Source organism: Otolemur garnettii, unplaced genomic scaffold (genome assembly GCF_000181295.1).
Source record: "Otolemur garnettii isolate 467f Iridium unplaced genomic scaffold, OtoGar3 scaffold00011, whole genome shotgun sequence".
Taxonomy (NCBI): Eukaryota; Metazoa; Chordata; class Mammalia; order Primates; family Galagidae; genus Otolemur; species Otolemur garnettii.
In genome coordinates, this window is record NW_003852406.1 from 31951316 (window position 1) to 32013527 (window position 62212).

General features: G+C 46.5%; 2 protein-coding genes and 1 pseudogene across 4 annotated transcripts in view; 2 read left to right on the forward strand and 1 right to left on the reverse strand.

Moving 5' to 3' along the window:
• The first annotated feature begins 7397 nt into the window (after window positions 1-7397).
• Window positions 7398-31671, forward strand: FAH (fumarylacetoacetate hydrolase). 3 transcript variants are annotated; one of them, XM_003784576.3, is made up of 14 exons: window positions 7401-7536; window positions 10053-10163; window positions 11310-11431; window positions 11903-11952; window positions 13420-13510; window positions 16114-16211; window positions 16388-16440; window positions 19346-19445; window positions 19972-20102; window positions 22124-22199; window positions 24171-24217; window positions 25908-26009; window positions 26766-26883; window positions 31456-31671. In XM_003784576.3, exons 1-14 carry the CDS (start codon window positions 7456-7458, stop codon window positions 31533-31535), a joined length of 1260 nt encoding a protein of 419 aa, XP_003784624.2. In that variant the 5' UTR covers window positions 7401-7455; the 3' UTR covers window positions 31536-31671. The 3 variants fall into 3 exon arrangements, 1 of the variants encoding a protein (XP_003784624.2); XR_002771954.1 differs by lacking the exons at window positions 25908-26009; window positions 26766-26883; window positions 31456-31671 and adding exons at window positions 23357-23926; window positions 24931-24948 and having other exon boundaries at window positions 7398-7536; XR_002771953.1 differs by lacking the exon at window positions 31456-31671 and having other exon boundaries at window positions 7399-7536; window positions 24931-26009; window positions 26766-26786.
• Window positions 31672-41105: 9434 nt separating this feature from the next.
• Window positions 41106-62212, reverse strand: part of LOC111723410 (cortexin-2-like) — a 57402-nt gene continuing 36295 nt past the window's right edge. Inside the window, exons 2-3 of the mRNA XM_023510063.1 lie at window positions 44779-44893; window positions 41106-43953 (exon numbers count right to left, since the gene is read on the reverse strand). Of these exons, the coding sequence (XP_023365831.1) occupies window positions 43717-43896 (180 nt within the window). The 5' untranslated portion in view covers window positions 43897-43953; window positions 44779-44893 and the 3' untranslated portion in view covers window positions 41106-43716. The remainder of the gene's footprint in view (window positions 43954-44778; window positions 44894-62212) is intronic.
• Window positions 53817-54793, forward strand: LOC100948788 (annotated as a pseudogene).

Sequence of the window (62212 nt, forward strand, 5' to 3'; positions counted from 1 at the left end):
CTAGCTATCAGTAACTGAATGTATCTTAATCATTATGGCTGCTTCTGTTTTTTCATTAACAAAGGTTATTCATATGTTAGCATATAGTTTCTTTGCATCCATTCTTTATTTATGTCTGAATCATTTGTTACAGGAGAGTGTGTGCTGATGAGATTCTAAGTTTGTGTGTTTTTAAAAAAAAATTTTTTTTGAGTGAGGGAAGAAAAAGCTGTATGCATTTCATTGCTGACTGCAGATTTCTTTCAGATTACGTTCATGGTCTGTGTGTATACAATATGAAGAATGATCTGAAGTAATTGTGCTGTATTTATGTTTATCCACCAGTCTTTGATTAAATAAAAAGCAAAACCAGAATGCTCCCTCGTATGAATTTTTCTCTTATTTTTTCTGTTAGTTAATTTTGTTTTCTGGTCTTAGTTTTCTGCTTTCCCAATTTTTTAAGGTAACTATTACTATCTGTCTCATCTGTTTATTACTAATATTGTGATAAATCATAATCTTACATTCCTGTAAGTTAAAGAGCTCAGCATATCTTCAAAGACAAAAACTTCTCTTTTTCACTTAAATGTATTTTCTAGCCCTTGTCTGATTCTCTTTTCTGTACTTTCTCACATTGAATTATCATCTAATAAAAGCTTCATTTTCTGATAGAATTAGAAAAGTTGCATAATTTCAACACCAGGAGAGTCGGAGAATTGTAGAGCTCAAGACACCTTTCTGTCCTGTGGTTTTCTAATTTATCAGGCAGTCAACCTTTTTAAAAAAAATACATAAAATAGATGAAGTGTTTTCCAGTATAAATTTCTAGGTTTAAAATTTTTTCTTGGCTCGGCACCTGTGGCTCAAGTGGCTAAGGCGCCAGCCACGTACACCCAAGATGGCGGGTTCGAATCCAGCCCAGGCCCACCAAACAACAATGATGGCTGCAAACAAAAAATAGCCAGGCGTTGTGGCGGGTGCCTGTGGTCCCAGCTGCTTGGGAGGCGGAGGCAGGAGACTCGCTTGAGTCCAGGAGTTGGAGGTTGCTGTGAGCTTTGATGCCACAGCAGTCTACCCAGGGGGACAGCTTGAGGCTCTGTCTCAAAAATAAATAAATAAAATTTTTTCTTATATTTGATTTGAATAAGGGTTTACTATTAAAAATCTAAATTAACTGATTATATTAGTAGATTAAAAAGTTTAAACCATTATGATTGTCTTAATAGATGCAGATAAAAAGTTCTTAATTAAATTTAAAATTCATGATTAAAAAAACAACTTGACAAATTAGATCAAGAAAGGAATTCTCCTAGCTGATAGTTTCTATGTAAAACCAATCAACCAAGGAACAAAAACCTAAGTATCTTATCAAGAAGAAACTCTGGGGTGGGGCCTCTGGCTCAGTGGATTGGGCACCGGCTCCAGATACCAAGGGTGGCAGGTTCAAACCCAGTCCCCAGCCAACTAAAACAGCAATGAGAATTGCCGCAAAAAGTAGCCGGGTGTTGTGGTAGGTGACCGTAATCCCAGCTACTCGGGAGGCTGAGGCAAGAGAATCTCTTAAGTCCAAGAGTTGGAGGTTGCTGTGAGCTGTGATGCCACAGCAGTCTACCAAGAGTGCCATAGTGAGACTGTCTCAAAAAAAAAAAAAAAAAAAGAGGAAACTCATTCCCATTTAAAGTCAGAAACAAAGGGTGACTCTGCCCACTATTAGGTAGCTAGATATGACATTGTCAGAGAAGTCAAAGTTGCATTTCTTTATGCCAATTAACTAGAAAAGCAGAAAATACCATTTAACAACAGTATCAGAACACCATTTACGTAGGAAATTGATCTGATATATGTTGAAGATCTCTTGAAGAATTCTAAATAAGACATGGGTAGGAAGATAGTATCATAAAGATAACCATTTATCCCTAAGTAGACTTACAAATTCAAAGCAATTCCATTCAAAATCTAAGCAGGTTTTTTCATGAAACTTAAAAGTTTAAGTTGTCTTAAAAGGTAAAAAAGAGCAAAGGACTAGAACATTTCAGAAAAGAACAGAGAGGACTTGCCAGATGTTAGGACTCATTGTGAAGCCATGTTAGTTGAAATAGCACGTTAGTAGCTAAGGAACAGACAGATTTCCCAATGGAATAGAATAGCTTGCCCAGATAAAAACCCATGCCAGCTCTGAACTTTGATATAAGAGGTGGTAGGTTAATCAGAGAAGCCTATTGGATAATTAGGGCTGCAACAATTGGTCATTTGTATGCAGAAAGGTGAAAATTGCTTTCTTTCATCCCTAGGAAAAAGGATTTAAATGTAAAACAAAACAGAACAAAAAAACCTTTAAAACTCTGAAAAAGTGGCTACTGGGTTACCTTAGGACTTACTAGGACAAAAAGTCTTTTTTTTTTTTTAATTTCAGAATAATAGAAGAGTACACCCAATTTGGTTGCACTGCTTGCATCTGCTGGGAAAACTCCAAGCTGTCCTTGACTCCTTCACCCCAGGTGTACCCAGTATGAAGCTTACTGAGCCCCTTCTCCCTTCCCCCTACTTGAATCTAATTGTGTTTTTCTTCTATGAGCCCGTAGTTGTTCATCTACTACAGTGGTTCTCAACCTTCCTAATACCATGGCCCTTTAATACAGTTCCTGTGGGTCACGACCCATAGATTGATAGTTTCAAGTTAGTATTGAGTACATGGGATGTTTTCATGCTTAAGGAGATGATTTTTCAGGTAAATACAAAAGATGTCAAGTCTCCATATTTTCATGGCTAAATAGTATTCCATGGTATACATACACCACAGTTTATTAATCCATTCATTGGTTGATAAGGCACTTGGATCGTTTCCTCATCTTTTCAAATGTGAATTGAGCTGCTGTAAACATTCGAGTGCAATAAAAACATTAGTGAATTTGTCTATTTGAAGTAATTTCTTTATTCTTCAAAATAGACCTTAAGGTGTCTTTCTTCAAAGAATGTGAAAAGACAAGTTACAAAGTGGAAGAAGTCACAATGCAAGTCAAGACCACAATGAGGTAGCATTTCATACTCATGTTAAAGTCTGGCAATAGCAAGTATTAGAGGATTTCCACGTGATCTCTTATGCATTGCTGATGTTAATGAAAAGTGGCTCAGTCCTTCAGAAAATTTGATACTACCTTTTCAAGTTGAACGTTTTAAATGCCCTATAATCCACAAATTTCAATCCTAAGTGTATACCAAGGCAAAACATGCATAGAGATTAAACGGATATATACAAGAATTTTCATGACTCTGTTTACAAAGCAAAAAGCACCGGTGACATTCCCACCTAAGAGCAGATTAATAAAATGAGATATATTTGTAGAATGGAATATTACATAGTGATCAGAACTAATCCTTAGTGACAACAAAATAGAAGTATAGTAAGCAAAAAAAAAAAAAGTTATAACCAAAGATAGTCTCAAAATATGCTCACCTGTTGAAACTTTAAAAATACAATTTGCAGGTTATAGATGGAATTCATATGAAAAGAAAGCAAAGTAATGTAAAAATTCAGAGTGATACCCTCAGATGAGATGGCAAGGGAGTGGCTAGTAAGTGGTACTAGATGGTCAAGGCCCCAGGTTTAGGGGATAGCACAGTCAGGATCCTTAGGCTACACAACTGAAAGCAGGTTGTGTACAACCCAATGCTGGGAGTGTTGGGAACCAGGGTTGTGATTAACCCAATTTTCTGTCCCTGAAGTCCAAAGTATTGAAAAAGCTAATTACAAAGCTGTTTTGATGACTACATCGTAGAAATTGGAGGTTACGCAAGAAATAGGTATTGAATTTGTTTTGGCATTTAATTTTTCTTTATCAAAAAAAGAAAAAAAATTGACAAAGTAATTGCAGCTTCCAGCTTCACTACACCTGTACTAACATATAGTATGATTTTCCTATTTGTCTGCAGTTTTCATGCTCAAGTCTAGTACAAAGTGCCCAAGGATGCTTGGACTAACTGCACAGTGCAATCTTGAAAGTGGATGACTCAGAAGCCATGTTCTTGATGTGAAGACAGTTTATCTCCTGCTAAACTGATAATAGCTAAACTTCCCCTTTGTCATAGAGCTTTTTGAACATCTAAGTAGATATTCTTGGAAATTTAGGCAAGGACACTTTGTTACAGCATCTTTCCAGGGACTGGCTTCCTGGCCTTCTGGTCTCCCTTTTTCATTAGCACATAGGCATCAAGATTAATTCAGAGGGCCAGTAGAATGGAATGTCAGGAATGTGGACATGGAAGGTGGATAGATTGTAACCAATGAGGAATCTAAACATCTTCATCTAAACACCCCATGTACTATTACTTCCCCTCAACCTTGTAAAATGGAAACATTTCCACAAGCTTTCCGTGCTGATTTGCAACATTGTTAACATATGCAACCTTGTTTAGGTACTATATAAATAAAGCTGTTCTCTCGGTTCCGTGCTGGCTGTCGTCATCAGCTGCCCCAGACCTCACCATCCGTCTCTTATCATTCATGCAATCTCCATCTCTAGTGTGATTTGTTTTCTCAATTCCCCGCCATTGGCCATTCCCCCTCTGGTTCGTTTACTCTTCTAGCTGGTTCCCAAAAGCCAGCCAGCCAGACTGACTGCCTCCCTCCCTTCCTTTCCCTTTCCCCTTCCCCTTCTCCTTCCTTCCTTCCTTCCCTTCTGCTTTGTCTTCTTCATCCTTTCCTTTTTTTTTTTTTTAACACAAATCGCTCATAATCTCCATAGTGTATTCAAATTAGAAGTTATTTGGTGCACACTTCACTACTGATCTTATTGAAAAGGCAGAATTGTTCTAGAGGTGACCACAAAGGAGGGAAAACTGGCGGGAACTGCTGGGAGACTAGGGACAGGCTGGTGACAAATGTGTGCTTTGAGGAACAAGGAAGATTTTAAGTGACTTAGGGAGGATAGTGGATGAGAGGAGAAATGGGTCAAGACATCGCAGGCAAAGCAGCTGCACTTTCTTGTTTTCTTTAAAGTCTTCTGCCTGTTATTAATCATTTAAAAAGTGCTTTCAAAGGAAAAAGTTATCTTTACGAATCCTGGGATGGTTCTGCAACCTTTAAAATGTTCCTTAAAATTAGTTTCTAGGATTTTGGCTTATTTTTTTTTTTTTAATTTTCATTTTCAGTCAGCTCTGTTGTGTATCTATTAATTCATTAACTTTTTGACTCTAGAGTCATTTTGACTCTAATTAATTCATTAACTTTTTTGATAATGTCCAAAGCAAATTAATCAAAAGTAAGGGTTTCAAGGGCAGGGGTACTATGGCTAACGCCTGTAGTGCTAGCACTTTAAGAGGCTGACATGGGAGGATTGCTTGAGGCCAGGAGCTTGAGACCAGCTTGAGCAAGAGTGAGAAGGCTGTCTCTATAAAAATAGAAAAACGTTAACTGGGCTTGGTAGTGCACCTGTAGTCCCAGCTATTTGGGAGGTGAAGGCTGAGGCAGAAGGAGTTTGAGCCCAGGAGTTTGAGGCTGCAGTGAGCTATTATGTCAATACTAGAGTGACCAGATTTTAACATTTGTAAAGGGGGACAACTGGGGGGGGCCTGACAACAATGCAAACTTTGATAAGCAGTTCTCAATAATCACTTCTCAACAATTATTTGTTGTTATTACAGTTTAACATTATAAAATTAACAAAAATAATATAAAACTCATATTCTGGCAAAATAGGCACATGGCGGCCAAAAACCATATATTTCCTTCCTGTTCTCCTGCCCGTTCGTACATTCTTTCCAAAAAATCGATACTTTTTTAAAATGCCAAGGGACTCAGGACAAATTGTTTAAAAGTGGGATGTCTGATCACCCTAGTCAATACTCTAGCCCCAGCCACAGAGCCCCTCTCTCAAAATTAACAACAACAAAAGAAAAAATGGTAAGAGTTTCAAATACGGGTTTCTATATTGAGAACTATCTTGTACCCTACACCTTTTATAATTTTAAACTTGTTTTTAAGAAAAAAATTTGTTACTGTTCTAAGAAATTTGCACTTACCTTTTAAACTTATTTTTAGTCAGTAATGACCACTTTATAGTTGTCTTTTTTGATTGTCTTCTTTATAAAGAAAAGCAAAACCCAGATACAAAGAATGGATAACTTTCTTGTTGGATGTCGCTAGAGTAAAAAAAAAAAAAAAAAATTAATGACCATGTGCCAGGCATGACTTGACCATCCCCGCGACCCTAGAGAGGAGGTATTGGTATCACCCCTGTTGGGGAGAAGAAAGCTGACTGGAGAACTTAACTTGGCCCTGCTTAGACACGGAGTTAAAGTCAGAGATCTCAAATCCACACAGTCTGAGTCCATTTACTATACTGTTCTGTGTTAGGAAGAGGATCAAGATGTGTATTTCTTCTCTTTCTTTTCTTCCTTCCTTCCTCTCCCTCTTCTATTTCCTTCTCTCTTTCCCCTTCTTTCTCTTCACACACACACGATATATGCTAGGCAGTATTTTAAGCACTCCAAAAACATCAATTCTCGTATCAACTCTGAAGTATCAACATTATGCAGAGAATAAAGCCGAGATAGAATGTAAGTAACTTGTCCAAGGTTAAACAGCTTGCCAATGTCCTTTCACTGGATTGGGAAATAAACAGGTGAGTTATATATTTTAGAACAATAATTCTCATTAGTGGGAATGGGCATGATTGCCCCCCTCGCTGATACACCAGGGGACCGTCACCGTCGTTCATATTATTAGCATGGTCGTTCTAGGTATTTTTACCCAGATTTCTGCTCCCCACTTTAAAGGTAGATTCAGCTCTATAAGTCACAGAACCCCAGGATCTGCTTGTAACTAACGGTATTCAGGAGTCATTTGCTAAATGAGGCACTTGGTAGTAGGCCCCTTCCTGGTTTATGAAGGCAGAAAGGACACGACTGAAGTGTTCTTCCGAAGCCCAGGAGGCAGAGTCTGGGGGAAAAGTGTTTCCAGGAAGAGGACGAAAGAAAGTTCTGTTGATCTGAAGAGCTGGGCAGCAGCGCGGGGGACTCGAGGCTGGGGTCACCCAGGGCAGAAAATTAAATATTAAACTAGTGTTTGCTCTCGGTAGGACCAGATGCCCTGCTCAGGCGGCTGGACTAGCCCCGCTGGGGTGGGGGAGCTTTCGCACGGAACCAGGTCGGCAGTAGAAGGTGGTGGAGTCGCAAGTGCGGGGCCATAAGAGAGGCGGGGCTCGGGGAACGAGAGGCGGAGAATCCGGGACACCGTGAGCGGGGCCCCGTGGGAGCGCGGCTCATCGAGGGGCGGGGAATTTGTGGTGGGCAGAGAGGTGGGCGGGAACCTCCAGAGTTCCGCCTGTGTTACCCGGACAGACTCCGGGGGCGGGGCCCGCGGCCGAGGGGCTCGTGGGCGGGGCCGGGGGCAGGGCCCCGGGACGCGCCTGACCGCTACGGCCCAGTCCAGCCAGGCCCACTGCCCGCCGACCGCTGCCGCGCCCGGTGTTCGCCAGCATGTCCTTCATCCCGGTGGCCGAGGATTCTGACTTCCCCATCCACAACCTACCCTATGGCGTCTTCTCCACCGCAGGCAACGTGAGCCGCTGCGCCTGGGCTTCTGGAGCTGGGAGGGCGTGCAGCGGAGGGGCGCCGGGGGGCGGGCTGGAGGCCGGGGCCTCCTTTCTCTGGAAGACCCCTCCCTAGAGAGTGCCGGGTTCAATCCCGCTGGTGACTTTCTAGCTGTGCACGTTATTTAATCTGTCCGCCTCAGTGTCTGCCGGTCTGTGTGAGATTAAATGCAAAATGAAATAGAGCAGGTGGCTCTCCCTCCCAGACGAGCAGAGCAGGGACGATTATTGTTACCCCCAAGTCAAAGTGCACCGTCTTGCTGCCTGATGCAGTGTTGCTGTGGTGTGATTGCCTCCCCTAGATGCCAGGTTACGGCTGTCGTTAATCTCTCTGGTTAGCCCCTAGAACCTGGTATTTTAGCGACTCAGGGACACACTTACTTCCTTACTAGAGCTGTGGGATCTAAGATGGCAAATGTCTTTGCCTCCAGCTGGAATTCTGTCAGTGGTGTGCTCTTCTTGGCATTCTCTTGCTGATCAGAAAGATCCCTTTGGGAAAGGGAAATGAACTGGGACTTAGTTAAGTGTAGTGTGATTGGTAGAAAGAATCTTTGGAAACTGGGGTTTATAGCAGATAGGTAATAAGAAGATCCTTGGGTGAGAAAAGCAGGTTCTCTTGGATTTGTTTATGGTATTTTTACCTAGACTTCTGCTCCCAATTTTAAAGGTAGATTCCTGATTCAGCTCTGTAAGCTACAGAACCCCGGAATCTGCTTGTAACTAACGGTATTCAGGAGACATTTGCTAGCTAAATGAGGCACTTGGGAGTAGGCCCCTTCCTGCAAAGTGAGGTCCCCTCTCCTATGCCTGGTCATTGGCCCCAAGTTGACTGGTCTTTTATGGGCTTGCCTGTGGCACATGCCTTGCTTTAGAAGAGTCAGCTTGTGGTTTCACAACTGGCAGACCTGATCAGATGTTGCAAGGACTCAAAAAGTTAACACTCATTCTCCTGCAGGACACAAATACAAGGTGTGTTAAACCTTAACCCATTTTAGCCAACCACCCTCTCTGCTGGCAGAGCCCTCCCTCTGCCGCCTCCTAACACTTTGCCCTCAGCAGGTATGTCCTCCCCTTTCCCAGGAGCAAAAGTACATTATAAGAAAACATTAGTGAGAGGTAGGCACACCCTTAGTGGGGTTCTCTGACTTGCTTTCCCAGGGGGATAAAATTCATGTCCCCTGAAGTATGGCTAAGGGCTCTCAGACACCATGCCCTGCTGTTATGATATGGAGATGCAGCCACTTGGGAAATCAGGGAGAGAGAGCCCCTGATAAAGTATCAGGAATGAAAAGTTGGCTTTCCAGAAGGCTCAGGGCCTTCCAGCTGAACAGGCCTTGTCTAAAGCGGTCACTGCAAGCATTGGACATTCCCATGGGAGGGAATGCCTAGTTGCCAAGGCAGAACCCCCCTTTCCCTATGTTAGCAGATCCTGAAGATTGCTCAATGCTGGTGATACCTTCTTGGCTTCAGCTGAGTGTGGGGGCCAGTGTCAGAGATGTGGCCTGCATGTCCCCTGAGTAGATGGCCACTTGGGTCCAGGTGGTACAGCTCTTTGTCCACTGCAGCAGATTTCCTGTTTTCCAGAGTAGGAGACTGAGGCCTAGGGAGTCAGCCATGGAGGGAAGAGTAGGGGGCTCCAAGGCAGCCTCCTCCAGGGTAGGCTGTGCTGGGGCCTCTGCTAGGTGAGGTTATACCTGTAGTCTGCCCCTGGTCCGGAAAGCTAACACACATGAAGAAGTGGCCATCTTCTCTCAGCCTACCCAAATCAGCAGCTGGTGGAGATAAGGCCGGCTAATACCCCCACCTCTCTGCTCTCTGCAACTGATATGGTAAAGCTGGTGGTTCAGGAGAGCTGGGATCTGGGCTCAGAACAGAGCCCCAGGAGGCAGAGTCTGCAAACACTGTTTCTGATTCCTTGTTGACGAGCAAAGGTCAGGGTTGTAGGCTGAAAACCAGGCTTTACCAAATGTTTAAGACATTGTATTAGTGCTGGTGCTGAGCACAAAGGGACCCCCCCCCCCACTACCATGTCCTGAGCAGTCTGGCTCCCTCACAGCCTGAGCCACAGCAGTGCTCATGAGTCCAGGCACCGGGCCCTCAGCTCTGTGTGAGAGGCACTCACTGTCTGCCTCACATGTGCGTTGCCTTGAGCGAAGGCCTTAGTTAAACCTGAAAATTAATCCAGCTTCCTAGTAAGGCAGAAGTTCCTAGGGAACTATATAGGAGACAAGGGGCTGGAACCAGGCTGCCAGCTCTAACCCCACTCCAAGGGGTATTTGATTTATTTCTCATTCACGGAACACAGGCTCTTTTTGCTTTTTACCTTGGAAGTAGAGAAGACACAAGGGTCCGTGGAGACAGTTCCGTAGTCCCTTTTGCCTAAAGGGGCACCTGTGGGCTATTAAGTAGACAGGCTTTCTGAGTAAATGTGCCACTCCCTGTCAGAGACTTTTCCGAGTGCTGACCATGCCATTTTCTTCCTAGCCAAGACCCAGGATCGGCGTGGCCATAGGCGACCAGATCCTGGACCTCAGTGTCATTAACCACCTCTTCACTGGGCCTGTCCTCTCCAAACACCAGGATGTCTTCTCTCAGGTAGGACATTGTGAAATGGCTTGTCTCTGATCTCAGCAACACTTAATGCAAAGGTCACCAAGAAAGTACTCCTTGCCTTCCATTTCCTAGAGAGCTAGTGCTGTCAGAGGTCTCAGAGGTTTTGCTTACATAAGGCTAGGGATGTTCTCAAACAGACAAGCTGGCAGGAGGTGGCTTTGGGACCAGCTTCTAGGGGAAAAGGGTGTCAGTGTCTCTGCAGTGCTGAGTCTTCCCAGTTGGCTCCGAGAGGAAGCTCTCCAGGAGTTCTGCTTCCCTCCCCATCAGGCTGTTGGAGCCTCTGCCTGTCAAAGGCTTGTGTGGGCCCCCAAGGTGGGAGCCTTGAGCCCTGCCCTCCAGGTATGCAGGTATAGCTGGAGGGGTCAGCCTGCAGTTTGCATGTGCACACATAGGATGACCGTGAACTCACCTCCTGTCAGTGGTCAGCTACTGGGATGCACGTCTTCCCTCTGAGTGGGCTGGGTGGAACATAGTGTTGACTGAGCTTTGCATACATGCTTTCCTTCATTCCTCCCAACAACCCTCTGGCATAAGAATTGGAATTGTCGGGCAGCTCCTGTGGCTCAAAGGAGTAGGGCGCTGGCCTCATATGCTGGAGGTGGTGGGTTCAAACCCAGCCCCGGCCAAAAACTGCAAAAAAAAAAAAAAAAAGAATTGGAATCGTCACTACATGGATGGACACCCGAGCCTCTGGAATGAGACATGATTCTCGCAGGTCACACAGGTGGAAGTGTTAGAGTTAGGGTGGGAACACCGACTCTCAGAGCCCATGTGTGGTTTTTCTGCTATGTCTCACTGGCTATGAAACCTCTTCTGAGCTTCTGTGAAAGGGGCTGGTTAGGCTGCAGTACCCTTGCAGATGGGACTGTGCCTCCCCTGGAACCTGTACCTGGGCCAAGCTTGACGGTTGCTGTCCCAGGGAGCAGCTCCTGGGCCTGGACAGTGGAGGGCAAGTCTGTGAGGGGTGAGAAAGGTGAAGCCTTTCTCCAGCATGGTGAGAACTAAGAGCAGAAGTGCTGAGAGTTAGAATGACTGGGAAAGTAGTGGCAGGGGCTGGCCACAGTTTAGCCTCCCTTTGGCAGGAGGGGTCCCCCATGGAGTGATCTTCTCTCCCTGTTTTGGTCCTAGCCTGTTCTCAACAGCTTCATGGGCTTGGGTCAGGCAGCCTGGAAGGAGGCCAGAGCGTGCTTACAGAACTTGCTGTCTGCTGGCCAGGCGAGGCTGAGAGATGATGCAGAGCTGCGGAAGCGGTAAAGGAACATATGGACACATGGGGCAGCAGGGGCATAGCAGATTGTGTGCTGGGTAGACTCAGACCAGCCTTCACCCAGCCCCTGCCGGGCTGCAGGTTGGCGGGAGGGTACTGGATGGACCGGGATTGCCTCGGTGCCAGGGTAGGGGCTGCTCTCTTCCTCAGCTCTTCCTCATCAGCATCTGTGTTCCTGTCTGTGTCTAGAGTGGGGAGGAGTCCCTACCACTCTAGTCCCAGTGGAATTAGGGTGGAATGTAGAAATAGGAAAGGGTGTTTCAGCATTGGTGGGAGAACATCCTCAGTGTTGTGGCCAGGTTCAGCCCAGCTGTACCCATTTGGGCAGAAGTACGCTCCGGAGATTATAAGCAGAGTCCTAGGGGGTTGGGGCTAAGCCTGAGGGTAGATAACCATAGTAGGGACCCAGCCATGTCACTTGCATGACCTTGAAATTCCTGGTTCTATGTTTCAGTGCATTCACCTCCCAGGCCTCTGCTATAATGCACCTGCCAGCCACCATAGGTGAGTTCAGTCAGTTTACTGAGACAAGGACCAGGCAGCTTAGTGGGCCAAGGGGGCTGGCCTGGTGCCCTGGTCCCTGTGTCCATGTGGGTGGGAGAAGAAATGTAAGAGGGGCTCTGGGACTATCCCCTTCCCCCCACTGACCCTCCTTAACACACAAGTAGAGCATTAATTCAGCCCATGTGTCAGGGCGAAGGGGCTCGCCTGGGCCAGTTGCCAGCTGCTCAGGTTTGTAACCAGGCTCTTATTTTCCCCAAAGCGGTGGGGCAAGTGCTCTGAGCTCCAGTGGTGAGTGAGGAGGCCAGAAGGCTGTGTAGGGCCCCAGTGTGATGTGTGCACTTAGCAGGGTGTCTGGATGAGTGTAGGTCAGGAAGTTGGAATTATGGAAGCTCTCTCAGCCTAATGCAGAGAGAGGCCGAATCAGCCTGTGGCCCTCTGTCCTTGTCCAGCTCTCTGCCCCATGAGAGGCAACCTCCCCCATTGGGTGGGATGGCCCCTGTTTGCTGAGGGGCTGGCTTCCCTGCCCCAGGAAATCTGGGTGCTCTGGGTCAGCTCTTGATTCTGGGCTGAGAATCAAGATTCTGGGCTTTATCCCCAGCAGCTGGCTGCTTGGATAAAGCTGGCTAAAGGGTGGGGACAGAAGGGACTAGAGATAGGTGGGGCTGGGCACAGGTGCCGAATCACCTTCTGCAATTGGCCTCTCACTCCTCCTCCTCCTGTACCCTTGGTCCTGTGCAAACCAGTTATCCTAGAGAATCCCCATGATGTGTGGTTGACTGATTGTGCCCCTTCTTGTTTTTTTGTTATGGATCTATTCTTTTGGAAAATATCTCAGTTGTTATGTCTATGTGCTGTGGCTAAGATAGGAAGCAGCAGCTGAGGCTTTGTCTGCCCCAAGCCTCTGATCTGCCCCATGGACTTTTCTTTCTCTCCTGTCCTTCACCACTTTCCTTTCTAGTCTAGGTTGTTGGTACTGGTGTGTACCCAGATTTTTTCCCCCCAAAGGAAAGATTCAGAAAGATAAACAGGCAACTGTCCCTACTAATTTTTCCTTCAGACGACAGGGTCTGCAGCTTGCAAACCACCCCATTCAGCTTGTCATAATCAGCAGACCCTGACTCAGCACCTGCCCTGAACAAGACCTTGTCCTTGGCACTGGGGGATGGAAGGGAAGTCTAATGAAACGGGGCTCGATGTGGTGTCAGCCATTTCATATCCAAATTCTACTATGTGTTTTAGAAAATCTGGGCTCCTAATTTCTTATTTGTTTGTGAGCTTTAAAACAAACCTTTAGTGAGGCTGTTTTGTGTTGCACTGGTATCCCCCCGCTGGAGTAGTGGATGCAGGCTGAGCTCTGGGGTGTGCAAACATTGTTGTGTGTACACTTATGGCCCCAATCCCTGGGACCATCCCTTCTCCATCCCATAGAATCTGGGTCACTGATGGGATCTCTTGGGTCTTTTGCAGGAGACTACACAGACTTCTATTCCTCTCGGCAGCATGCTACCAACGTTGGGATCATGTTCAGGGGCAAGGACAATGCACTGATGCCGAACTGGTATGTTCTAGACCAGGTGTCTGGATGAGTTCAAAATCTGTCTTTCCATTTCCATCAGTATCTTTGTTGCAGGAGCTGCCAAGCCTTCTTAGGTCACAGTAAACTGGGTAATGACCATGTAACCAGTAATGACCATGAGCTTGTAACCTCTGCACACAGTAGTCTCAGCTTCTGGTCTTCTCAGCTTGGCTCAGGACCTGCTGAGCAAGGCAAGTCCCTTAAGCGTTTTCATTTAGAGCAATGATTTTTCAACTGGTGTGCTGTGAATGTCTTAGGTATGATGCAAACATGTTTAAAGATCATTAATTATTTTCAAAAGAAATTCAAAGCATAGTATTTTTTTTTTTTTTACTGTTTTTTTGAACTACTTAATTTAATTGTGCCATGGAAATTCAACTATAGGTTCAAGTGTGCTGTGAGATTTAAAAAAAAAAAAAAAAAGGTTGAAAAACACTGATCTAGAGAGCGGAGATAGGAATTAGAGTTCCCAAGTCACCTCATCCTTCTGGAGTCTTTCATTTGTAAGTCGTGTGTTGTTCTGTCAGTGAGCCTTAGCCCTCAGCACGGTCCACACTTACATTCTCTGATGAGGAAGAATCCTCAGGTGTGCTCAGGGCCATGTATTCCTCAAACCTGATTTATTATATCCTCTCATTTGATTCTTCTGATATTCTATGAGGTTGCGGAGGTCCTCACCATTTTATGGGCGGGAAACAAGCGCTGAGAAGCATCCACCAGCCTGAGGATGAACAGGGTCCAAGCCTGTCTCCCAGCTCCGTCAGTGCCACTGCCCAGGCCAAGGACCCAGAGCTGTGGTCCCTTTTGTTCTGTGCTATCTGTGGATGTGGCAGTTGCTTAGAACTGAGAGGTCTGGACACAGTGGGAGGAACACACCCTAGACCCAGGAGCTGCCAGCAACCTGCTCTTCTTAGAGCAAGTGTTTCAGATGGGTCATTCCTAGGGTGACCAGATTTTAACATTGGTAACACGGGACAACACGGCCGGGGGGTGTGGTAGGGGCAGGGCAGGGGACAGGGCAGGGCAGGACCTGACAACAATGTAAACTTTGATAAGCAGTTCTTGATAATCACTTCTCAGCAATTATTTGTTATTATTACAGTTTAACATTATAAAATTAACAAAAATAATATAAAACTCGTATTCTGGCTAAATGGCCACATGGCAGCCAAAAACTGTATATTCCCTTCTTGTTCTCCCACCAGTTTGTGCATTCTTTCCAAAAATCGGGACTTTTTAAAAACACCACAGGACGTGGGACAAGTTGTTCAAAAGCGGGACGTCTGGTCACCCTAGTCATGCCACAAGGGAAAGGTCTGTCAGGACCAAGAGGAGGGAGAAAAGGGAGAGAGCAGTGTCAACCCAAAGAAGTTAAGCACCAAGGGCAAGGAGAAACAGGGCAGGGGCGAAACTGGGACCAGAACCCAGGCTCCAGGCTTCTACTTAAGGTGGGCAAATATTAAAGACTCTGGCCCTATGCAGGCTCTGGGCTATGTTTGTCCCAAACTGCCCAAACCTGTCTATTCTAGTGTTGGTGGCACAGAGGAGCTATCTGTCACTTGGGTTCCAGGAACCCAGTAGCCAAAGGACAGTGGCAGCGGGAAGTGAGAGGAGAGACTGGGTCCTGGGACACCGATTTTTATCAGTGTCTGAAGCCACGTTTGGGAGCTATGGCTATCTCTGTCCTGTGTCCTGCAGAATAAGAGTGAACAGGGCTTCTCTATTGGCATGGGAGGCATGGTGGCCTGGTGTGGCCTTTTTACTTCATGTACCTGTTCTTTATTATAAAGGTAAATATGCTTAATGTGATCAACCCAAACTGTAGATGCAAACCATTTATAATTTAAATGTTTATAGTCTCACTTTTGTGCATCTGTCCTACAGAAATAAAAACACTAATGTGTTGTATTCAAGGGCAGGGATGTTTACTAGCAGTATTTCTAGGGGCTCAAAGCTGAAAGCAATCTGAATGCTTAATGGTAGAGAAACAGTTGAAAAATTCACCCTTGAGCACCTTCTGATTTTTAAAAAAGTCAAAATTTAAAAAAACTGCAAAATACATACATTATAAAATTTATTATCTTCACCGCTTTTGAGAGTTTAGTGATGCTAGGTACATTCACACTGAGCAACCATCACCACCGTCCATCTCCAGAACTGTTCCCATCTTGCAAAACTGAAGCTCTGTACCCAGTAAGCAGCGACTCCCTTCCCCTCCTTCCCTTAGTCCCTGGCAGCCAAATTCCACTTTCTTTCTCTTTGAATCTGACTACTCTGGGGACCTCAGAGAAAAGGAATCATGCAGCATTTATCCTTCTGTCACATAGTGTAATGTTTTCCAGTTTCATCCACATTGTAGCATGTCAAAAAATTGATTTCCTTTTTAAGGCTAAATAATATTTCACTGCATTTATGTACCACATTTTGCGTATCCCTTCCTCCGTGGGTGGACACTCAGGGATACCTTTTGATTTTTGAACTCTGCATCTATGTTGACTCGGTTTCTACTTTTTAATGCTTTTGAAGTTTATTTTACAATTTGTAACAGCACTGGTGTCCTCTACTCCCTTGCTTTCCTGCGTCAGGCTACACTTACCTGTGGGCTACCATGGCCGTGCCTCCTCTGTCGTGGTGTCTGGCACCCCGATCCGAAGGCCCATGGGACAGATGAAGCCTGATGACTGTGAGTGACCCCAGAGCCCAGCCCTGTGTGTTTCAGCCCTGTGTGTGCGGGACCTCACGGCACCCAGTCCTCCAGGTGCCATCGCTGTGCATGAGGGGCCTCCCAGTGCCGAGCCCGGTGGGTGCCCAGCCCTGTGTGAGCAGGGCCTCACAGCACTCTGTTTTCTGTTCTTCCAGCTAAGCCCCCTGTATATGGCCCCTGCAAACTCCTGGACATAGAGTTGGAAATGGTAAGCGGTGCCTCGGTATTTTGTCACCACAAGATCTGTTAAACCTTTCGGCATGAGAGCCCTCTGTGGGGGCTGTCCCGTGTCCTGAGCTATCCACTCCTCTCTAGCCGGCTCTGTGTCCCCATCAGTCTGTCAGAAATACAGTCCATCCTCATTACTTGCAGATTCTGTATTTGCAAATTTGCCTGCTTGTGAAAATTTATTTATAACCCTGAAATGAATATTTGGAGGGCTTTTGTGGTCATTCATGGACATATGCAGAGCAGTGAAAAATGTGAGTCACATCAGACTGGCACGTGGTCCCAGATGAGATCAAACAAGGTGACTGTTTTCCTGTCTAAGCACGTGCATGTCCTTTCTGTGGTCTTTTTGATGCCACATTTTTCATGTTTTGTGCTTTTTAGGGGGTGATTTAACAGTTTATAATGGTCCTCAAGTGCAGTGCTGAAGTTCCGTCCAGTGTTTATCTCTGCAAGAAGTCTCTGATGTGCTTTCTGGAGAAAGTATACAAGTTAGATAATGCTTTGGCCACAGTGTGGCTGTTTGTTGGTTCAGTGGTAACAAATCAGCAAGATATATTAGATGAGGTGCCTTTAAACAAAAACATGCATGAAGCAGGTCATATCGTTAGGGATTGAGCAGAGACTGGCAGGAGCCTAACCAACCCTGGGTTTCCCCTGGAAACAAGGTTCAGCATCTGCAGTGATGTTACAGAACAAGGGTCCTCAAACTTTTTAAACAGGGGGCCAGTTCACTGTCCCTCAGACCGTTGGAGGGCCGGACTGTGGGCCCTGGGATGAGTCGGCTGCTAAGCAGGACAGGCAGCAGCAGCAAAAATACCCAGCGGGCCGGATAAATGTCCTAGGTGGGCTGCATGTGGCCTGCAGGCTGTAGTTTGAGGACACCTGTTAACAGAACATCACTACCGTGAAGAGCGGGAATGAGCCATGCCAGCCCCACCACACTGAGGCTGGGCCCACACACCTGCACAGCTGTGATCCCTCCAGGGTTGCACATTTCTTTCAACTGAGGTTTTTATTTTGAGGTCATTATAGACTTACATCCGGTTGTGAGATATAATGCAGAGATCCCAATATCCTTCACCTGGTCTCCCCTGGTGGCAACTTCCCGTGTAACTGGGGCATAGCAGCACAGCCCAGGTATTGTCACTGGCTGTTGGTCCCATCAACCCAGGAGTCCCTTGTGCTGCTACAGAGCTGCCCTTTCTAAGAGAGACACTGAACTCTGGGCAGTCTCCAGATGAGAAGGGACCAGGGGCAACTGAACCAGAGGAGGGAGGGTTGTGGGCACTTGGCAGTGTCTCAGCATTTGCTGGGCTATTGGTAACGGTGGTGGCACCAGGCAAGGTCAGGGGCTGTGGGCAGGTGGGTGGAGGGCTTTCCCACAGGCAGCACCCATGGCTTAATGTGGTGCCTCAGAAGCTCTGAGTGCCTCGTCACCGCAGATGTAGGAGGAGGGCAGTGACCACCCATTTGGGCTCCAGCGGTGGAAATCCAGGGTTGGCTGATGTAGGCTGGAGACCTAGTTGGCTTTTCTAGAACTCTCTGTCACAACTTTGCTGCCTTTTGATTTCTCTGGATTTGGCAGAGGAGAGGATTGGGGTGGCCGGAGGGTAGCAGAGCATTCTGGCAGCCCTCTGCCTCCTGCCACCTTCCTGGGGGTACCCTGGGAGCCCTCTGGTTTGGGACCAGGATCTATTCTCAGGGAGAATGAAGGACTGCAGGTAGATGCCCCACCGGTGCTGGCCCCGTCTGGATAGTTGGAGCAGAGTAAAGGAAAGACGTCGGAGTAGGGACAAGGGTGGGGCAAAGCGCACAAATGATACAGGAGAAGGTGGATTTCTCAGTGGGATGGTGCCCTTGGGGGGTTTGTTTTTATCTCTCTCTCTCTCTTTTTTTTTAATCAGGGGGAGGCCCAGGCAAGGATCAAACTCACCACCCCCAGTTTGCAAGGCTAGCACTTTAACCACTGAACTAAGGCACCCAGCCTTTTTATTTTTAATCTTAATGAAAAATTTGCAGTGTTTAAACTGTGTCACTCATGTTTCCAAATGCCATAGCCAAGTCTGTGTGCCTTTGAAAGCGATGTCTCAGTTTCTCCCTGATAATATCTGAGTGTTCTGCTAGTTCACACACACGGTGTCCGTTATCGTCTGCTTCAGACACGGCAGGCAGCAGGGGGGACGGGGCTGTGCGATGTGCCCCATCAGGCGCTCTTTGCTGCATTAAGGAGGTCACCTTTTGATTGCCTCTGACATGGATACAAGCTCTCATCTTTTCATTTCTCACAAGTTTCATGTGGTATCAAGTTGTAATATATGGGGTGAAGAGGACAGAGAGGGATGGCCTGGGGTGTGCTGGAGGAAAGAGGTTGCAGTGACACTTGGGTCATGTGGTGGGCCCTGGTGGGTACCTCCATGCTGCTACATACCGCTCTCCTGGGCAGCTTGGTGTGGGTCGCCACCTGGAAATACAGCAGCCTCTCCCAGGCCCCTGTGGCAGTCCTGCTCCTAGGGCAGGGCTTGGACAGGCCTGACCTTTGCTCTCTAGGTGACAAAGGTCAGCCCCAGGTTCTTTTTTTTTTTTTTTTGAGACAGAGCCTCAAGCTGTCCCCCCTGGGTAGAGTGCCGTGGCATTACAGCTCACAGCAACCTCCAACTCCTGGGCTCAAGCGAGTCTCCTGCCCCCGCCTCCCAAGTAGCTGGGACCACAGGCGCCCGCCACAGTGCCCAGCTATTTTTTGGTTGCAGCCGTCATTGTTGTTTGGCGGGTCCGGGCTGGGGATTCGAACCCGCCACCTTAGGTGTACGTGGCTGGCGCCTTAGCCGGTTGAGCTATAGGCGCCTGGCCCAGCCCCAGGTTCTAATCACCTTCCCCCACATCAGGCTTTCTTTGTAGGCCCCGGGAACAGACTCGGGGAGCTGATCCCCATCTCCAAGGCCCATGAGCACATTTTCGGGATGGTGCTGATGAACGACTGGAGTGGTGATTACCGGGCCCTCTAAGTGCCGGCTTTGGGGGAGGCCAGCGGCAGCCTGGGGACATGGGACACTTGCACAGAAGCAAGGGATGGTTTCAGCTGCTGACCAGTGGCGGCAGGTGTTATAGTGGCTGAGACCGTGGGTTTAGGTATCAGACAGACTTCTGGCTGAGAGAACTTGGCCCAGTCCCATAATTTCTCTGAGATCGAATTTTCTCTTAAGTTGATAAGGGTGTGCCTGACACCATAACTAGTACTTATTGGGCACTTATTATGTGCTTAATGCCCCACCTTTATTTTCCCACAGATCCCTGCAAGGTAATGGTAATTTTCCATTTTACAGATGAGCAACCGAGGTTCAGAGAGATTTCAGTTAATTGCTAAGCTAAGATTTGAGGTTAACAGCCTTGCTGTCAGCCCTGTGCCGTATGTAGGAGGGACATGGTACCCTGGGTCCCAGGAAGAATCTCTCCCAGTTTGAAGATTTGCCCCCAGTCAGCCTTTGTAAGTCCTGGGTCTGCCCCTTTGCAGCTCGAGACATTCAGAAGTGGGAGTATGTCCCTCTTGGGCCTTTCCTGGGGAAGAGTTTTGGAACCACCATCTCTCCGTGGGTGGTGCCCATGGACGCCCTCCTGCCCTTTGCTGTGCCAAATCCAGAGCAGGTGAGCACACCCTCTGTGGGGAACACCCACTGCAAGCGTGCAGACTGCCAGAAGTGTGGGGAGTACCCACTGCGGGCATGCAGACTGTGGGAGCGGCAGCTCCATGCCTACCCCATGTGCATGTTGAAGTGCCCTTCGGGACCCCATCACTGTCACCTCTAGGCAGCTGTGGCATCTGTCACTCCCCATTGTTTTTCTGCTCTCTAGCACAGTTCTTGGGGGAAAACAGAATTGTGTAAACTTTAGAATAAGGGAACTGGCCAGTTGGCAGGAGAAGGGGTCCCCGACAGTATCTCCCCATTGCACAACTTCCTAGGTGGCCTTCAGTTTTGTTCTGTGCAAAGGGCACACCCTGGAGCCCAACCCACAGAAAGCAATTTGAAGCCCAGTGGTAAGGGGGTGCAACCCCTGCAGCTCCCCAGTTCCTGCCTGGTCTTATCCTCCCTCCTTAGCCTGCTACAGCCTGGCCACAGTCCCACCCCATCACCAGCGACTGTTGGCCAGAGTCACCTGTGACCAGATGTTCATGCCCCCTTTAGCATGGATATCCTTGTGGCTACATGCTCTTCCTGGGCATACCTCACTTGGCTTGGGGCACGTGACCTGCCCTGGTTCTCTGGTGTCCCTGAGTCCCAAAGTGCCCACTCTAACTCTGTCCTGCCTGTGGGGCCCAGGCCGAGCTCCCAGCCGTTTACACGTCCTTCCAAACCAACTTTCCGTGCTTGCTCCCTTGGGGCCTCCTCTGCCTCCCAGGCCATTCTCGCTGAGGTCACCTCACAGTTGCTGGGCTCCAAACAGATGGAGGTCTTTCTTTATAGGCCAGATCCCCATGAAAGTCCTGTGGGGTTCTCATACCATTCCCCACTCCCCCCTCACTGCACCTGCCTCAGTCACCAAGACTTGTCCCCCTCTCCCTCTTTATGAGCCCCACATGTCACCTCCTCTGTAGCTGGCAGCAGCCTGTGTGTCCCCCTTGCTGCTTCTCGGCTGCAGCCTCCCCCTACTCATGCTTCAGTCCCCAGCCTTTGTCCAGGGCTGTTGTCTCTGCTTTGCCCTGGCCAGAGATGTCTGGGCCTTGCCATCCCCTGTGCCAGCCCTTCCTAAATACTATTTATGTGTAGTCCTCATGTCTCTTGACCCTTCTGAACTATTATTTATTTCATGTTTTTCTTCTTTCTTTTTCTTTCTTTCTTTCTTTCTTTCTTTTTTTTCTGAGACAGAGTCTCACTATGTTGCCCTTTGTAGAGTGCCATGGTGTCACAGCTCACAGCAACCTTCAAGTCCTCCTGGACTTAAGCAGTTCTCTTGCCTCAGACATATCCTCCAAAATAGCTGGGACTATAGGTGCCCACCACAACACCCGGCTATATTTCATGTTTTTCTTTAGAGAAGTTCTCAGTTAAAAACTTTAATATGTTGAGAAAAGGAACTTCATGTCCCCGACATCACTAGCTGTACCTTTAATTGTAAAAAGAAGCATGTTTAACTACTAAACTCACCAAAACAACCTCATGTCCCACTAGTGACTCATGCATCACACTTTGGGAAAACACTGCTTTTGGCCAAAGTGCAGATGTTCCGCCTAGCAGGTGACACTGCCTCCCTGGCTGACGTGAGCACCAGACTGGGCTGTCTGCCTCGCTGACCACCAAGGCCTCCCTAGGCCCAGCCTTTCCCCACAGGCCTCATGATGTTCCTGTTGAGGCCCCTCACTGCCCACCTTCCTTAGCTCTCCCCTCACCTGGCTTTCTGAGACAATCCCAGTTTGGCTCCTATGACCTTTGACCTATGGGTGCCCCTCCCTCAGTTGCTTCTCCCAAAGCCTGGCCCATATGACCACCCCCACCCCATGCTGTAGGGACACTGTGTCCAGGGACACAATGCAAGGGCCCAGGAGAGGGGCTGCTTCTGCTGGCTTGGCCCTCTTCACTGTGGGTGGGGGAAGAGCAGGAGCTTCAGGGGCCTGGCTTGGGTGATCTCAGCTCTATCAGTGACCTTTGTGCCATGCTCTGCCCTCCCAGGATCCCAAGCCCCTGCCGTACCTGTGCCACGACCAGCCCTACACGTTTGACATCGACCTCTCTGTCATGCTGAAAGGTATACTATGGGGCTGGTGGTGTGCCTAGGGGCTCCATGGGCCCCTGTGTCCAGGCCCTGCCCCATTGACTCCTGGGCTTTGGCAAAGTAGGTGAGAGGGAGGGAGCTGCGACAGCCTGGAGACATGTGTGGTTCTCCTGAAGGGAAGAAGTGCTCAGGGGACCTGCTTGTGTTGGAAGGGAGCCTTGCTGGGCCTCGTGACATTATCCCTGTCACTGAGCTCTTAGCTCTTAGGACTGAAAGGTGTGGATTACAGGACCTCTGTCTTCATGTGAGTCCTTCTCTGGCCTGCCACCCAGGGTGGGCCTGGCACTGCTCACACAGCACCTCTGCCCTCACCCCCATGGGGGTGGCCCCTTCCACTGAGTGCCTGTCTGAGTCTGTCCTGGACCTTCTCTGGGAGGCCAGGCTGAGCCCTCTGTGTCTTCATGGAGCCAGGACACTCAGCACCCCAGTTCCCACCCCAACCTAGCCCTGAGAGCTGTGCAGATAAGGTTCACATCCCCTGTGGCTGCTCAGCCTGGCACCAGCAGCAGAGCAACAGAGTGTCAGTGATGGACACTCTGGAGGCCACAGCTCTGCTGCTGCCCAGCTAGGACTTTAGGCAAGTCATCTGTGAAATGGGATCAGAGCAGCCTTGACCTTGTGGTGTGTTATGAGAGCTGAGCAAGTCAATTAACAAAAAGGTCATCACAGTGCCTGTACCTAAGGGCAGGTGTCATTTTCCAGTCCTTTGTTGGGGGCCTCAGAGGGAGAGGGCCTGCTTGGTAGCCACACCCATACCTGCTGGGCCATACTCTGGCTGAGCCTCCTTTACTCCTCGGTTTCTTGCCTCCTTCTGTCCTGTCTACACACCATGTCTTTCCCATTGGAGTTGCTCCTGGCAGGAGGCTTCCTGCCCTCCAGATGCTCCTTGGAGGAAAGGGCTGTTAGAAGGAGCCCGGTAGCATGTTAGTGGCTCTGGGAAACTGTGCTGGCCACACCTTTTCATGTTGCATGTCAGGAAACTGAGACTCAGAGAGGATAAAGGACCCCCCAACTCACTTAGCTGGCTGATGTCAAGGCTGGGACTGAATCCCAGCATCCTAAGCTCTAGGCTGGTCTCCTCCGTCCACTGATGCACCCTTGGAGTGCCTTCCTGCCATGTTTTCCTTTAGGTGTTGCCTCCTGCCTCCCCTGGGGCAAGCACATCCAGGAAGGGCCCTGTTGGGGAGGGACAAGATCATCAAGAAAGCAGTGTCCAGACATGCCGGCCTGAATGTGCAGTTCTGACAGTCCCAGTTGCGATCTGGGTGAAACGATCTCTGGAGGAGCCAGCTTGGGGGCCACAGACATTTTGTGTGCTGAGGAGCACACCTGCTCAGAGCCACCTCAGAGGGGAGGCCAGAGCCAAAGGTTGAAGCTTGATTTCCAGGGAGTAGAAGAGCTTTCTACTTGTCAGCACTGTTCTGAGTAGAGCAGCAGTAACCTGGTGGCTTTGCACATGTGGGTGCTCAGTGAATACCACAAACGGGGAAGTAGCTCACTGCCTGTCACTGGAGCAGCTGGAGAGGGGGCAGACAGGTGGCCCAGAAATCCAGAGGGCTTCTGAGGGGATAGTGGGTTCTCCTTGACCACAGATCACAAGCAGGCTTCAGCTGGCACACCCTCTCCAGGAGACATGTGGCTGCTGGGAGCAGTGTGTTAAGAAGGGCTCCAAGGCCACACCAGGACTCAGAGGAGCATGTGTAGGTGATCGGTGAATGCTGTCTGCTGTGGGTTTGGGAGGAGAAAGCTGTGGCCTGTGCTCATGTATTTCCAATCCTAGGCTGGGTCATCCCTGTGGAAGTGTCTCAGCTCTGATGTCCTGTGAGCTCACTAGTTTCCCAGGCTTGCAGGCCGCGGAGCGACTCTGTGTGCCTCTGTGTGTTTTCCTGCTCCACTAGTGGAATGCAGGCTTCTGCACTGAGGCTTCTCTTCTCTTCCTGCCAGGAGAAGGAATGAGCCACTCAACCACCATATGCAGGTCCAATTTCAAGGTAAGCTCTGAGTGCTCAGATGGCTTCCTGGAAGGAGGAGAAAGAGGGAGACCTTGCCCCTGGCCCAGCAGGAGAACAGGATCCATGTTGGGATGTGACAGTGGGTCAGCCCGTGGGCCTGGAGCTTCCACATCCTTGTCTTTTTCTAGAAATAGCATGAGGTCACAGAGTTCTCCAGAGATAGAAGCTGCATAGATGTGGCCAGCAATTTTCTTAGGTGACAATAGGTGATTCCAGAGGGTCAAGTCGCTGGTTTCTCCTGTCCTGCTTGGGGCTGGATTAATGAGAGCAACTTTTTTTTAAGTGAATTTTTAATTGAAGCATAACACAGGCAGATAAAAATGCACATGGCATAAGTGCACAGCTTGAGGGAGTGTCACAAAATGAGCATCCCTATGTAACCAGCGCCCAGCTCAGAAATGAGAAATTCCCAGTGTCTCAGCAGGCCCCCTCCCTCCTTCCGCCAGCAAGGTCACCTGTTTCCTGCCTTCCATTATCATATATTAATCTTGTCTGTTTTTCCATTTTCTAGCAACGAAATCATACAGCAGGTCTTGTTTTATGCCTGGCTCCTTGTATTGGCATTATGCCCACAGTGATAGCTCATTTTACTCATTACCATAAAGCGTTTCACTGTGTGAATATTCCATAATTGATTGGTCCACTCTACTATTGCTGGACATTTAGTTGGTTCCATATTTTGGCTGTTGCAGAGTTGCTGCGACCACCTAGTACACACTTTCTGTGCACGTTCCTGCTGGGTGTATATCCAGGAGTGGAATTGCTGGTCATAGAGAACATGCACACTCAGCATGGAAACCTCCAGTCTCCCAAAGTGCTCACCCTGATTTACACCTGCTTGCAGCGTTTTAGCATTTCAGCTGCTCCACGTCCTCGTCAGCATGAGGTGTCATTTGCCTGTTCATTCCAACCATTCTGGGGGACTGTGATTTCAGTTTGCATTTCCCTGGTGAGGGGTGCACCTGGGTGCCTTTGTCGTGTGTTTATCATCTGTTTGTTTAGGGCCACTGGAAGACACTCTGAATCCCTGCATTTCGAATTCCCCTCATCTCCCTTTAATCTGACATTATTCTGGACTCCGTAAGCTATTAAGAAGCAACAAGGGGGCCTGTTGAGAGGGCTCATGGCTAAGAACTGTCTCTGGTCTAAGGCTGCCTCTGAGCCTCTCAATGGCCACATGGCTCCTTGGCCCCCTCCGTCCACATCCCAGCCTCCCTGAGTGTTCCTTCTTCCTCAGTCTGCTCTGATGTCATATTAGAATCATTCTGCTCCATTGCCCAATGTCCCCTCCAAAGCCTGGGATGGGAGAATGTGAGTGGGGCATTTGCTCACAAGAAGCATCTGCCGAAGTGAGGACCTAGACCCCACCTAGGGCTCAAGGGTGCCCATGGGCAGCTGAGAATCACATACAGATGGGGATGCTGCTGACTGGGGGCGAAGCAGTGAGGGGGGCTCTCAGGCAGTGCTTCTTGGAGAAGGAGGTAGAGGAGGAACTAATCTCCTGGAGGAGGTAGGAGAGAACTTGGGAGGTCCCCAGGCAGCTGTCCAGGAGGACAGTGTGCTGTTGCTCTAAGGGATCAGGGAGAGTTGGCTGGGGCAGCCAGGAAAGGGCATGGTGACTGGGTGAGGGTGAGTGTGCACCTGCGGCCCCACTGTGTGCCTCCCACAGTATATGTACTGGACAATGCTGCAGCAGCTCACGCATCACTCTGTCAATGGCTGCAATCTGCGACCAGGGGACCTCTTGGCTTCTGGAACCATCAGTGGGCCAGTGAGTACTGTGTTGCCTTCAAAATACCCCTATTCCTCAGACAAACCACAAAGCCTTCAGCTCACCCTGGAGAAGGAATGGCAAGCCCAGGGTGGGTGTATCTTACTACCCCATCTTCCTTATAGTCTCATCCCTCACTAGGTACAGGAGGGCCTTCTCTTCCAAATTCCAGCCTAAGGAGGAGGCTGGCATAGGAATGGGAGGTTGGTTCTCTGCCTCATCTCTCACTGCGCCACCATCCCCCTGTCCCCCGGCATGAGGTGGCCATACTGCACAGCCCTTCCCACCTTCCCCGTGCCTCTGTAAACCAGGATAGAGTTTCAGAACCTTCACAGTTGATGACGCTGGGGTGTGGTGTATGTCAGTCACTCCCTGCAAGGCCCTGCCGCACCCTCTTATTCAAAGAGCACTCTCTGCCCAGTGGGGCGGCATTGAGCATCATAGTGTGTGGGTGGTGGGGAGGGGCATTGGTGGGAGTGGGGTGGTGGGACTGGGCACCCTGGTGAGGGATTCACAGTCCTGAATGAAATGAAAGCTGCCTCTGGTGGGAAGGCCTCCTGCCTGCAGGGGAAGGGGCAGAGTGCTGAGTCTCAAGGGCCTTTCCACAGCAGTCCCACTGAGGTTGAGGAGCACGAGGTCTCCCTGCCCTCGTGCGGGCCTGTTCCAGGTGTTCCTGATTACTGTCCATAGCAGAGCTGACACGCCCACCCTCCCAGGTGTAAATACTTGTGTCTGTTTTCTTTTCCTGTTACAAAGGAACCAGAAAGCTTTGGCTCCATGCTGGAGCTGTCTTGGAGGGGGACGAAGCCCATAGAGCTGGGGAATGGACAGACCAGGAAGTTCCTTCAGGATGGGGATGAAGTCATCATCACAGGTGAGGTTTCCCAAGGCAGGCATCTTTCCTCTTCCTGTGCGTGCTGTTCTAGCCATGGTCACTCCCACCATCTGTCCTGACGCATCTCCACTGCGTTCCCAGGTTCCTGTCTGCAGGTTCTGCCCTTCTCCTCAGCCTTAGCTACTGGAACTACAAACATGAGTCTCCATGTGCCAGAAAGACTGTAGAAGTTCTTTTTTTTTTTTTTGAGCCAGAGCCTCAAGCTGTCCCCCTGGGCGGAGTGCCGTGGCATTACAGTTCACAGCAACCTCCAACTCCTGGGCTCAAGCGAGTCTCCTGCCTCTGCCTCCCAAGTAGCTGGGACCACAGGCGCCCGCCACAACGCCTGGCTATTTTTTTTTGGTTGCAGCCGTCATTGTTGTTTTGGCGGGCCCGGGCTGGGGATTCGAACCCGCCACCTTAGGTGTATGTGGCTGGCGCCTTAGCCCACTGAGCTATAGGCGCCGAGCCAGAAGTTCTTGTTTTTTCCTCTCACTGAGCAAAGTTATAAATGAATGGCAGGTTTCTCATTGTCTAGACTTTATGGCAAAACCTGCCAAGACTCTGTGACCCATGACTGGGTTCAAAGGAGGCACAGCGGGGCCAGCTCATGGGACTTCTCTATAGCCTGTTCCAAGGAGACAGGCAGCCTCTTAACCCTCCGGGACCATCCTGTCAGCCACATATTAATAGAGGGGACAGGCACCATAATGGCTAGCAGCACACACTTGAGAGTCAGGAAGACATGGTTTGGATTCCCAGACCCACTGGCTGTGTGGCCTTAGCTTAGTTGGCTAACCTTTATGAGACTCAGCTCTCCTCATCTTTCAGATGGAATTAGTAATACAATACAATACTTGGCCTCAAAGCATAGTTGTGAGGACTAAATGAACTTGTTTATTTGTTTAGTAGACATTTATGGAATCTTACATGGGGATTCCATGATAAAAAGACAGATGAAATTGGCCAGGCGTGGTGGCTCCAGCCTGTGATCTCAACACTCTGGAAGGATTGCCTGAGCTCAGGAGTTCGAGACCAGCCTGAGAAAGAGTGAGACCCTGTCTCTACTAAAAATAGAAAAACTAGCCAGGTGTTATGGCAGGTGCCCAGCTACTTGGGGGCCGAGGCAAGAGGATCGCTTGATTCCAGGAGTTAGAGGTTACTATAAGCTATGATGCCAAGGCACTCTACCAGGGCACAGATTAAGACTCTACCTCAAAAAAGGCAGATGCGGTCCCTGTTCTTATCTTCCACTGTCACGAGTGCAGCGTGTTACAGATAAGAACACAAAGTGCGTTAAACTCCTGGCCAATGTTTCCCAGCCAGTACGTGATAATATCTAGTTTTCCTTCCAGGCAGCTTTTGTCTTCAGAACCCACCAGAGCTCATGTTGTGAGTGCTTAAAAATGGCAGGGATCCTCATAGTTGTCATCTTTGTCTTTGCATGAAGCAGTGGGGTCCCTGCATGGGGTTCGGTGATGCCTGCTCTGCCCCCACACACAGTCCCACCTTCTCACTCAGACGCCAAGTCCTGCTCTCCACCTGCCAGCCACTCATTTCCCGTTGAATGCCTTACTGCCACTCCTTTCTTTTTTTTTTTTTTTTGAGACAAGAGCCTCAAGCTGTTCCCCTGGGTAGAGTGCCATGGCTTCACTGCTCACAGCAACCTCCAACTCCTGGGCTCAAGCGAGTCTCCTGCCTCTGCCTCCTAAGTAGCTGGGACCACAGGCGCCCGCCACAACGCCCGGCTATTTTTTGGTCGCAGCCGTCATTGTTGTTTGGCGGGTCCGGGCTGGGGATTCGAACCCGCCACCTTAGGTGTACGTGGCTGGCGCCTTAGCCGGTTGAGCTATAGGCGCAGAGCCTGCCACTCCTTTCTTGATGCTGTCTTGGTACTGCTGACAATCTGTGGGCTGGAACCCTGGTCCCATTTCACCAGCACAGCCTGCTAAGCATCCTTTTAGAGTGCCCTCCCAATTCTGTGCACCCGACCTGCTCCAGACCATCCCTCTATGCCTGGAATCCTGGGAGCGCTTTTGCACCAGCTCCCGTCCTGCTCTGGGTGCCTTCATATTTGCTTCCCTTGTTACTCTTCTGCGTAAGATCATCTCATGACTCCCTGTTACCCATTTCATGAAGTTCATATTCTTGTCTGATTCTGTCCTACCCACTTGACCACGTTCTAATATATAACCCTCTGCTGTGGGAGAACTACTTTTTAAAAAAATTTTAAAAAGTCCAATTAATATCAGGGTATATATAATTAGGCCCTGCTACCTGCCTTTGTAAGGCAGAATCTAAGGCGTAGGCATGTCCCTCACACAGGTGTACCATACACTCACACACTGTTACCACCGGGAAGGAACCTGCCGACCCACCTCCCTCCTTCTTGGATTTAACTAGACTTTTCTCTCATGTGAGCAGGTTGTTGTTAATCTACTAGTTTCAGTCGGTGTTGAGCACATGTGATGCCTGTCTTTTCCTTCTTTAATGCTTTACTCAGGAGAGTGATCTCCAACTCCATCCAAGTCACAAAGGATACACAATTTCCATCTTTCTTATGGCTCCATGGCATCCATACGCTACAGTTTATTAATCCACTCCTGGGTTGATGGACAATTGGGTTGTTTCCACATCTTGGGGATTGTAAATTGAGCTGTGATAAACATTCAGGTGCAAATGTCTGTATGGTAAAGTGATTTTCTTTTCTTCTGGATAGATTTGGGATCCCAGTGGAAGGGACTGGTACCAGGTCTATCTTTAGCTCTTTGAGGATTCTCCATACTTCTTTCCAAAAAGGTTGTCCTGGTTTCAGAACTGCTTTTTTCACTGCTTGCAAGCCTTAGCCTTACGCCCTGCCCAGCCCTTCCTTGCTTCTGGGGTGCACAGGTAGAGCCCATCTCTCCACGCTTTATCCCCGGCCCGGAGCACTGGTGTGGGTGAGGTGGGGGATCAGCAGCTGCTGTCTTGACCTCCCTCTGGGATCAGTTTCTGTGCTTAACTAAGAGCTGGTGTTAGTGTCCTGTGGCTGCTCGGACAAATCACTACCAGCTCTGTGGCTAAAAACAACAGAGCTCTATTCTTTCACAGTTCTAAAGGTCAGAGGTTCAAATTCCAAGTGTCAGCAGGGCCGTCTCTCTAGCAGCGGTTCTCAACCTGTGGGTCGGGACCCCTTTTTAACAATGAAAATACATTGTGGCGTTAGGAAGGTTGAGAACCACTGCTAGAGGTTCGCAGGAGAGTCTGCCCTTGCCTCTCTCAGCTGCACTCATATTCTTTGGCTTGTGGTGGCTTCACTCCAACCTCTGCCTCCAAGGCCACCTGGCCGTCTCCTCCCCAGCTCATCTTCTTCTGCTTCTCTCATATTAGGGCCCACCCAGACAATCTCCTCATTTTAATATCCTTAACTTAATCATATCTCCAAAACATTTACTGTGTAAGGTAACATTCACAGGTTCCAGGGGTTAGGACCTGACATCTTTGGGGACCATACTTTAGCCCACTGCAGAGCTCTTGGGGGGCAAGTCTCCATCTGAGAAGCAGCGACATCAGGAGTGCTCAGCATGGCTGCTGGTTTGTTGACGAAATGAAACAAAGTGGATTTGGAGAAAAGATGCAGGCAGAGCTTAAGACATTTAATCCAATTCATACAACCTTGGAAGATAAGCATTGTTATTCCTGTTTATAGATCGGGGAGCTGAGTTCTGAAGTAAAACAAATTGTCCCCAGTCACCCAGCCCATAAGGTCATAATAGCTGACACTCAGAGGCAGTTACCATGGGCCGCCCACTGTTCTCAGTTTCCCTTTTTTTCCCCCCAAATGTAAGCATGCTTTATATAAGATTCATCAAAAACTGTTTTCTTTCACTGAGTGGACCGGTTTGACAAAGAAACCTGTTTGCTAGACAACATTGAGAATGTTTTTACATTTTTCTTTGTCCGTTGGTTTGTATTACACATGTTTACATATGCAGGTATAAAAGGCAAATGTGAGCACACTTCCTTAAAGATTCAGCATAAGCTGTTTTCTTTCTGTGAATGGGAGCATTTGACACAGAATGATGTCAACATTCAGAATAAATTATTAGAACATGTTTCTCTCTTGCACTCAGATTTTTCTGTGCATTAGCTCACGTCATTCCTACAGCAGTCCTGTGCCATGGTACTATCATTAGATCCATTTCTCAGATAAGGAAACTGAGGTCTGGGGAAACCCGAGGTCACAAAGCTGGTGGAGGAGCTGGGCCTTGGACTCCGACAGTCTGGCTTTAGGCTAGTTAAGGACCAAGGACCGAACCCAAACCCATGTAAGGAGGATTGACCACCATCAAAGAAACTATCGAGTCTTGAAGTGCCTCTGGGGACCCCGGCCTGTGGGTTGGGCCCATAGCTCCCTCTAAGATGCTCCGGCTTACAGCGTTGCCTCTGAGAGGCTTATTTCTCTGTTTAGGAGATGCGTGTGTCTCGCCAGTGCTGCCTTCCTGCTGGGGCCCAGCCTCATGCTGACCAGCACTGCACTGGTTCTGGTGAGCCCAGTGTGCTGTGACTAACCCCTGCCCTCCTCCATTGCAGGACATTGTCAAGGAGATGGTTACCGCGTCGGCTTTGGCCAGTGTGCTGGTAAAGTGCTGCCAGCGCTCTCACCAGCCTGAGGTTCTCTCTGCTCTTCTGGAAGCAAAGAGCCGAAGCCCCCCCACTGCTGACCCGGGCCTCCCTCCGGCTATCAGCCTGTCTTGCACTCAGTGGTCAATAAAGCCCAGTGCCCTGTGCCCTGCTCTGAGGCCGCAAGGCAGTGTCCACTGTGCTCTGGTCTGACCCCGGGTCAAGGCATGCACACATCCCTGGTGCACACTCAGTAATTTGTTTTCTCATTTTTATGAGTAGATTGAGGGTCTTGGTGTAATTTGCTCACCAGACATCTGGGCCTCCAAGTATCCTCTGGAAAGTGAAAAGAGAATGGCACCTGAATTAGTCAGGGCTCTCCACAGAAACAGGACAGCAGGGTGTGTGTATGTGTCTGTGTCTGTGTGTCTGTGACTGTGATGAGGGCAGGAAGGTGCCAGGCGTGAGCTTCTCTTCCCCTGAAGCCCACCTGACTCAGGAGAGTCACCTCCTCTGCCCCCACCCACTGCAGCTGGGCAGCCGTGGTCCCAGCCTAGTTCCTGGGTGACCATGGGGGGAGGGTGCCCAGTGACCCTTCTTGGGCCTGATGAGCCTTGTGCCAGGGCCTGAGAGAACAAAAAAGGATGTAGAGCCCATCCATCAGATCACAACATCCAGTTATTTGTTTACTTTTGAGACAGAGTCTCACTCTGTCACCCTAGGTAGACATAGTTCACAACAACCTGAAACTCCTGGGCTCAAGAGATCCTCTGGCCTCAGCTTCCTGAATAGATGGAGTAGCCTCCTGAGTAGGTGCCCACCACAATGGCTGGCTAGTTTTTCTTTTCTTGGTAGAGATGGAGTGTTGCTCTTGCTTAGGCTAGACTCAAACTCCTGAGCTCAAGCAATCCGCCCACCTCAGCCTCCCAGAGTGTTAGGATTACGGGGTTGAGCCACACAGCCAGCTCCATTCATTCACTTAACAAGTCCTTATTGAGTACCTTCTCCGTGTGGCACTATTCTAAGGACAAGAGACACAGCAGTGAAGAGAGTAGCCCAAACCCCTGGCCACAGAAAGCTTATATTCCAGTGGCAGATAGACAATAAACAGATAAGTAGAAGGTATGTGGTATGACAGATGATAAGCTCATTGGAATATTGGGGAATGTGGATGCTTTGTAAATAGGGTGGTCAGCAGAGGCTTAGTGCCAGAGGTTCTTAGTGCTTTCCTGCTAGAGAGCTACGGGGACCAAGGGAGCAAGTCAGGTGGATGTCTGGGGGCAGAGTGCCCCAGGCAGAGGGACCAAGAATAGAACATGCCTCTCATTTCTGAGGAACATTAAGGAGGCTGGTATTTCTCACATAAAAGCAGTCTGAGGCCAGAAAACCTATTGCTGGTATGGCAACTCCACAGTGTCACTAGGATACTTTTTCTGTGCCATCCTCAGCATGTGGTTTTCACTCTCAAGGTGACCTCATGGTACCAAATGGCTGGTGGAGCTCCAGCCAGTACACCCAAGTTCTAGGCTGACAGAGATAGCAAAGGGTGGGGATTAGGGTGGTGAAAGGGCAGAGGGTCCTTCTTCCCTTTGAGTTAGGTCCCTTTAAGGAGCCTTCCTGGGAGTCCTATACCACATATTTCTTGCACTTTACTGGTGAATGTACTCACAAGACCATACCTCTCTACAAGAAAGGCTAGGAATATAGTCTTTTAAAAGAATCCATGTGAAAATCAGAGTTTGATTGCAGAAGAAGAAGGGGAGAATGGATAGATATTGGGGGGTAACTATTAATAGTAACCTCTGCTACACCCCGGTGGGGAGACACCGTGCTCTGAGGCGGAGCTTCTCTTGCACAGCTGACTTTATGTCACAGAGCTTTAGTCTAGATCAGGGGTGTCCACCCTGCCAGATGGCTATGAATGTGATCCAACAAAAATCAAAAACTTACTTAAAACATTGTGAGTTTCTGGTGGAGCCCTGAACTTTGCAAATGACAATGTCATGTTGTGATGTCACATGAAACAAGCACACTTATGCTCTCACTATTTGTATGCATGCTTAGCTTCAGTTTTACAGCAGAATGTGGCTTCTAGTGGGTTATCGTCCAAGTGCAGTCACATTGACACCATCAGATGTTACATGTGCTCGTGGTGACTTGGAGAGGCAGTGATTATCCATAATGTATCAATCTACCATTGCAGCATTAGGTGTCATGGTGTTTAGGAGTCAGGTGAGCATTCTTACCTGATTACTACTCACACATCACCCACCGTGCTTTACAATCAGCCTCCTCCTCCTCGCCCTGCATTGGCAGCCAGGAGGTGGAAAGGCCCAAACATTGCTTTCTGTGTTCCCATCAATTAGCTTTCATAGTAAAATAAATATAGTCCCTTATCTGTTACTATTTTTTTTTTTTTAAATCTTAGCATGGCTTCTACAATGTCTCCAAAGAAAACAGAATCCCCAAAAAGAAAAATTACAGATGAAGGAAGAGTGTGCAATGAACAGTGAACAGGTGACTACTATTTTGTTGAGGCAAATCTAAGGTACTCTGCTTACTTTGTAGGTCATTTGTTCAAGTTTCAAAGGCTATAATTTAAAAGGGCATTCAATACCAAAGCATGCTACCAAATTTGAGGATTTGTCATAAGGATTGTGTCATAAGGACAAAATAGTGGGACTGAAAAAAAGTCTTTCTTCGAACAAAAATTTTTTAAAAGTTAAAACTCACACAGATTCCATTGTAAAAGCTAGAAATGTGGTAGCATATTTAACAGCAAAAGATTCAGAACCATTTACTGATGGTGAGTTTATTAAGCAAAGTATGCAAAGCCTGGCAGATATAATTTCCCCTGAAAAAAGGAGGTTACTTCTAAAATTAGTTTGTCTCACACTGTCGCCAGGCAAATTGAAGAAACGAAAATCTACCGAAAGAAGTTTGGAGAGTGAAGCTGCTAATTTTAAATGTTATGCTTTGGCGGTGGATGACAGCATGACAAATATGGCTCAACTGCCATTTTTATTAGAGGTATTGATAAATCTATCACTAAAGAAATGGCTTCTTTAGTGCCATTAAAAGACACAACTAAATTAAGAGATTTATATGGAGTCGTAAAAAATGTTAAAGTGATTTTCTTTGTCCACTGTCAACATATCTGATATAGTTATTGGTGGTGCCCCAGTGATGGTAGGTAAAAGAGAGGGACTTGTATAAGTAATAGGGAACAATGGAATTGCTGCCCCCAACTCACATTGAATGAAGTATCATTGCAAAGTACGTGAAGAAAATTTATGAACAAAGTCTTTGAAAATCAATAACATCATAAAATTTGTCATCAAAATTGTGAATTTCATAGGACCAAAGGACTATCACCAATTCCAGAAATTCCTTAAAAGTATTGATGCTATCTGTGGTGACATTGTTTACTTTTCAGAAGTAGGATGGCTAAGTCAAGGCCAGATGTTGAACAGACTTCATGATTTGTGACATGTTATCAAGCTGCTTATGGTATCAAAAACCAAATTTGTACGAGAACTTGATGATGAAAACTGGCTTACAAATACAGCCTTTGTGGCTGGGCTCACCACAGTCCTAGGTGGCACTCACACAGTCACTTTTACTTTGAGAGCCCAGGGAAGAGATGTGAAGAAGCTTTCACTCAGGGTTTGGGCAGTATTACTTACGAGAGTGAGTATTTAGGGTACAGGCAGGGCTGCACCAAGCTGAGGCCGAAGGGATAGAGGTGCTTATATGATCTCGAACAAATTAATGTGTGTTTATCTGTTGTCAGCTGGGCCCTTATACCCACTCCTCAGGGCAATATCACTTCTTTACCTCTATCTCTATCACCATGAGTGGCACAGCTGAGACTGGATTCTAGAACTTTTGGCCTCCAGGAAAACACTTTTCCTGGGAGTGTCTGCTAAATTGATCTGCTTAGTGGAAATCTAAACTCAATAAGTGGCCTTCAGTCAATGAGGTTGATGTGCCTGGAATTTCCCTGGAATTCTGCAGAAGAAGGAATCTGATGGCTCTGGAAGATGGGAATGTTGTGTGTTGGGGGGTGTCTTTTATGTGTAGTCATTCAGAAACAAACCTCTCTTGAGAAATCTTGAGGACAATTCCTTCAACAAAGCCAAGAAATGTGTTAGTAGAGGGAATCCTGGTATTCTTGAAGATTTATCCTTTGTAGGTTGGAGATAACGGCAGGAGATGGTGCTGTAGTATTTGGTTCCAGGGTCCAGTAGTCACAATGGAGTTCCATGGGCTGGATGGGGCAGGTAGTGCTTAATAATAGACAAGGTGGGTACCACTCCCATGAAATCAATATGAGCAGAGTGACAGTCTGGATCTAGGAATGAAATAGATGTTTCACTCTACAGGCAGGACAGTGTTAGGTCTTGTGGGCCAAAATTTGCCTTGAGTCATCCTGGTGAGGACTCGTGACCACTCTGTATCCAGACCTAACCCCATGTGCAGACTTGAGTCCCTCAATTGATGGAGAGCCTTGGAGGAAGGTCTGTCTGATTTGGCCATAAGTTATATTTTAAATTTCCTCTAAGCATTTTCTAGAGGGACCCATGGTCATTTGCAAAGGTAATCACCCAATGGGAAGAAGGAAATACTGAGGCTTTGCAGCAGTTCTTGAATACAGCCAGAACTAAAGCTATTAATTATTCCTGGAGACCTAAAATACTACCATGACTCACTGGTCAGATGGGGGTGTGTAAGAGTCAGATGGCCTGAGAATATCTCCCTTTGGGTCTAGGGGGATAACACACCCATCCTGTGATTCTTTCCCTGGTCCTGGAATGTACAATCAGCAAAGATATACTTAGTACATTGGTCTTTTGACCCATGGAGTGAAGGCTGTTATTATAGGAGGGGACCATGAGAAGCCCCTGAAACTTGTGCCAATACAGTAACCTGAAAACACTGCATCCTCAGGGCAGTGGAGAACTGTGCCCCCATCAGAGACTCAAGAGGTGCAGGGCAAGTGGTTCACCATCGCCATTTCAGTTGCCTGTCTCACTGGGTCCTAGAGAAGGACTGTGTGAATCTGGTGTCTTTACTAGCAAAGATCTGCTCAGCTCCTGCCTGACACCTGGTGTGCCCCTGGTATGCACCTGGAATGTTGCCTGGTGACTTACTAGAGCCATTCTGAAAGAGTGGTCCTGGGATCAGCAGCTTTAATATCACCTTGGAGACTGCTAAACTTACAATTTCTTAGGATTCCACTCAAGACCAGCTGAATTAATTCTGGGGCTAGGGCCCAGAAGTTGTGCTGGACGCATGCTGAAGTTTGACAACCACTGTACCAGAAAGGACTTTCTACTCTATCTCAGTCCATAAACACAATCTGACAGACTTCACCCTCACCTGCTGGGAGACTGGGGTGCCTTGAGCGTTATCTCAGGGATTTGCCAATTCTCCCTCTCTTATTTTGACAGCCTGTAGAATTTCATGAATGCTGGTTATATTGATGATGTTATGCTATTTGATCTAGTGGGAGGAACTAACTAGTGCCATAAATGGCACCTGGTAGCTGGATGGGGAGAGAAGACCCATGTGTGGAGGTTCAGGGACCTGCCTCACTGATGAAGTTTCATGGATTCTAGCAGTCTGGGGTGTGTTGGAATAACCCATCTAAGAAGAGAAACAAGTTTCTTCCTCTTGCATCTTCTACCATGAAGGCTTAATGAGTCTCTTTGGAGTTTTGAGGGAAGGATAGAATATTTGTGTGTGGCTCTCTGATGCATTTACTGGGTACATCATAAGTCTGCTGGTTTTGGATGAGGCTCAGTATAATAAAGGGCTGTAGAACAATCTAGACTGTGATAAAAGCTACCCTTCCATTTGGGCCTTCCACAGCAGACTCAATGGCACTGTAAGTGTCTCTTGCAGGTGCAGATGCTGAGGGAACCCCTCCCCCTCCCCAATAGGAGAATCACAGTGCTGACCCAACTGTGCAGAAAGATGGGGCTCAAGACAGTCTTGGGGAGATGTGTTTGAAAGGACATCTACAAAGGGGTCCCATTTGCCAAAATATTCCAAGGCTATTCAAACGCCTAGCAGAAGGTATCCACAGCAGATGAGGCTCTCAATAATCAGGTGGGTAAATGACCCAACCTGTCCACTCTTCTGTTTACTCAATGGCACCATGAATAAGTGGCTATAGTGAAAGGGACAGAGGCTACATGTGGGCTCAGTAATACAGATTGACCCTCACTGTGGCTCATCAGTTTCCAGTGCTTCTGGATATGTAGGCTGTCTGTGGATGGGGCTAAGGCTAAGCCTGTAATATGGCTCCATGTGGTGTGTGATGGGAGACAGGATGGCTCCTGGGTGGCAAGTTAGTTACACTAGATCCCTTCATTACAGAGTGTAGTAGGACACACATGCTCTTGATACAGAGCTGCCCTCCGTCCTCTCCACCACTTGTGGTGCTTTTGTTCTGTGCTGCGAAGAAAGCACACCACAGACTGGGTAATATAAAATAAACAGAAATGTTTTTGGCTCACAATGATGGAGGCTGGGAATCCATAACTGAGGGGCTGGCCTGTGGCAAAGGCATCCCTGCATCATAACACAGTGGAAAGCATCACAAGAGAGCTGACAGCACTGTCTGTTCACTCTGCCCTCATCACCTCTCACTGTGGCACTGGGAATCAAGTTTCCAACACGTGAACTTTGGGGGGCACATTTAAACCATAGCACATTCATCTCAGCAAATCCCACAAACATAACCATTGCTTAAGGAACTCATTTCCAAAGCAGGTGCAGCTGTAGGCTCATACCCATGAAACCTACTAGTTTACCATGCGCCTCGTCACCCAGAAGCCCTTAGCATGGGTAATAGGGTCAGTTATGGAGGCTGATCTCCAGGGCGGTATTTACTGTAAACCACAGGCCAGTGCAGTATGTATGTGTGGTCTTCACCCTCATTGCAAGACCCTAGTCTGGGAACCAGGGGACAGTGGTGAGAGTGACTCTTCTTTTGAGATTTTGTTTTCCATCCTTCTAACTTTAGGTTTGGTGGGTTTGGGAACCCCCAGTGACTGAGAAGAAGGGCACCCTCTAGGGAACACAGGTTACAGGTCGGTTAATTAGAGACTAAGGTGGTTCTGTGCCATTTGGGGCTTGTCATGTTGAACCAAAAGGCAGAGGAGGGGATGCCTGTACTATCAGGGTGGTTCACCCCAATATCCAAGGGAAAATGGGGTTTCTGCTATACAATGAACCCTTCACTCCAATCCCTATTCTATAAATCTGGAGCAGGGACATGCACTTTTATTTTTAACAAGCTACCCAGAGATGCCAAAGCATCTGTCCTTGGACAACAGTTTGCAGGGCACTGTCCTAGAGCCCGTTAATCCCTTCTGAGCCCTCTGAAGTGCTCCAGGTGAGACCTTCAGGTCTCTTCACATTCTTTAGGGATCTGTGGACACTGGAAGCTCAGTGAAGACAGTGCACCAAGCATTGGGAGCCTTTGTGAATGACGGTTTGTGTCATTCCACCAGAGCAAATGGCTCATGCCTGCAATCCTAGCACTCTGGGAGACCCAGGCATATGGATTGCCTGAGTTCAGGAGTTTGAGAACAACCTAAGCAAGAGTGAGAACCTGTCTATACTAAAAACAGAAAAACTAGCCTGGTATTGTGGCAGGCACCCATAGTCCCACCTACTTGGGAGGCTGAGGCGAGAGGATTGTTTGAACCCAGGAGTTGGAAGTTGCTGTGAACTATGATGCCATGACACTCTACCATGGGTGGTAGGATGAGAGTGTCTCAATAAAAAAAAAAGAAAAGAAAAGAATACTTCAAGAGCCAAAGGACTGCTAGAAGAGCGAGGGGATGGATGGGGAAGAACAGGTTGGGGTTCCTTCCCAGGCCTTGCAGGCCACCTGGCCACTGTGCTCTCACTAAGTATCCCACTTACTTAGTGGAGGCTATAGGACAATTTAAGATCCAGGTGGGACTAGGACTAAACTGATGCCACCCCAGACAATACAGTGTCTGGGGGTACTTTGTATGTTCCCTAAGGCTGGGGAGAAATTTCTCCCTCATCTATGCAAAATGGTGGGGGGCATGCCGGCTACTTGTCCTTTGCAGGCCACCCAGGGGCCCCTGAATGTCAGCTTCTCTTGTTTTGGACCAATGGGAGACTCAGACAGGAGAATGCAGGGCAGGAGTCCAGACTCCAAGGTAGTTATTTCCCCATCTCTCTTCCCACTGGGCGGTTTGGGATCTCTTTCTGGGCTCTGCAAATGCCCCTCCTGTCGCATGATTGCCAACACTGGGGATAATGGCTCCATCTTGTGGTCTTTCCCTGTTGTTCCCCTTCACCTTACCCAACTTCTGTAAATATTCTTTCATTAAACTCTCTCTAATAATGCTGTGTGTGTACAATCTGTTTCCTGCTAGGACACTGACACATCCCAAAGAGAACCCGCCCAACAAGAGAGTCCTGGCTGGTGACCATCAAGGACATAAGGGCTCGTGTGGCTCGTGTGGGCTTATGTGGTTCTGTCCAATCATAGCACCTGTCTTTGTGCTATGATTGGACAGAACACCTGGGCGCATGAATGTGGCCCGGGAACTCAGTGTGGGCACCTCTCAGCACTAGGGCCATAGGACACTTCAGGTGGTCACCCACCATGCACGCAGGACCAGTCCTCTGCAGTGAAACGGAGGGAAGTGACACCATACTAGTGGACACAACAGGTTTTAAGCAAAACCAGCCTCTCTTAGATCGAGTTAGGCTCTGGGATTCTGAGATAATTTTATGAGACAGGGTGACAGTGGGCTTTCAATTCAGTAAGAACATGTGGAATGACTAATGGAAAAGATAAAATAGCTGCGATGGAACTGTTGTGCCCTTCTATTCATATCCACCTCTCTGCAGGGTGACCACCACTCTGATGTCTTGCTTCTGTGAATCCCACTCATGTCTGGGACTTTTGGCTCCTTCCAGATTGTATGTCCTCGCTTTGTCCACCACCAAAATGTCTTAATGGTCCCCAACACCGCTGCCACACAGCAGATTGTATACCAGACGTTAACGAGGGTTTCCAGTAACATGAAGGGATTGTACCGAGCACAGAACAGGCAACAGATTAAAACTGGCCACTGGACACCACTGTCTGGAATACCCACTAGCCCTGCTCTGCTATGGGGAGTTTCCCTTGGGCCATGTTCTTAAGTCCTGGATTGTGGCCAACTATATAGGCCTTTCATTCTTGGAATACTTTTCATTTCCTCTCTGCCAGCTTTCCAGCTTTCGTCCACTTTTTTTTTTTTTTTCTGAATAGTTTAACTACCTATAACTCCAAATTTCATGTTGGCCACCCAGAAACAAGGGACGGCGTTCTGATCACACAGGACCCTTCTGCCACACTCCAGCAGCACAATGCAAAAACCAAAGCCTGAAATCTCATTTTTTCCTTCCCCTTAATATGATCAAATTCTTAGACAAGTCTCCCTCCCCATGTGTCTCTTAGAAGGAGGGGCTGTTCTTTCAATATTTACTCTGCCCTGTCCTGACCAAGCCCCCAGGGGTCATCATATCCATTTCCATCTTTCTTTGTTCTACTCAGTACTCAGATAAGAAGGAAAACGAAGCAAATCCAAGTATTTAATCATAGACGTCTGTATAATCACATGTGTGTACCAGATGCCGTGTTTGGTAGCCATTAAAATGATACACGTGAGGACTAATAGCAACCACACTGAAGTGTGCTTGTGATGTGATATTGGGAGAGAGTGTGCTCCAAAGTTATATAATTGATGGCATTTATTAAAAAATGTCTCTTGCATGAGGACAACGATTAGAAGGGTCTGTAGGGACGCAAATAAAAATCACTGTTTTATTGGAGGTTTGATATTTATATTTTGCACCCTTTCTGAAATGTTATTATTTCTCCTTGCTGTCAAAAAAAAAAAAGAGAGAGAGAGATAAGACAGGAAATATTAGCAAACCTAGGCTTGGAAAGGAACTAAGTGGGACCCAGGCAGAGCTTCTGACTTTAACAGGCACCTAAAATGCCTGGGGGTCTTGCCAGTGTGGCCTCCTAGGCTCCACCCCAGAGACCTGGAGTCTGTAGGTCTGGAGCTGGAACAAGCCCTTCCGCCACAGTTGAGTAAGCACTGCCCCGGGGCACAGGAAATCCTAATGTGCCTCCAGCGGAGGTAGCTAGGCCTCTCCGGGTGCCTGTGGTCTGTGACTAGATGACTGGGCATTGGATTTGTGCTGTACTGGGCTTTCTGTGTCTATGTCTGGGGTCTCTGAGGTATGCTTCACAGGTAAGGCTGCTACTGTGCCTGGGCAAAGCACAGGCTCTTTCCTGTGCAGATCCTTCTAGGGACCTGGCCCACGCCTCTGCCAGCTGTCCCCTGCACATCCTGAGCCATGCTGGTGGGGGAGGGGATATGGATACACCTGGGAGCACTGCCTGGACAGCTATGGCCTTGTCCACTTTTCAGGGTCAGCTGGTGGTGAGAGTGCTTTGGAAACACAATTCCCAAGTGGCCTGGAATGGGTGGGGATCCAGGGCTGGGAGGCAGGTGATAGAAAGAGAGCCCCGAGTGTCTTCACAGCTGCAGGTCTCCCCAGAGTGGGAAGGCAGGCTGGGCCTATGCTGGCAGAGGAAGGGGAGCTCAGGTGCCTAGTTTCATTTGACAGTGACAGTGATGTCAGTTGGTGGGCATCATGTCCCTAGAGGTCAGGTCTTGGAAGTGGGGGGGATTGCTGTATTCCTCTGACCAGTGTTCTGACTGGAGATCTGGATCTCTCCCTGGGCTCTTCAAGGAAGAGGCCCTTGAAGTTGAGGAAGGCCCTGGTTCGGGGCTCTGCAGGGAGGAGGAAGGAACCCAGAACCCCTGCTCCTCCCAGCATGGACCCCGGGAGTTTAAGAAAGAACAGTACCATCTGTCCATGCTTTCTCGTTTCATCCTCACAACCACCTTGTGAGGTAGACATTATTCCTCCCTTTAAAGATAAAGACATGGGAGCTCAGAGAGGCTAAGTGAGTTATTTAGGGTCACTTAACGAGGAAGTAGAGGAATTGGGACTTGTCATCAGGTTTGTAGGCTCTGATCAATGTTGTTGCTGCAAGGTCACAGATGGGGAAGGAGGGAAGGAAGAAGGGAGGGCCCAGCAGCCCTTACCAACAACTAGTTCCTTGCCCACCAGACATTTCTGTTCAAAGCACTGCCCCTCCTGTCCTTTCATTCATGCAAGATGCATGCAAAAAAAGAAATTTAAAAGTGGCAAGGCTTTTACAATGAGGGAACTGAGGCACAGAGAGGTGAAGTGATTTGCTCAATGTCACATAGGCTTTGAGTAGCCAAAGCATGGCTAGAATCCAGGTCTCCCTGTCCAATATTCATCCCGTGGACTGTGACCCTCACGAGCTTACTAGGTGAAATAATTTTGTGTGAGGAAAAGTGAGATGATTATTAGACCATGACCTATCCACCTGATAGATTACCCTGTATCACTAAAAAATATGGCTATGTAGAGTGATGAAATGGGGCGTCTTAATGCTGTCTTATGAACCCACATAGCATCGAGCATGGAGCATGAGTTTGACTAAAAATCACATGTAGAGAAGGGTGGAAGAAAAGATATCACAAAGGCCCTTCTGGGCAGTGGGATGTGAGTGTTATTTTCCCCCTTTCCTTCTATTTATTTGTATTTCTCCAAATTTCTAAAATGTACATTTTATTTGTACCAGGAAAAATATTTCTCCATATTTTTAGTTTAAAAAAAAATACTGCGTGGAAGCAGCCCAGGTGGTGTGCCTTTTGTGTCCCCTCAGCCCTGGCCAGCCTCTCCATTGCTGGATCCGGGTGGCACTCAGCTTGGGCGGGACCTCTTCGCTGGGTGGGCATCTCTGTGTGCTACTTTGCATTTTAAGGACTGTCTTCCCCAAAGGAGAATTCTGCTGTGCATTGGGGGGAGGGGACAAGGGGTGTCTGTGCTAGATTTAATTCTGAAAGGAGCACAGGAGCCGGGGAGGGTGACCACCCCGTTTCTAGCCCAGTCCCCTGCTCTTACCCCCAGGCCACCTCAGAGCACCTGGGCATTTGACTCTGTGCTGGAGTAAGGGCTGGCGAGGTTAAGTGGACCTCCTCCACCCACTAGAGCCACATCCATTCCTCGCCCCTGCAGGCTGGGAGGCCGGTGGCCAGGGGACGCAGGGCCCGCTCTCGTGGAGGCCGCAGCGCCTCAGTCGTCCAGGTGCTGCTCCTCCCAGGTGGACGTAGGGATGGCGCTGTAAGGGTCCATGATGACCTTGGCACAGCGGATGATCATCACCACGAGGAAGAGGCAGAGGAAGACGAAGCAGGCCAAGGTCAGCCCTTTGTCCACGTCAACGAAGACTGGCTCGGGCGTGGGCTCCTCCATCTGCGGCAGCTGTAGGCTCCTCCTCAGGCTCCCGTGCGGCTGGTACCATCTTCCACCCTGGGCAGTGGGAACAGGAAGGTGTGGCCACTTGGCTGGGGGAGGGGCAGGGAGCCCACCCATTGCCACGCCCTCAGCACAAGACTGCCACTCAGGCCGCCATCCCATAGGGCAGTATGGAGGGGACAGTGGTGCCTGTACTCCTCTCAGGAGCCCTAAACTTGTAGGTAACCGGTGTAGGTAACCAAGTCTCAGCCCCGCCACCGCCTTGCCATGCAGGTCTGGGCAACTCTCATCCTGCCGGTGGGGCCTAACCTGACACATCACTCAGTCATTTGGGGGTGATTTACTGATTTCTCTGGGTCCCAATTTCCTTCCTGCAGTGGACAGGGGCCAACACCTGCTTCACAGGGGTGTGAGGCCCTGGCAGGTGAACTCTGGGCAACAGGCCAGGAGAGGGCTTCAGCTCTCTGCAAGCCCAGCTGCCAAGGGCAGTTTTAGGATGAAGGCTGCTTTACCCCTCCCCACACACAGCTGTCAGCCTGTCCTCATCCCTGTATTTCCAGAGCTCCTGAACTGTGCACTGGGCTTTCTCAGTCAGTTTATTATTTAATGCTCACAATAGCCCAGACATTAACTGGCCCATTATATAAATGTGGAAACACAGGCACAGAATAGGGAAATGACTCATCCAAGGCCCCAAATTCTAGGTCTCTGCAAAATTCTCTCTCTTGGTGGAAGGGCAGAGTGAGATCCATCCCCTGCTCCCTCTGGAATTTCAAGAAAACATCCATGCAGACTTTGGAATATCTGGAACCACAGCCAGCCATCTTTTCCCTGTCTCACACCTTGTCGCTGTTCTCCTTGCTCGTGGGGACAACTGACCTGCTAGTTGGAGTGGTCACCACTTCATAAGGACCTGGCCATTGCAGAGGGAGGGGAGCCGTTGAGAACAGGCCTTTCACTCAGAGAGCAGGCACTGGTGAGGCATTGGAGGGTGCTGGAACAGAAAAGGACAGAAGAAGATAAGTGATTCTCTGAGACACTCATCCCCAGGGTGATCTGTGCTGGCAGGAAGGACTAGCCTGGACAGCCCCTCACTAGGCTTGAAGGTGGGAACTGCCACAATGTTGACTGAGGCCATTTTTCTTTCCCCATTTCTTTTTTAAAAAATGTGGCCAAATACATATAACATAACATTTACCATCTTAACAGTTTGTAAGTATATGGTGGCATTTAAGCGTATTGTCTGTGGCATTAAGTACATTCACATTATGGTGCCATCACCACCAGCATCCACCCCCAGGATTCTTTTCATCTTACAAAACTGAAATTCCATACCTAGTAACTCCCCATTCCTCTCCCCTACCCTAGCCCCTGGCAACCATCATTCAACTTTCCGGTCCATGACCTTGACCACTTTATATACATTATAAAAGTAGAATCATACAGTATTTGCCTTTTGTGGCTGGCTTATTTTATTTAGCATGACCTCTTCCAGGTTTATCCATGTCATAACATGTTTCAACTTCTCTTCCTCTTCAAGGGTGAATAATATTTTACTGTATAGATAGACCACATTTTGTTTATCCATTCAGCCTTCAGCGGCCACTTGGGATGTTTCCTATAGTCCCAGCGACTTGGGAGGCTGAGGCAAGAGAATTGCTTAAGCCCAAGAGTTTGAGGTTGCTGTGAGCTGTAAAGCCACGGCACTCTACCAAGGGTGACATGGTGAGACTCTATCTCAAAAAACAAACAAGCAAATTTTCCATTGGATGCTTTAAAATAATTCCCATCTTGCCAGTGAAAATTTTCACCTTGTAGAAACATATTAATCCCAATTTAAGTCCTGATTTGATAACTCCAATACCTGGGTCATTCGTGGGCCAACTCCTATTGTGTTTTTTTTGTTGTTGTTGTTCAATTTCTTTATATACCTGATAACAATTTCAGTGGAACACTGAGCATTGATGTAAAACACTGTAGTGGCTGTGGTGACATTGTCCTCCTGAAGAGGGGGTTTATCGTTTGCTCTGGGAAGCAGCCAGAGTGTAGGAAGATCACCATAGTTCACTAGATCACATAGTTCAAGGTAGGGGTCACTTCTTATGAACAAGGATACTGTCTACCTCTGGTTTGACAATACTTCTAGAATGTTTTCCAGGATTCTGAGTTGAGAACCTGAGATGTTTACTTGGGCTGTTCCTTCTTGGCATGTCTTGAATTCTAGTTTGTTTCTTTTTCTTAGTTCCTTAAGCCCACTCAAAAATAATGTTGGGGAAACTGGGTCTGGATTATTCAGTGACTGATGGACTGATGGACAAAAGCATGAAACCTGAGAACATCAATCACTTGCTAATAGTCACTGCTGACTATATGGCCAGGGCTGAGGATAAAGAAATAGGTGTTTGGTCAAAGTTCTATTGCTCTTTTGCTCTGGGATTTTGAAAGTTGTTCATTGCAGTATTGTAACAGTAAAAAACTGGAGACAGAATTAACTTTTGTCAAGAATGAAATGTTTGCAATGGCCATGGTGTGTGTGTGTGTTATGGAAGCTATTAAATAAAAACACACGTGAGCGCACACAAAAGAGGGGCAAGAAATTCTGTTGCATGAAAAAGTAAGTTGAGGAACAGTAACTCAAACACAACACCATTTATATGACATAAAAATAAACTATAAATTTCTGTATGTACATGAACTTGTGCTGGGGATGGGAGGTCAGTGTTTTATTTACGTCTAGATCAAGACCTGCTCCTGCTTTCGTTGTTCTATTATTTGAGAAATTTAGGACTTAGGAAAGTCCAAACAACAGCATAATAAGCACTTAACAGTTCCATCATGGAGCTGCAACTATTATGTCAATGTTTTTGCTTTGCCTTTTTAAAAGAAGTATATTGTGATACTGTAGCTCCAAGGCACCACGCCGTCACTCTTGCCAGCAGTGTCACTGCAGTGAGTGTGCCGTGCACCTTCCACTTTGGGCATCCACGGAACCTTGAGGGTTCCTTGGACCATACTTTGAAAACACAGATCTAGCCCACTTCTTTCCATGTCATATATGAAGAGACGAGTACAGGGGTAGGATGGGGTTTTGCTCAGAATCTCGGTGTAAATGGCACAGCTGAACTTGGAGCGCCCAATATTTCTGACTCCCTGCCTACACCCTGGACCCACAGTATTTAGTGGCTCTTTATGTCCACATTAGTGGGAAGGATGGGTGCTCTGGAGTTTCCTGCTCCATGTGTGCACAACCCAGTTTTGGCCTCTCAAACGCTGACTCTGAAATCCCAGGAATAGGCTGTGCCTGAAGTTAATGTCAGATACTTCATTAATGTTGGATACTTCATACAGATCACAGGGGTCAGCCCTCAGATGGATCACCTTCCCCCTTCCTGTCCAGGACTGGGATTGGGTCCTGTACCCCAGAGATGTACCACAGGGGAAGATTATCAGTGTCTCCCAGCTGGGGTGGATGCCAAGAATATGGACATAAAGAGCAGATTTGCCTTCCTGCCTTCCAGATGGAGTGTGCTCATTAACCTTAATTACCAAGTGGGCACAAGTTCTGTCCAACTCTGTTCTGAAGTGAGGACACAACACCCAGGAGAGCACACAGCGCTGAACTTGTCTGCAGTTCCCTGGGAGCTCAGCTGCTGACCTTCCCGGCGGCCAGCTCAGTGGTCTTAGCATAACCGCGTCGTCCTTCAGCAGCAAGCCTGCAAGAGCCAAACACTCCATCTGCTATCTTATGGGGATGGCTGGAGGTAGTCGGCTGAGGACCTAGGCATTCTAATTGGGGTGACTGAGTGACTCGTAAAAGAACTGGTCCCTAGGCTGACCCTGCATACTTTCAAAGTGTGCAGATTTAGGGCTGTGTTTTAGTTGGTCCAAGTAGAAAAGCATCCTGCTAAATGCTGCATGAAAGCCTTAGGGAAAATTTAAAATCCAAAGGAACTAGAAACAAGTACTGAGTCAGGGTTTTAGGGAAAAAGCTAGCAACGAGGCAGGCATGACCCAAAGGTTCTACAGATACAGGGTGCGCACCCAAATCTGCCAAATCTGTGCACTACTCCAGGGCTGAGGCAGGGTGCTCAGAGAAAGCTCATAGATTTAAATGCTCTCACCCCATTTTATATGTTTTGCAACATTTCTTAGGAAAGCCCAGCTAATTTGTACTCTCATGCAGATTTGGTAATGTTTACTAAAATGCCAATTTGGGCAATTTTGCGTTTCAAAACCACCCCTTATTTGTATTTGTAAAAGCATTCAAGTAACTAACTAAAACTAAAATTCAATTCTTAAAAAGTTATAGATTAGAAATATGCTTGAAGTGGATAAGAAAAAAATGTCCTTGGCATTTTGGCCACATTTGAGGACTTTCATCACTCTTCACCTGGAGACAGCCCTTCCCTTCCACCTGCTTTTGAGTCTCTTCCAATCGTTTGTTTGCCGCCTTCCCTGTTGTTTTTCTTAATTCTCTGGGGGCAAAGTGGTCCCGAGGCAGAGCCAGGCCTCACATACTCAGTGCACTGGAGTGTAGTGTTAAGTATTATACTAAATTAGGCATTAATTCTAGTGAGTACTGCCTTAGTGCTCTTTAAGTATTTCTCCCCAAAGTGTGAGTAAAACTCTTTCCACCTTTAAACTGCTGGATTCAAACCAGAATGAGCCAGAAGCTGTTCTCCCACCTCCCCAGAGAAAGTCCACGACTCCTAGGCTACTCGAGCTGTCTGACCCATATGTGCAGACCTGGACATGCCTGGGAGTTTGTGTCACCCTGGAGTGGTCCATAGCAAATGACTGACTCCTACAGGACTATCAAAGTCCAGATTACCCCTCCTGAGGGAGGACAAACTAGGAAGGGAGACATTTGCCTTTCAAGTCCTGTGTGTTGGCTCCCTTTCTGCCATGTCCTGTGCTTTCCCTGGACATGCATTTAGAGAGCTGTACAGCCGTGAGCTTTGCTATCTGTTTGGAGGATCTATGAAGGATACAGGCTCAAGGCTGTCCCTGCTTTGCCTCTCTTTCTGTGCTGATAGCTTTCTTTATTTCTGTGTGTCTTCGTCTGTTTAGGATGCCATAATGAAATCCCACAGACAGTGTGGTTTAACAACAGAAATTAGTTATCTTACTGATCTGGAGGCTAGAATTCCCAGCTCAACATCTAGCAGGGTTGGCTTCTCGGGAGGGCTCTCTTGCTGACTTGCAGATTTCTTACTGTGTGCTAGCACAGCCTTTCTTTGGTGTGTGTGTCTTACAAACCCACCAATTCTATTTCATTGGGACCCCACCCTTATGACCTTATTTAGCCTTAATTACCTCTCAAAAGCCCTACTCTAAATGCAGTCACATTGGGGGTTAGGGTTCATGTATTTTGGGAGCGGGGAGAGGGGACACAAATCTGTCCATAGCAATAAATTCCTTAAGGGAAGTCTGGGTCTGACCATGAGCCACTACCCCCCGGAAGCCAGGTCAGGCCTATACCTCTCAGCCTTCTGACAGTAGATGTTGGTGGATGGGAATCTGTGCTTGGCTGGTGCCTGAAGCCACCAACAGTAGGAAGACAGAGGGACTGAAAAAGCACTCCGTTTATCACTGAGGGGACAAACAGTGTGCCACAGGGATGTCATGAATTCACCCAGGATAACAAGATTCAGAGCCTACCACAAGCAGTAATCAATTGGTTCTATAAATAAAAGGGGAGCCATTATGAAAGGTGACCTGTCAGATTCACTTCCCCAAACCAGCACATGGGTTAAGTGGATGGCGTTTGCTCGGGACAGAGATGTCTAGTGTCATAACCCCCCAGCAATCACAGTGTCCTGCAGGCTGCACTTGGTGGCCTCACCCCTCCATTAACAGGCCCATTAGAGGGAGAGGTCGCGTGTATACTGACAGAGGATTAAAACCATGACAACTACCAGGGCTGGAAAGGTGTGTGGAGGGATGGGGTTAATAGGAGATTGTGTTTAGGATTTATTATCTTCCAATATTGAAACATCCCTAACCTTTAAGAAACATTTCAGAGCTGGAAACAGCACCATTTTAGATAAAAGCAAGGAAAGAGATTATTCCTGCCAAGAGAATGCATCATCGTTACCAATTCTGTAAATTTATTATTCTGCTGTGTTGTTTTATAATATGAGGCCGAAGCTCTTGGTCTCACTTAGACCTCCCTGGGTTCCCTTTACTACTCAGCATGCACAGCCCCCACAGCCTGCATGTTTTCTTCTAGCAACTGATACTTACACCCTCTTAGAAGCTACTCAAGCTGTCTGACCCATATGTGCAGACCTGGACATGCCTGGGAGTTTGTGTCACCCTGGAGTGGTCCATAGCAAATGACTGACTCCTGCAGGAGTATTAAAGTCCAGATTACCCATCCCTAGGGAGGACAAACTCTGCTGCATAATTGATACTCTGGAGCACTCTAGGAACTTGCCCCTCATCTGAGCTCACAGCCTGGCTGGGCCACTATCCCTCACTGTCCCACTCCTTTCAGTCCTGTTCCAGTTCCTTCTGGAGCTCAAGTAAGTCCTTACGCATGAATCACTGCCTCACAGTCTGCTTTTGGGTAACTTGAATCCAAGTAGGTGAATGTTAATTTTTTGTATTTATTAAAGATATGAAGCTTCCACTGAAAGTCAGACCAGATAACATAGTGTGTTTTGGACACTTAGTGTTGAATCAGATCTAGTCCTTACCCTCAAGGATTCTCAGCCTATCTATGTTGCAAAAGATGCAAAAATTAGGACATTTGTTGCCATGAAATTATGCTCTGCAAGAGGGGGCAAGAGTAGGACTGGATGACCATTTGCTAGAGCTGAAGAAATTAGATGTGTCACTCATGGATTCCCTCAGCCATCTCAGCAGAAGCCAAGAAGAGAGATGGAATTATCCAGCAAAAGTTTGTGGAGGGACTCTCTGCTCTCAGAGAGTAAATCACCATAATATACATGGGAGATCCACAATATTTTCAAGAATATTATATCAGCAGAAACACTGCCAGCTTGGATGAAAATGGGCAGACACAAGATGAAATAAAAGAAGGCCGTTGGACTCCCAAAATTCTATAGGCAGAAGACATGCTGATAAAACTAGTCAGCTGAAACTATGTGCTACCTTTAAAGAAAAAGGAAGGATGACTCTGAGGGAAGAGCCTTGTTCTAGAGGGCAGAGCTGTGAGCAGAGAGGGTGGAGTCTTGAACAACAGAGAATTATTCTATTTATTTTTAAAAATTTCAGATTAATACAAGGGTAATACAATTAGGTTACATTATTTTCATTTGTTGTGTAATTGAGACTGGTGACTCTTTTATTTCTTCTTCTTCTTTTTTCTTTTCTGAAATAGGAATGCATATAACTATTACCCTATGCCTGTCCCATCATTGTATTTTCAGGATCAGATACCTTTTTTTCCAGGTCCCCATATGACAAGAAATTTTGCCCTAGGGTAACTCATACCCACACTCACACTCATACTTGATTTAGATGATCTGAAGTATGAGATTTTGGAATTTGATGCAATAGAGAGTTGAGACTTTGGGGGATGTTGGAATGGGGAGGACAGACAATGGCCCCTCAGAAAGTCCACAGTATAATCTGTGAACTGGTGAGTGTTATGTTACGTGGTAAAAAAGACTGTGCAGGTATGAATGAGTTAAGGATCTTGAGAATGGAAGAATATCCTAAGTTATCTGATGGCACCCTAAATGTAATTGCAAGTGTGGTCCTAAGTGTTAGGCAGAAGGAGATTTTATTACAGTAGAGGAGAAGGCAGTGTGACCACAGAAACAGAAACTGGAATAATGTGGCCAGGAGCTGGCAGCCTTTGGAAGTGGAAGAAGCAAGGACCAATTCTCCTTTGGATGTGGGTCCAAATCTTGGGTGCACTAGTGAAGAGTCAAAACATTGTCCCTATTAAGCCTTCAATCTTCTTATCTGTAAAACAGAGGTAATTATGCTTGTGGAATTATCCTGTGGGTCAAATGTTAAGAATTGTCCTTCCCTGGCACATCTTTCTCATTCTCCCATTAGCATAGGGACAGACACACTTTGGAAGCTCCTGATCACTTCCAGATTTATTTATTTATTTTTCAGACAGTAACTTGCTCTGTTGATTGCTCAAACAATACAGGTCATGCATAGCTGGGAGTTCAATTATGGAATTTGGAGTAGAAATTTCAGGAGGAGAGAACAGAAGAAATAATAATAATAATAATAAAGTTCCCTGAGCTGAAGAGTGCCTTAAGTCTTTAGCTTAAAAGGACAAAGTACATATAACCCATTTTTAATGGAAAGAGACCTACACCTACATTTTTCTTGGTAATCTCTGATTTTCGAAAGCAATAGGGGTAACATCCCTGTAGGAAGGTAAAGGGAAAGAAAAATAGGTTGTCTGCAAAGAGGCAGAAAATGATGGTGATGGGCTGGCCCCCGATTCTCCCCACGACACTGAATATCTGAGCTTGACGGCAGTGTCCTCAGGACTTGGAAGGGGAAAAGCATAGAGAACCCTGTGCTGAACGGTGCTCTTCAGCCTGAGAGCAGCAGAAAGACATTTTCAGAGATTAGAGGATTGTGAATCCCTCCCTCATGCATGTGAGACCTCTACAAACCTTTCTAGCAACAAAAAATTGCTTGAAGAGATATCCCTACCACCAAGAAATAAAACAAAGTGAAGAATTTACCTGACAGAAAGACACATAGAGAATAATAAAACTAATAAAGCAATAATCTACTGTGCAAATAATTATAATAGAAGTATAAAATAATGTGAATATTAAAAATAATCTTTGAAAGAAGTTACATAACATAAAAGCATTGTAATAATAATTTATATCTAAAGTTCCATATTATTTCAATAAAAATTAGCACTTGGGAGGCTGAGGTGGAGGGATTGCCTGAGCTCACAGATTCAAGACCAGCCTGAGCCAGAGTGAGACACTGTCTCTAAAAAGTAGCCGGGCATTGTGGTGGGCACCTACAGTCCCAGCTACTTGGGAGGCTGAGACAAGAGGATCACTTGAGCCCAAGAGTTTGAGGTAAGATGCCATTGCATTCTACCAGGGGTGACCAAGTGAGACTCTGTCTCAAAAAAAAAAGATAACCCTAGTAGAATGATATAAAATATTTTGACTAGTATCATTAGTAAACTGAATAGATGTTTTTATTGCCTACAGGGAATATACATTGATTTCAAATGGTCACAGCATATTTATAAAAATTGACAATATAGAATTACAGAGGGAATATCCATACATTTTAAAAAGTAAAATTCTGTAGTCTGCATCTCTGGCCACAAAGTATTAAACAGACTAACAAACCAAGAAGCGTCTTGATTTGAATAACATGAAAAATAATTATTGAGAAAATTAAGCTGCAGTTATAGAATATTTAGAAAACCACTATCATGAGAATTCTGCATACAAAAATTTATTTGGTGAGGTAACTGAGTTGTTTCCTATATTCTGGGGCAAAATCAAAACTTTTATCATGGAACAAAAGGAATTAAACACAGTGAAAAAGGAACCAATTTAGGAAGTTATATAAACAATATTAAGAAAATTTCGGTGGCACCTGTAGCTCAAGCAGCTAAGGCGCCAGCCACATATACCAGAGTTGGCAGGTTCGAATCTGGCCCACGCTTGCCAAACAATGACAACTACAACCAAAAAATAGCCAGGCATTGTGGCAGGTGCCTGTAGTCCCAGCTACTTGGGAGGCTGAGACAAGAGAATTGCTTAAGCCCAGGAGTTGGAGGTTGCTGTGAGCTGTGACACTACGGCACTCTACCAAGGGCAATAGCTTGAGGCTCTTTCTCAAAAAAAGAAAATCTGGAGGATGAGACTAGTGGAGTTAAAAGTAGAAATTAATGATTTACAGAACAGAAAACCAACTGAATTAAAAATAACCCTATGGCAAGATCTTTGAAATAGTTCAAACCTGCACAAAACTTTGGGCAAGTTTAATCTAGAAGAAAAAAAGGCAAATACACACCCTTAGGAATGAGAAAGAGGTTATAACCCCAGATACGAAGGAGATTAAAACCATAATGAGCCAGTGCCATGTAAAACTCTGCCTGGAGGACAGAGGTGGTTTCGGTGACCAGGAAACATGGCTGAATATATGAGGCTGCACAACTAACTACCTGGCGTTGATTCACCTCTGAAACCTGCCAGTCAATGTGATCAGTGCCGCTGTACTCTACAGTATAAAAGAGGGACTAATAAAAAGCTAAAAGAGACCAGACAGTAAAAGTCATTGTGATCTGTGAACTGAAGGCAAATTCTTTGCAGGTGCTGATATCGTGCTGATATCACTTAGCTTCGACACTCCTAGGACCTCTGGTATGGCACTGGGACCTATGGTAGATGATATGCAGAGAAATGAGAAGCCCGTAGTACCAGCTATCCAAGGCATGGCTTTAGGAGGGGGTCTAGAGCTGGCTCTGGGCTGCTACCACAGGATGGCCCCCATGCAGAGGCTTATTTTGCCTTCCCAGAAGTCATACTAGGAATTCTTCCTGGGGCAAGAGGAACACAGCTTCTCCCCAGACTCACTGGAGTTAATAGTTTCAGGAAGAGTTATTTTGGCAGGTGAAGCACTCAAGTTGGGTCTTCTAGATAAAGTTGTCAACTCAGACCCAGTTAAAGAAGCAATCAAATTTGTTCAGAGAGTTTTAGATTAACCTCTAGAATCCTGTAGACCCTACAACAAGCCAATTCAGAGCTTGCCCATCATGGACACTATTTTCAGTGAGGCGTTCTTGCAGGTGCAGAAGCAGTACCCTGGGGGCCTTGCTCCAGAAGCTTGTGTCCACACAGTCCAGGCTGCTTTGCAGGATCCCTATGAAGAGGGCATCAAGAAGGAGCAGGAGTTATTTCTGTACCTTTAGAAATCTCAAAAGGGGCAAGGTATTACTGGACCTATGTTGCCCCCAGAAACTCCTGCCCCAAAGAGGAGCAATCATCTATATTGTCCAATTCCTGATATGCTCTGTGAATTAGAACAATTTGGCCAGAGGACAGGTAAGGGATGGCATCAATATGACAAGCCATTAGGTAGTATTTGTGAACCTGATCCCTGGATTTCCAAATTTCTGTCATAATACAGAGAAACCTATCACATTGAACCACGTATCATTAGATGGGATGAGATCCTTGAGCACTGCTTATATTCACTTATTATTATTTATTTTTTTTTTGGACGGAGCCTCAAGCTATCCCCCTGGGCAGAGTGCCATGGCATCACGCTCACAGCAACCTCCAACTCCTGGACTCAAGCAAGTCTCCTGCCTCAGCCTCCCAAGTAGCTGGGACTACAGGCACCCGCCACACCCGGCCATTTTTTGGTTGCAGCCATCATTGTTGTTTGGCGGGCCTGGGCTGGGGATTCAAACCCGCCACCTTAGGTGTATGTGGCTGGAGCCTTAGCCACTTGAGCCACAGGCGCCGAGCCTATATTTACTTATTAATGAAGCATTCCATATCTTGGAGAAGGGATAGCTGCTAGCCCAGTACATGTTGATTTTATCTATTTACGTGGGTATGGATGGCCCAGGCACAAAGGTGGGCCCATGTTCTATGCTTCCACAGTTGGGCTGCCCACAATTCTAGAGAAGTTACAGAAATATTACAGGCAGAATCCTGATATTCCCAACTGGAGCCCAGTGACTACCTAAAAAAACTGGCTTCCCACAGGAACCATCCACTGAACGAATGACAAAGCTTGGTAGGCCCCCCCAAGCAGTAAATTGTAATTTATTCTTCCAGTAAATTAATTCCAAAAATCTAAAGTAAGATTGTTGTGAAATAAAAAAGCAAAAGAAATAGTTGGCTTAAAAAAAACAAAAAAACATCTCTGCCTGGAGAAAACTTCAGTGGTATGGGTGTTTATTGAGAAAAATGTAAATGATCAAAATGGCTCAAAAGGAATTAGGAAACCCCAATTAAACAATCTCTGAGAAGGGTTGGTCAAGAGTGTCTACTTGGCCCCAAGTTGGGCTGGGGTCCAGAAGCCAGGACAAAACTGAGTCCATGGAGGGGCCAATGTCCCTTAGGGCACCATGGCCTACAGCTGGGGCTCCCCAGCACTGGATCTCCATCTCTTGTTCTAAAAGCCGCCGCTGCCTGGTGGCCACCATTAGAGTTCTTCTCCCTGTGCTTCTAACAGATATATTCTTCCTTACCCCTTTGGAGCACAAACATATTTCCTGTTAATACTGCCAGTGACCAGCTCAAGTTCTAATATCCCCTATTTTGAGTATGTTTCTTATGATTAAAGAAGTCCCCGAGGTGCTAGTTCATGAACACAGGGCCAGTTTACCTATGCCTTCCGGAGAGAAGGCCTCCATGAGGACAAAGGATGCCCCATCACCTGTGGAGGCTGGGGAACGACTAGGACATCTACCCCAGTCCCTGCTGCGGGGGCTCTGTGCAGGAAAGAAATAGTTGGCTATTTCTTTCTACTGTTGTTCGCTCTCTGTCCAGAGTTCCAATGTCATAGCCCCTTAGGTTTGCTTCCACATATGGGCCACCCTCCTGGGTACTCTCTGGCCCCCAGGATGGCTGGTTGGAACTTGTCCCAGAATCCACAGCATCTTGGATTCAGAGTTACTCCTCTCCTAAGATAACCCAGCTCACAGCAGCGGCCCACCCCCAAGCCTAAATTTCATTTCAGGGACTTTCTTGCTCTTTCCTCTACTGCAGAGGATTTTGTAACTTGAATATTGGGAGGATGGGGGTGGAGTCTCAGTCAGTTCCCACTCACTAGGCTCCTCATACACTGCCTCTTCCCAACATTTGCCACAGTGCGCTCATCAGCAGTATGTCTCCCAGAAAGAAATGCAAAATTTCCATCTTGCTGAATATTTTGCTACACAGAACCAAAATGACATTTTAAAATGTCCATCTCAATCTCATCTTTCATTGGAAAACTCTGAGGATTATGCCCCTGCTCCCCAGGACTGGGGCTTTCTTAGGCTGCGTCAAGCATATGTTTCTGGTCCTGCTCCTGATAGACATATGGCAAAAGGGGACACTTAACTTTTGCTAGTATTTTCCCCAAATTAATGCAAAGAGCCTCTGCAGAGCTAAACAAACTGACTTTCTGTGTTCAAAGGGTAAATTGACCAAAAGCTCAAAGTTTCATAGGTAGGGAAGAGACATTTCTTTTCCAAAGAACATATATCATTTGTTTCCAGCTGTGAATTGAGCCGTTCACATTTCCTTCCTACAAGCTTGACGACTATTAGAAAGCAGCAGGGGACCAAGAAGACGACATAATTTTGCTGCAATTAATTACAGAAGTAATTTGAACCTTGTTTTTGGATCACCAGTCTTTTCATATAGAATCAGAAACAATGATCTTAGAGACCGCTCAATCCAGTGATATTATTTTTGTTTTTCAGTTCAAACTTGTTTCCCTTTTATTAAAGCCCAAGTTATCATTATGGTTTAGTACTCAATAAAGGAAAATCTGCCCTTTCCATCTCCTTAGCCCACACCACAGGAATGAGGTGGCATGAACCCTGGGGGTCGTGGGGGAGACTGAAACTGACCTTTATGAAATTAATAAAAGGTCACAAAGGGAAATATAGACATGTGTATGTATACACATAGATGTGTGTATATATATCAGCCATTGTTCCTCACTTGCTCTCCTAGACTTGCTTACTGCTGGGAGTCACACAGCTGACGGTTATGAAGATCCTCAGCCTTCTTCATTGTGCCCACAGATAACATAGTCCAGCTTCTACATTCTGGTGGAAGGGGCCAACCCACCCAGACCCTTGGCCCATACCGAGGAACTGAGTCAACTAATCTTGTGACCCCCCACCCAAGAACCAACTCAGAAAAGAAGACAATTTTTGCACCCCTGTGGTTGCATCCTGAACCCAGCCAACCAGCAGCCAAACTATCTATCTCCCAGATTCTTGGGGAGACATGCTCCTGTGGTGTTAAACATTTTCTCTGCCATGGTCTGCTATCTCAGTGTATCGGCTTCCTCTTGAGCAGTGGGCAATGGACCTGGTTGGGCTGTAACATTATCATCCATAAAATCATTTTTCATCTTTTCCATTGTCTGGGCTACAGTATAGTAGCATTTTCATAGCTTACAAGAACCTCAAACTCCTGGGCTCAAATGATCCTCTTGCCTCAGCCTCCCCAGTAGCTGGGACCACCAGCAAATGTCATCATGATCTGCTAATTTTTCTATTATTTCTAGTCATGAGGTCTTGCTATGTTGCTCAGGCTGGCTTAGAACTCCTGGCTTCAGGCGATTCGCCTGCCTTTGCCTCCCAAAGTTCTATGATTACAAGTGTGAGCCACCATTTCTTTCTTCTTCTTTTTTTTTCCCATTAAATCATAGCTGTGTACATTAATGCAATCATGGGGTACAATGTGCTGGTTTTATATACAATTTGAAATATTTTCATCAAACTGGTTAACATAGCCTTCACAGCATTTTCTTAGTTATTGTGTTTACACATTTATATTCTACACCTAGTAAATTTCACGTGTATAAGATGCACTGTAGGTGTGGTCCCACCAATTATCTTCCCTCCACCCATCCTCCCCCCTCCTCTTCCCTCCCTCTCCCTTTCCCCCATATTCTTGGGCTATAATTGGGTTACAGCTTTCATAAGAAAGCTATAAATTGACTTCATAGTAGGGCTGAGTACATTGGATACTTTTTCTTCCATTTTTGAGATACTTTGCTAAGAAGAATATGTTCCAGCTCCATCCATGTAAACATGAAAGAGGTAAAGTCTCCATCTTTCTTTAAGGCTGCATAATATTCCATAGTGTACATATACCACTATTTATTGATCCATTCGTGGGTCACTGGGCACTTGGGCTTCTTCCATGACCTAGCAATTATGAATTGGGCTGCAGTAAACATTATGATACAAATATCTTTGTTGTTATGTGATTTTTGGTCTTCTGGATATATACCTAATAAAGGAATTGTAGGATCAAATGGCAGGTCTATTCTTAGTTCTCTTTAGTGTTCTCCAGACATCTTTCCAAAAGGAACATATTAGTTTGCATTCCCACCAGCAGTGGCAGAACTGTTCCCTTTTCTCCACATCCATGCCAACATCTCTGGTTTTGAGATTTGTGATATGGGCTAATTTTACTGGTGTTAGGTAATATCTCAAAGTAGTTTTGATTTGCATTTCTCTAATGATTAAGGATGGTGAGCATTTTTTCATATATCTGTAGGCCATGCGCCTATCTTCTTTAGAGAAATTTCTTTTCAAATCCCTTGCCCACCCTGAGATGAGATCACTTGTTCTTTTCTTGCTAATATGTTTGAGTTCTCTATGAATTCTGGTTATTCAGCCTTTGCCAGAGACATAACCTGCAAGTATCTTCTCCCATTCTGAGGGATGTCTACCTACTTTACTTACTGTGGTTTTGGCTGTGCAGAAGATTTTTACTTTGATCAGGTCCCAATAGTGTATTTTTGATGTTGCTTCAATTGCCCAGGGGTCTTCCTCATAAAATTTCCACCCAGGCCAATTTCTTCAAGTGTTTTCCCTACACTTTCTTCTAGTATTTGTATAGTTTCATGTCTTAAGTTTAAATCTTTAATTAGTGACAGTCTCTCTTAGTTAATGGTGTGGGTCTGGTTTCAGTCTTCTATAGGTCACCAGTCAGTTTGCCCAGCACCATTTGTTAAATAGGGAATCTTTTCCCCACTCAATGTTTTTAATTGTCTTGTCAAAGATCAGGTAACGGTAAGTAGCTGGATTCATCTGTTGGCTCTCTATTCTGTTCTATACATCTACCTCTGTGTTTTTGTGCCAGTACCATGCTGTTTTGATCACTATCGATTTATGGTATAGTCTGAGGTCTGGTAGCATGACTACGCCTGCTTTGTTTTTATTTCTGAGTAATGTCTTGGCTATTTGAGGTTTTTTCTGATTCCACATAAAATGAAGTATTATTGTTTCAAGATCTTTAAAGTATGACAGTGGGGCTTTAATAGGGATTGCTTTTAATAGGGATTGCATTAAAATTATATATTGCTTTGGGTAGTATGGACATTTTAACAATGTTGATTCTTCCTAGCCATGAGCATGGTATGTTTTTCCATTTGTTAACATTTTCAGCTATTTCTTTTCTCAGAGTTTCATAGTTCTCTTTATAGGGATCTTTCACATCCTTTGTTAGATAAACTCCTAAATATTTCATCTTCTTTGGCACTACTGTGAATGGAATGGAGTCCTTGACTATTTTTTCAGCTTGGCTGCTGTTGGTATATATAAAGACTACCGATTTATGAGTTTTGATTGCTATTTCAGAACTTGATATAGACCTGTTCAACATTTCCACTTGATTTTGGCTAAGTCTTGGAAGGTGGCATGCTTCCAACTATTGGTCAATTTCCTTCAGATTTTCGTATTTCTGAGAATAAAGTTTCTTGTAATATTCATTAAGGATTTTTTGAATTTCTGAGGTGTCTGTTGTTTCCTCTTTACCATTTCTGATTGATGAAATTAGAGATTTTACTCTTTTTTTCCTGGTTAGGTTAGGCAAAGGTTAATCTATTTTATTGACCTTTTCAAAAAAACAATTTTTTGATTTATTGATCTGTTGTATAATCCTTCTGTTTTCAATTTCATTTAATTCTGCTCTAATTTTGGTTATTTCTTTTCTTCTGTTGGGTTTGGGATTGGAATGTTCTTCCTTTTCCAGTTGCTTGAGATGTCCCATTAAGTTGTTAACTTCCTCTGTTTCTGTCTCTTGAGGAAGGCTTGCAGTGTTATAAATTTCCTTCTTAGTACTGCCTTTGCAGTATCCCAGAGGTTCTGATAATTCATACCTTCATTGTTGTTTTGTTCCAATAATTTGGTAATTTCCTTCTTAATCTCATCTATGACCCAGCTATCATTCAGCATTACCTTCCATGTTTTTGTATGAGGATGCAGATTCCTGTTGTTACTGAGTTCAACTTTTATTCCATGATGGTCCGAGAAGATGTAAGGAATAATTTCTATTCTTTTAAATTTGCTGAAGTTAGACTTGTGACCTAAGATGTGATCAATTTTGGAGGATGATCCATGGTCTGATGAGAAGAATGTGCATTCAGTTTTGTTAGGATGAAATGTTCTGTAGATGTCTGTTAAATCCAAATGTTGAATGGTTAAGTTTAAGTCTAAAATTTCTTGGCTTAGCTTCTAATTGGAGGATCTATCCAACACTGCCAAAGGAGTGTTAAAATATCCAACTATTATGGAGCTAGAGGAAATCAAGTTGCTCATGGCACTTAGAGTATCTTCTATAAATTGAGGTGCATTCTGTTTGTGTGCATAAATGTTAATAATTGAAATCTCATCATGTTGAGTGTTACTCTTAACAAATATGAAGTGACTATCCTTATCTTTCCTTACTTTTGTTGGTTTAAAGCCTACTGTATCTGCAAAAAAATTGCAACACCTGCTTTTCCTGATTTCCATTTGCCTGAATTATAGATGACCATCCCTTCACCCTGAGCCTATATTTGTCTTTTAAGGTAGTATGCTGCAGATATCTGGCCTGAGTTTTTGTATCCAGTCAGCCAACCTGTGCCTATTTAGAGGACAATTTAAGCCATTCGCATTAATTTAGAATATTAATAAGCCTGGTAGAATTTTGGATATGGAGTTTTTTGAAAGTCCAGTGGACATGTTTAATCCTTTTGCCACTGTGAAGTTGGGATTTGATAAAAAGTTTATGAGTGAGTTTACTTTTATGGTGGAGGATTGAGCTGGTCATTATGGAGGATAGGTCTGAGAATATCTTGGATGGCTGGTTTAGTTATGGCAAATTTCTTCAACATGTGAATGTCATTAAAGTATTTAATTTCTCCATCATAAATGAAACTCAGTTTAGCTGGATACAGGATCCTGGGTAGAAAGTTATTTTGTTTTAGGAGATTAAAGGTCAATGACCACCCTCTTCTAGCTTGAAAGTTTTCAGGAGGGAGATCTGCAGTCATTCTCATATTCTTCCCCTTGTAGGTTATGGTTTTCTTACGTCTGACTGCTTTGAGAATTTTCTCCTTCATATTAACTTTAGTGAAGTTAATTATGATGTGCCTGGGGGATGTCTTATTCTGGTTGAGTCGTGCTCGGGTTCTGAAACTGTCTGCTATCTGAATTTCAGAATCTCTTGGCATGTCTGGAAAGTTCTCCTTCATAATCTCATGAAGAAGAGCCTCTGTGCATTGTGAAGCAACTTTGTCACCTTCAGGGATTCCTAAAAGGCGAATATTAGTTTTCTTTGAATTATCCCAGAGCTCTCTGAGAGAATGATCCATTTTT

Bases quoted from the DNA above. Each gene is read 5' to 3' on its own strand.
- FAH (XM_003784576.3), top strand. From the start codon at position 7,456: ATGTCCTTCATCCCGGTGGCCGAGGATTCTGACTTCCCCATCCACAAC. The intron at 16,441-19,345 runs GTAAGCGGTGCC...CCCCCACATCAG, and splicing joins TGGACATAGAGTTGGAAATG to GCTTTCTTTGTAGGCCCCGG. The intron at 20,103-22,123 runs GTGAGCACACCC...CTGCCCTCCCAG, and splicing joins CTGTGCCAAATCCAGAGCAG to GATCCCAAGCCCCTGCCGTA.